This window comes from Glycine soja, chromosome 11 (genome assembly GCF_004193775.1).
Source record: "Glycine soja cultivar W05 chromosome 11, ASM419377v2, whole genome shotgun sequence".
In the NCBI taxonomy this organism is placed as follows: Eukaryota; Viridiplantae; Streptophyta; class Magnoliopsida; order Fabales; family Fabaceae; genus Glycine; species Glycine soja.
The window spans coordinates 31,935,216-32,007,304 of record NC_041012.1 but is presented as its reverse complement, the minus strand read 5'-3'; the positions used below and the strand labels follow the sequence as shown (position 1 = coordinate 32,007,304).

Here is a 72,089-nt window from a genome sequence, read left to right as displayed (position 1 = left end):
TTAATCTAATTATTGATAGGAGTATTTGGTATAATTTATAATTAATTTTATCTAATATATAAGGAGAAAAAAATACCTATGTTAGATAACTTAATAATTAGTAACTTAATTAGTTCATTTTTTTCTCACGAAACTAAGATAATACTAAACACCTATAATAACATATCACATAAGTGGTAATGAAATATAAATTATTTATTAGAAATTAAAATAATATATTGATTTCAATAGTTTGCATCTAATTTAATTAACTTTTTATTTTTTTAAAAAATATTTTTTATAAATTATAATATTGAAAAATTAATTATTCTGTATTTACAAGAATGGTTTTAAAATATAATTGAATTTTTTTTATCATTTCAATTTCAAAATTATTTAAATTTAATAAAAGCTAAAGTGGGTCATTAATGTATTTATTAGATTTTATTAAAATTTTATTTTTTTAAAAAAAAATCAATGTATTACTTACTTTGATTTTATGCTATTTAATTTGTAGATGTGCGTAATTTAAAACTAATTTAAAAATATTAAGACTAAAAAAATGAGGCATCGAGAAGGAATAAGGATTCTTATTTTGAATAAATAATCAATAACATTTAATTATTTTATCCTTGTGCCGACTTGACTTGACTTGATATAGCTAAAGCTTTTGGTGCAGCTTTGTGGCAATGAAGACAACCTTTGTTGATTGTGCTTCATATACAATGTTATGCACTTTAAGAATCACAGTTTATTGTGTAGTTACTATTTTTCTTGGCAATTGCACGTCGCTAGCTATATTCCTGTTTTTATACACTGGAGTTTTACTTTTCAGGTTTTTTTTTTTATCTTGGTATCTAGCTATATTCATGTTTATCTTCTCTTAAAACATTTGATTACGTCAACGAGTTGGTACCAGCAACACCAAGATGCAACCGCAGATGATAAGGGGTGTGACTATGAAGATGCGCAGTATGTTTGAATAATAGTTGAATTATGTTCTGCTTCTGATTGCTGTGAATGTGATACCGGTGTCAATGTTTTCTTCTTACTGTCTTTCTACATAAATACCCTTTCAGGGGTTTAAATTGTTCTTTGGCTCTTTCATTCCCTCCTTTTGGGTATAGTAGTTTTAAGATTTTATTTCTGAGCATGCTTACTTTGTTGGTGCCCATAAACATTTCAGTCTAGGTGATATTCTTGCAAAGTTGGAATGCCTTTCTTCCTTTTAGTATCATGTATTAAAGAAATGCACGTTGCAATTTGCAAATGAGTCTGTCTGTTGCACTTTGCAACAATAATGTGTTCCGAACCGAACTGATATTATTACCATACCTGTCTAAATCTTAACTTTACTCCATTTTAGTTGTAGGCTTTTACACTGTGACAATAAATTTTCAGTTTCCCACATATCATATGATTCTTGTAGTAAGAAATGCAGACAAAAAAGGATTAAGAAATTATGTATCCATAAAACATTGAAAACATTACATTGTGAACATTTAATAAGAATTTTTTATTTTTTTTTACAAAGGAATTGAACAAGAATCATTGGAAACTAGAATCTCTATTATTGTATCCTGTAGGAAAGATCATTTTTGCCCAGGCATATATGTAAGCATCAAAAGACTGGGGATTTGAGTTGCTCAAATTTGAGAGACAAAGTGTTCTGCCACAAGACGGCGCAAAATCTTGCCTGTGGCAGTTTTGGGTAAAGAATCAGTAATGAAGACCTTTTTTGGTACTTTGAAGGATGCAAGATTGGTCTTGCTAAATCTTAGCACCTCTGCCTCATCAACGTTTGATCCTTCTCTTGGGATGACAGCACAATATATCTATCAAAAGTTAAAAAAGATATGATGAATACAAACTTCAAAGAACTAATAAAAAATGGTCATTTACTCAACTTTTGAGCACTTTTGTGTAAAACCCAAAAATAAATTATACCTCCTCTCCATACTTGGCATCAGGCACTCCAAAAGCAACTGCTTGAGCAATTTCTGGATGTGAAAGAAGAACAGCATCCACTTCTATTGGTGATATCTTTTCACCTAAAAATAAATAAAAACCTTCATCATCAGTTAACATGAATCAGACAATTCTGAAATTAAAAGATAGATGAGTTGGAATCGAAACTGTTCTAATTAAATTCTTTTTCTTTTTGTGATAATGAATGGAAATAAAAGTGAAATTTTTTTATTTCTACTTTTTACCTAATAAACCAAACGCACTAAACCTTGTGTCATGATATAGATGGTTAATACTTAATACTAGCTAATACCATATTTTACATCTACTTCCTTCTTGACATAGCTACTGAATACCTAATTATCACACATTTGACATCTCATAACTTTCTAAATACTACTTGTTGGTAATATAATAATTAATACCGAATAAAAAGCCAACACCAAATTGTGAATATACAATAAGTTAATATAACTTCGGCGTCAGTCACCACTGTTTCAAGCAACTAAGTTGTTGTGATATCCAGCAAATATAATTCTCATGCATAATTTGCACACTAACAAGTTGCGCACGTAACGCGCAAATATTAAGAACCAAGAAGTTTCTTGAGTTTACGCTAGACGACAAATTAGACAGCAACAATGAAACTCACGTCATCAATGACACACGCACGAATAAAATTACAGACGCAAAAAATCAATGGTTTGGTCAACCCAAACTTTTCCTTAACAATAGTCAATGCACCGAATATCATTAAAATAGTCAAATTATATTCGTAATCCTCATTTCCATTCAAAGAAAATAGCAGTGCCTTACTACTACAAAATTTAGATGTAACCATTTTAGGGGATTCTTGGTGATGTTATCTAGTTAGAAAGTTTTATCTAATTAGTAAGTTTTTATTAGGTAAATTAGTGAGATAAAACTTTAATGAATATATATAAATTATAAATTATGCGTTTTTGAATAATGAATATTATATTATAAAGAAATAATATATGTACCTCCTCGGTTGATGAGTTCCTTGATCCGACCCACGAGATGCAAATACCCATTAGAATCAAAGTATCCAATATCACCAGTATGAAACCAATCGAACAGAAACGACGCCGTATTTGCTGCCACGTTATTTTTATATCCTTTCGTAACATTGGGTCCCCGAATGCAAACCTCTCCACTGATACCAGCCTCTTGGACCCGACCCGATTCGTCTAAAATACCCATTTCCTGACCCACGGGTTTCCCAACCGACCCGGACTTGTGGGCCCCATCTTGTGGCAAAGGGTTCGAAGCCATCAAATGCGACGCTTCCGTCATCGCATAGGCCTCTAAAACCGGTGCACCGAAAGCCTCCTCGAGTTTACCGAGTATAACCGGTGCGAGCGAGGCGCTGCAGCTTCGGATGAACCGGAGCCGCGGGTAAACCGGTTCGGGGTTGCTGGAGTGGCGATCCAGTATGATCTGGTGTATGGTGGGAACCGCGGTGTACCATGTGGCGCTGTATTTAATCATGTCCTTCCAAAACGCCGAGGCGGAGAACCTCCCCGCCGCCGGCAGCGCTACCGCAGCTCCGGCGCCGAGGGAGCTCAGCAATCCGGCGATTAACCCATGCACGTGGAAGAGCGGAAGAACAATCACCGTCGAGTCGGACTCAGTGAGTCGGTACACTGAGTCGATGTTCTTCACCGAAGAGAGAAGGTTGTACTGAGTCAGCGGCACTCCCTTGGGACGGCTCGTGGTGCCAGAGGTGTGAAGGAAAAGTGCCACGTCATCAGGGTCGTTAACGAGTGACTCAACTGAGTTAACGGAATTCAACTCGGGGTGGTTTAATAATGAGAGACTCAGCTCCGCTTCTTCGTTCTCGGCTTTGGTAATCGAAGCCGTGGCGTGGGGGATGCTGAGCTTTGAAGCCGCGGCTTGAGCAGGCTTGTTTCCTTCTGGTGATGTTAGGAGGAGCTTGGACTCCGAGTCGGATAAGTAAAACTCGAACTCTTCCGCTGTGTAAGCCGAGTTTAACGGCGCGGCTGTGGCTCGAGCCCGAATGACGGCTAGGAACATGACTACAAACTGAAATCAAACAGAAAATACAAAGTTATAATGTTATAACTTTCCTACGTTGTTTGTCTTTTTTATTATTATTATTGATAAATGTTGGCTTTGTTGGGAGAGTGATCGAACCTCGATGGTGTTGGGGAAGGTGAGGGCGACGACGTCGCCGGGTTTGACGCCGGCGGCGACTAACTGAGCGGCGGCGGATTCGACCAGGCGGTGGAGGCGGGAGTGGGTGAGGTCGAATTTGGCAGCGACGGAGATGGCACGGCGGGAGGGGAATTTGGCGGCGACGTGGCGGAGCAAGGTGGTGAGTGTCGTAGGAGTTTCCATTGTGTCTTTCATTTTGTTTTTCCTTGAAGAATAGTGGCTGAAGCGTGTTGCGTGTGTGTGGTGTTAGATGTTGATGAATTGTGAAGTGAATGAGTTGTGAATTTGTGTTGTGTTAATATATATATATAGGGATAGAGGGAAGGTGGTATCTGGGAATGAAAAAGAAGGCAAAGTTGGGTTCGTGGAATGGAGAAGAGTGGGATGGTTCGTGTACAATGGCATTGGCACACGCCGCGTAGTCAAATCTGTCTGGCCAGCACCCAGCTTCTACTTTAATAGAATTATTTTTATTTATTATAAATTCTTAAATAAAATAAAAACAAGAATTAAATTAATCTACGAAATTATAAATAAAACTAGCGGTTAGTAATTAGTACTAAGTTAATAACTAAATTATTTTTATAATGTAATGGATTAAATTGATTAATATATTTATTAATCAAAGAGGAAATTGACCGTAGATCGATTTGAGTTATTAAAGTAAATTAGTTTTTCAATTTATTCACTAACTATACTTTTTTATTTCTTGATGTGACTATTGGAGACTTTGACGAGAAATTTGGAGTTGGAGAGTCTCGGAGTTTTCCTCTTTTTTTTGCCCTACATGCATTTATTAAATTTTTCCACTAACTCTTTATCTGGGGAAGGTTTGTTTTCGAGAAAGATAATCAGAATCGGGAGGACTAGTAATACAAATTTATATATATATATATATATATATATATATATATATATATATATATATATATATATATATACTTTTTATTAATTAAAACATATTGAAAATAATAAAATCAGAATACAACTAACAAAGATTCACAAAAATATAATGAATTATGTTTTTTAATAAGTGATTTAGAATTTGAATTTTAGTTGATCTTTACTGTTTATAATGTTGATAACTATTGTGTTTAACAAAAAATCTAAGTGGCCAAAGGTTAACAAAAATGATAACTAATTATGTTTTTTAATCAAATAATTTATGCTTTAAATTTTAGTTGATCTTTACTGTTTATGATGTGGATAACTAGTTGTGTCTAACAAAAAAAAATCAAGTGACCAACTCAAGTATATTTTGTAAAAAAAGAAAAAAAAAATAACTCAAGTAACACTGACGGGTGATCACTACTTGTGTTTAACAAAAAGTTAATTGAAAAACCCTAGTTATCCATTGTGACTATTATTGTTTCATGTTTTTCAACAATAGAAATTACGAGGAAGTCTTGTATATACACACGCAACACGTCATTTTTGTACACAACCACTTAAAAAGTGACGACTCATAAAATCTAAAAATAAAAAACAAATATATGAACAAAATTAAAAGGATCCACTTGAATGTAAACTCATCTTCTCTCTCAACCCAACCCTCCTTTCTTCAAATAGCCTACACCTCCCCAAGCCGCCACGGTCACCTCCTTCAAGATCACCATCAACACCTCTTCCCAAAGCATGCATCACCTCTCCTTAGAGATCGTCGTCGACAAATGGGACTTCTAAAAGGAGGGTCTTTGGTGAAGCTGCTTATTGAGTAGGGTGTTCCCTTATTATGAGTTTACATGTTGAGGTACCATGCCAAACAGATTGCAAGGGGATTTTTCTTTAATTAAAATAATTGCGGCAAAAAAAAGTGTTTTATATGGATGCGTGTTTGTCTTCTAATTATTCCTTTATTCAACAAATTTCATCTTTAATAGTTTGTGAACAGACCTAATTAAATAATTGTTTTAAAGCATAACATTGATTATTTTTTTACTTGTGTCAAAATCGTAGCATTGATTCCACTTTAGAAACTGAGATTGATGGTTATGGTGGGGCTCTGGAGATTGGAGGTGTGGGCCACGACATTTGAGGAGGATTGGTAAAGGTTATGGCTTGCAAGGGGGAAAGAATTAACAGTAACATGACTTTAATTTAATATTTTATATGTTATTTTAAAATTTTAAAGACTTGTCATAATGTGAGTGATTGTATGCAAGACTTTCTCTGGACATTACATCAACATAGCCTAATGGAGTGCGACCAGGGTCTAGGTTTCTTTGTAGGTTCTAGGGGGTGACACGAGTTCAAGAAAGCAGGCACCGAGCGGCGGTGGCGGCAACAAAGGAGTCAATGGCAGTGGCGTAGGAAATGTTTTTAAATTTTTTTATTCTAATAATTATAAAATAATTATATTAATTATTTATTATTAGTAAATTTTATTTTATGTGATCGAATTAAGTATAACTAAATGAAATGATATGGACTTAAATAAGCAGGAGTGTCCAAAGACAATTCTTGTTTGATAGGACTTATCACCAATGTTTGATCAATGTGTTGAAAGTACTACTAGTAGTTAATTTTTCTTAATTCAAAGATTGAAGATTAGTGGTATGCTAAGTATCTTGTTTGGGTCTTACAATTTACCATAAAGATTATTTTTGCATTGTATGTTTATTTTCTCTTTTTAATTGTTGTTGTTAGTACTATTATGGTTTAAATTACTCATATTATTTAAATCCCAAATGTGCATGTATGAAATAATGTTTTATGGGACTCTTAAAGTGATATATGAGTAATCTTGGTATGTAACACTAGAAAGTAGTAGTAAAACGCATTATGAGTTAATTGAAGAGAATAAGAAACTGTATGTTTTTATATCGAAAGTCTAAAAGTTTAGAGATCATTAGATATTCTCACTTTGATTTTTTGAGAATGTTTTAATAATAATCACTCCACATAAGGATTCACATTTAACCGTGTTGGTGGAGTTAATATTTTGCTATGAGACATCATATTAGAATTTATGATTGCTAAATTATTGTAATTGACTTGCCTATTGTCGCCAACATTAAGTAGCCATCGGGTGTTTATTGGAACAATATCTTAGCAGTCTTATTAAGGATTCAACCAAGTAAAAGTTTGTCGACATAAAATATTTGGTTGTTAAATAAAAAATTTAGAAAATACAGATTTGTATAAAACATATAGGGACTCATTCCATGCTAGCTGATCCACTTACTAAATGTATGACACTTAAAGTTTTTCATGAGCACACTGCTCACATGAGTGTAATTCCTAATAATACCTTAGCTTAGTGAGTCTTACTTATGTTTTATATCTTATAGTTTACAAACATTTTTTTGTTTGAATTTTCTGCAGAAATAAAGTTAAAGTTTATCATTTCATTATTACCTTGTTTTGTTTGCAATATTTATGTTGTGTTTGGATAGATTTCTATAAAAAGTAAAGTTTGGACCGATTGGAAATAGGTATGACTAAGATCTCAATGCATGTAATTTCCATGTTGTTTATCCATATTGACCTATGTCATTGAGTGTACTGATGTGGTGGTCATTAGGGTCTAGTTACATTTGTTATAATGACGAAAGCCACAATAATTCCATTATTGATAAGGTGAAAGTCTAAAGGTAAATAACGTACGAATGCACACTTAAGAATTTTTTATATAATTGTTATAATATGTAACTCAAGTGGGAGATTGTTGGAATTTTCTATTCCAATAATTAATGTGAGCTAATATTATAAGATAATTATATTAGCTATTTATCATCAATGAGTTTTATTTTATGTGATCAAATTAAGTGAACTCGTTAGATAACTAAATCAGTCTCCAATATATTGAACCGTCACATATAGTTTCTCTTCTCCTCATCTCAAGAGTTACTAAGGTCCTACCAAGGAATAAAGAGATTCCGGTTGAGGAAGAATCATGAAGCCACCGGTTACCTATGGATTCAGATTCCGCTATATTTGTTTGATCAATCATTATGGATCCAAGTATTCCTAAAACTCTTTCTGATAATCTAATGTAATGTGTTCGTGGTGGTTATTGGTATTTTATAAAAATCCCCTAAAATTCCAACAGTTCAACAAAAGACTTCCTTTAGAGATAAGGTACTCAAGAACAAAATAATTTGGATAGCTCACCCACCAGTAGATCTTTTGAAGGAGAAATTAGCAACGATTACGTACCAAGATGGAAATCCATTGAAACCAATTTGTGCACATTGCAGAATCAATAATAGAAGGACTTTGTGCTCCTTGGCAGGATGCCTTTGTGGTAAAATTATTGGGAGAGTCTATAGGAGATAATATTTTGAAGGTCTGCTTAACCAGGTTGTGGAGGCTAGCGACATGGTTTGATTTGATGGATATTGGGAATTGTTTTTTCATGATCAAATTTGATACAAAGGAGGATAGATTGAAGGTGATTCAAGAAGGGCCTTGCATGATGTTTGATCACTATCTCACTATTCAACTATGGTTGCCAAACTCCACCTCTTTGTTGGCGAAGATTGATCGGACAATGGCGTGGATTAGGTTCCCAGGGCTTAATCTATTATTTTATGATGAAAGCATTCTCCTAGCATTAGTAGTGACAGTTCAAGTGGATCAAACACACTGGATATTAGGAGAGGGAGGTTTGCTAGGGTGTGTGTAGAGGTGGACTTAAACAAACTAGTTGTCGGAAGGGTTTGTTTACAGGAACATTGGTATAAAATGGAGTATGAAGGGCTTCATTGTATATATTTTGCGTGTGGCTGCTATGGGCACTTATCAAGGGAGTGTAAGACGCATCCTCCAATGGCAGCGGAAGAGAAATCCAAACTCCACCAATAAAGGCAGTGAAAGTAGGTGGCGTAACAATGACACAATAGAATTAAATGCTAATAAGTCTGCCAATAATATGCCATCAAATGACATTAATTCTAAGAGTCCAATTGACAATCAATTCATGCATAAGGGAGTAAAAGTAACTGATTTTATTGGTTGGTGGTAAGGAGGAGGAATAATAGTAATAATGGAAAGAAAAAATAGAAAGAAAAGATGCAATTTCATCTACTAAAGGTGATGCTAAATCAGGAAAGGGGGATAATAAAGATATACGAGGAAAATATTCACAGTAAAAGGGAAACTAGGAAAGGGAGACAAGTAGGCCCTAATTATCAAATACTTTTGTCACAAAACAAAAGAATGATGAACGATAAAGCTTCATTCACGTGACAAGAATATGTGAAGGCCAAATTTATTGCTCCAATACTAGTAGAAATAACAAATATTGTGGGTAACCAAGGACCCATTATGGATACAAATAGTTATGACTTGGGTAATGGTGCTAAGTCAATTGTAAATATGAAGCAAGTGACGAGCAACAGGTTTGAGATATTCATAGATGAAGATGATGTCTCCACCACTAAGGTTGATATGGAGGTGGTCCCTAATACTCCAATGGATATCCAGGTTAATGGTGAGAATGATGTGCATATGAATGGCCAATAGGCGAGGGGGGTCCTAAACATCTTTGTTCTTGCCATGAATTGTTACAAAGATGTGTCCTTGGTGTTTTGGAATATTAGAGGTGCATCTAATAAGTGCACATGGAGACATATTGATTAGGGTTCCTAATCCTTCAATTTGTTGTATATATGAGATGCATGTTCCCTTTATTCAAACAAAGAAGCTTTAGGAGGATGTGGGGTTCAAACCTATTTTTATGCAAGAAGTAAATGGGTCCTCAAGAGGAATATGGATTATTTTGCATAGAGATCATATCAAGTATAATCTTATTGATAATAATGACCAGGTAATCACTTTCTCAATTTTGAAAAACAACATCACCTAGACATGTTCTACGATTTATGCTTCTCCCAATCCAAGGATGTGTCTATAGTTGTAGGATTATTTGATGAGGGTTAAGAATCTAGTGAAGGGACCTTGGTTGTTAATTGGTGATATGAATGAGATCTTAAGTGCTTCAAAAGTCATGGGTGGAAACTTTTCAACTACTCGAGCCTTGCTTTTTATTAATACCCTTGATCATTTAACATGATTGACATATAGACTGTTGGAGGTTTCTTTACTTGGCGCAGAACCTAGGGGAGTAATTATATTCATAAACGCTTGGATAGATGTGGGTCAAATGTTGATTGGATACATCTTTTACCCCGTTTTTTGGTAGAGGTCCTTTCCCCACACAATTCTTATCATAATCTATTGTTGATTAGTTGTTATCCCACAAAGGCTTTCCACTTCCAAACGGCATGGACTTCCCACCCCTTCAACAAAGACCTTGTTGGTAATACATGGTTAAATTGTCCAAGTTCTATCTTTCATAATCTGGGAGCAGTGAAAAATGAATCCATTAAATTTAATAAGGACGTTTTTGGGAATAAATTCAGGCGCAAGAGGAAACTAGAAATGTGTATCAAAGGGGTTCACTAGCAGCTTGACCACTTGTATTCGTCTGGCATGGTCTAGCTAGAGAAGAGGCTTCAAGAGCAATATGATACAATGTTGGCTCAGGAGGAAATGATGTGGTTCCAACAGTTAAGAGAACAATGGGTAAATTTTGGTAAAAAAAATACCAAATTTTTCCACTCAGACTATTATTCACCGATGGAGGAACAAAGTGACTTCTCTTATGATTGATGGCATATGGTGTTCTGATGAGGAGACTTTGAAAATGGAGGCCCATACTTGTTTTAAAAACCTCTTCCAAAATAGAAGCCCTTGTGATCCATGCAATTTAATTCTTCAAAATATCCCCAACATTGGACAAAATTTATTTGAATCTCTCGTTCAACCAATATCAATTATTGAGGTGAATAATGCTATATTTTCCATGTGAGTTTATAAAGCACTAGGCCTAGATGGGTTTCGGCCTATCTTTTATCAAACTTATTGGGATACGGCGGGGAATGAAGTTTGGGATTTGGTGGCTCAAGCATTTGCTACTAGGGAGATCAATCCAGGTCTTGAGGAGACCCAAGTTATTCCTATCCCTAAAGTGAACAATCCTACTACTCTGAAGGATTTTCACCCTATTAGCTTGTGCAATGGTCTGCTAAAGACATATCCAAGGTTTTGGTCTAGAGAATTAGACCTTACATGGATGAGTTGATAGGGCCTTGTCAAAGTAGGTTTATACTAGGAAGGGGAACACGTGATAATACTATTATTGCTCATTACATGCATAAAAAGAGAGGTAATTTGGACTCCTTCTTTTCAAGATTGACTTGGAAAAAACTTATGATATGGTTGATTGGAATTTTATTTAGCTCAACTTATCTGAGTTTGGTTTCCCTACCCTTATTATTAAGCTGATCATGAATTGTAGTACTTCTACTTCTCTGTCTGTCAAGTGGAACAATGAAATGCTAGAAAGTTTCTCTCCTAAAAGAGGTATGAGGCAAGGTGATCCCCTCTATTGCCCTATTTATTTGTTTTTTGTATGGAAAAGCTAGCTATTCACATATAGGAAAAAGTTTAGCAACAAATTTGGGCACCAATTCAAGTCTTTCACAATGGCCCTTCAGTTTCTCATTTGTTTTTTGTGGATGATTGTTTTCTTTTTACTAGTGCAAAAACATCACAAGATCTTCTGGTTTCCCAGGTTCTTGATTCCTTTTGTAAAGCATCAGGCTTGAAAATTAATCTCCACAAGTCTAGATTCATAGTCTTTAGCAATGTTCCAAGGAGGAAAATCTCAAAGTACACTTCTATTTTGGGTTTTCAGTATATGAATAAAATTGACAAATACTTGGGCTTTCCTATACTCACTAGGAGGGCGAAAATTTATGATTTTTGCTTTGTTGTGGACCGCATTAATAGCAAGCTAGTAGGTTGGAAAGCTAAATTGTTGAATAGGCCAATGAGGGTCACTTTGGCTAAAGCTGTGTTGGATACTATCCCTATCTACACAATGCAAAATGTGTGGATCCTAGAGGGAGTTTGCAATAATATTGATAACATAGTTAGGAGATTTATGTGGGGTAAATCAACCTCCAACTGGTGAATTGGGAAACCATTACCCAACCAAGATCAAGAGGGGGTTTAGGCATTTGTAAAGCCAGGGAGTCAAATGTTACCTTACTTGGGAAACACATTTGGTCTCTTTTGCAAGACTCAAACAAGTTATGGGTATGTTTATTATCAAAGAAGTACTTGAAATGGAGTTCCATTTTGCGTTTGAGAGAGTATAATAGAGCTTCCTATTCATGGGCTTCCATTATCAAAGCTAAAAAAGCCTTGTAAGATGGATTCATTTTTCGGGTTGGGAGAGGTGACTTGTCCATATGGTATGACAAATGGGATCAAGATGGGTGTGTGGTTGGGTCCGTGAATCATGTTAATATTCAAGATGTTAATCTAACTTTGAGGGACATCTTTTGGAATGGGATTTGGCATTGGAATGAGGTTGCTACAATAATTCCACTAGGCATGCGACAAAAATTCAACAATATCTTTCTCAATGAGAATACTTCTAATGTTATCATTTGAAAGGCTACTCAAGATGAGTATTTTCCCACCAAAACAACTTATGGCTGGCTCACAAGAACTTTGGTTACCCCTGGATCTTCTGCAAGTTACGACTCTTGGATCTAGAAACTCCATTTACCAAAAAACATAAAAATTTTCTTGTGGCTCACTGGCCACAAAAGTCTTCCCACTAACCTTTTCGTGCTTTATCGTCATTTGGCTTTAGATTCTTTGTGTAATCGGTGTGGTGATCCACAGGAAACAATTCTCCATTACTTCATGACTTCAACAAATCTTGTTGCATATAGGATCTTCTTCAGCTAGATGTTTCTTAAATTAATACTGATGAAGATAGTGCATATTGGTTGTGTCATTATGCAAGAAGAAACAAGGGTACCTTATTTCTGGTGACTTGCTAGATTCTTTAGAAGGTGTGCAATGCTCGAGTCTTTAACAATGAAGAGTGGGAGGATTGGTTCATCTTGAGTCAAATCTGGAATGTTCACTCAACCATTAACAAGGTATTTCCACCCAAGAACAGAAATACTACTGAGATTATTGTATGATGGACTACCCAGCTCCAAATTCTTTCAAACTGAACACTGATGGAAGTTTTCTTGGTAATCCTGGTAATGCTGGATATGGTGGTTTAATTCGAGACTCGTTGGGACAATGAATAATGGGTTACTCAGGCAGCTGTGGAATTGCAACATGTCTTCTAGTGGAATTAATGGCAATTTATTGTGGACTCAAGTTTGCTTGGAATAAAGGTTTCCGAGTTCTGACTTGTGAATCCGACTCATAGGTGGCTCTTGGTTTGTTGCCCAATGTTAACACTGATACACACCTTGATGTTGTTATTGTTTAGGCTATAAGGGAGATCACTGCACTTGACTAGAATCTTACATTCTCTCACACACTTCAGGAAGGAAACAGTTGTACCTTTGTGTTTTCTCTTATTTTTCCACTTATAAAAAAGAAATTACATCACATCAGTGACATGATAACGTAAACACTAGTAAGGAAGTATCTCTTTAGAAATACATTGGTATGATGATATCATTTGATCTTTCACTTTTATATGTTTTTTTAAGTATTTGTACACATGTATATTAACATTTATTTATATAAAATAAAAAGTTTATTAAAAATTATAATCATATAAAAAGTCTGAATTCTAATCTTACCACTTGTGCAAAAACAACCAGTGTAACAATTACTTATTACAAAGGTTTACACAAAAATACATTTTATTATACGTGATGCTATAAAAAAGGAGAAATTTTAAGTAGAATACATAATTTTAAAAATTAATATTTATTCACAAAACATATGAAATATGTAAATTTGTACCTCCTTGGTCCATTTCGGTCAGCCCGTGAACATTGCCCTCACCTTGAGTCTTTTCATGCTCACGCACTCAAGACTGGGGGTTGTGTACCCCCTCGACCCACTTCGGTTGGCCTAAGCAATTCATGGATAATCGGGTCCCGACCGACTCACTAGGGTTACTAGGTGTCAGCAGCTGTCACAAGTGGCTGTTACATGATTGACCCTTACGTTACGTAAGACATCCTTAGGAAACTCGGGGCACTAGTTACACCATGATAACATAGATCCTTTTGAAAGTATTAGATCAATCAGTTATAATTCAATCCTATATATGCCTCTCCAATCAAACCTAGAAGAGAAATCACACTTAACACTCAAATGCTCTTAGGTCAAGTCTCCCTCACTAAGGTATGAACTAGTTACAAGCACAAAATTGATTTTTTTTTGCGTAGCATATAATTTTTTAAATATTTAAAGTTTAACCTCGGTAAAAAAATTTCTTTATATATAGTTTGATGTTTAGTTTCTTCCCGCAAGGCCATTCTAGTTGAAATTTTTGGTTTTCGTAGAAACACTGAAAGTGAAACAGGGGTTTTTTTCAGCTCCACCTTTCAACGTTCACTATGCTCTGATATATAGATTCAGATCTTGATTCGCCATTGTAGGTCTTCTTCTCTGTAATTGCAAAATCTCTCTAGCATCGCGTTTGTGTTTTCTGTTTCTCTTAATATAATAGTATTAGTTGTTTTTAAAATGGTACTTTTTTTCAATTGAAATTCCGAATGTGATCGTTTGAACGTTATGATTCTACTTTGTTTTGTGTTAGGTATAGATCACGTCATGCACGATGTTGCAATGGATGGGAGTATCTAGGCGGAAAGTCGCTACTGTGAGTTGAATTTTCTGTTGAAATTTGAACGACCTTTGACGCATACTACAATGTACGTTTAATCAAATTATGACATTCTGTATGATTAAGAACAAACAAAACCTGTGTATTATTTGAAGGATTAACAATATCTTGTATGATAACGTAAATTTTTGCATTGAAAAATTGAAATGATGACTTGCACTGATTCAGAAGATGGTATACTCTGGGAAATTGATTACATGTAAATGTTCATGGAAATCATGAGGTTTTCTGAGTAAGAAAAAAAGAAAGTAGAAAATACTAGTCATTGTCTTTGCAGCAAATTCAAAACATGATTTTCATGTTTTGCAACATAGTTAGCTTAGCGTGCCATTTCAAATTGCAATTTGTTTGAACAAATAAATTGAATGATGTTTGTTTTTCTTCTGATGTCCAAACATTGTATCTATTTGATGCATGATAATCGCTGCGCTAGGATGGGAATTTTTCAGTCAAGAAAGTCTATGCAGAAGAGGTAAATCTTTGATGTTAGTTATACTTAAATGGAGTTTGGTTGGATGAGTTTGGGAAGAGTGATTCTGCAGAAATTTGGTGGTTACATGGTGGAATGAATTGTAATGAACTCCTTATTTCTACCAAGTAGAAGCAATACTTTGAACTAAGGAAGCGGGAACAACAAAATCTACACATGATGGGTTTAGATAACTGTTTTAATGGTCTAGGAATAAGTGGACACAACCTCAAGGAACATCGGTCTTTGAACATTCCTAATTTGCTAAACTTGTCAACAAATGCTTAATAATGTAATTTGTTATACCCGAATGGTAAGCATCACTCTATATTTCATTAGTTCATGAAGTACATTGGAATTTGGGTGATCTAGACGCTTATGCCATAATTGGAAATTAACAGTTGCAAAATTACAAGAAATAAAAGGCAGAAAAAACATGGTGACAACAATGAATAAAGAGGATAAAGACGTCCAACTTTAGGCCTCTTCGCGATCATCTTCCCTGAGTGTTGATCCTACACAAGACAACCAAATTTTGAGAATTCAACTCTACAATCATTATCATCTAATTGACCAACTGAAATAAGGTTACTAATGAGATCAGGGGAAACATAAACATTGGTAAGAGATGATAAAATATCACCAATTGTTGTTATAGGTAAATTGTTTCCATATGTAGTGTGTATTTTCAAACTACCAAAGTAATTTGGGACATTGGTAAGTGCAACAACATTGTTGGTCATATGATTAGATGCACTAGAGTCAAAATACCAAGGAGAGTTGGGTAAATAAGCTTTACCTAAAAGACACAATGTAGAAAATGCTGAAATGATCATTTTTTGAACCATTTTAGGGGTTAAAGTTGGCACAAAAGTAGGTGGATTCTGATCCCCATAAACATGAGCAGTAGAAGAGCCATTAGTTGCAGTGAAGGATGTTGCATTTCTCCGTGGTGGTGTGGTTTGACATTCTTTTATGATATGACCTTCTTTTTTATAGTAATTGTAGAACTTTTTAGGACAATAGGAAGCAAAATGTCCATGGCCTTTGCAGCAGAAACATTGGATAGTACTCATGTCTCGTCCTCAAGGTTTGCCTTGTACTGCATATGCTATAGGAAGGAATGCAAATTTATGTTGTTCCATGTTTGTTTGAGTGAGGAGACGTGGTTCTTCACGAAGTAGTTCATTTAGGAATTCATCCAAGGAGGGGACAATAGCTCTATTCATTAGGTTGGTTCGAATGCCCTCAAAATCAAATCTCAATTTCATAAGAAATTGATCCTGTTTTGTGGTGTCATAAACGTTTTGAACTGCAATTTGTCCTTCAGTTGACAAATCTTTATAGAAAATGTCAGTATATTCAGCCCAAAGATTCATGAAATGAGAATAAAAATCAGAAGTTGAGAGACTATCTTGTTGAAAAAAGGCAATTTCATGTTCAAGCTAGAACCTGCGAGTAGTGTTGTTTTGGTTATAGGTTTTCTTTAGCTAGTCCCACATCTTTCTTGCAGTGGTGAAGGGTCTGATATCAAGGACAATATTAGGCTCAACAAAGCCTATGATCCAAGTCATGACCTGTGCATCTTTGATCTCCCATTTGGCACGTGCCTCCTTATGCGTAGTTTTGTCAGGAGCAAAATCAATTCCGTCAAAATGATCCCAAAGCTCCTTGCCTTTGACAAAGATTCGGAACTGAAATGTCCAGGTGAAGTAGTTCTTTCCATTAAGACGAACAAAGAGGGCATCATATTTTTTAGTAGACATGATGCTAAGAAAAAAAATCACAGGAGGAGAAAAAGTAAGAAACTTGAGAAATTAAGAACAATACCGCATGAACAGTACTACGACATGAACAGTATTGTGTGTGAATAGTAGAACTGGGAACTTGAAGATTGGGAGTGCAGAGAAGAAAAAAAAAACTAGCTTGGGATCAAAACCTAGACTGATAACATGTTAAACTCAAAGAAATTAGGATGAAAATTGTGTACTCTCCTCTGAAGAATTCTGATTTAAATAATATGATACAATCTGATTTCTAGCCTTAAAGTTTGCTAAAAAAAACTATATATGGTAACCTACAACTGGGCTAAGTAATTAAGGATATAATTACACAATTACAGCTATACAATCATACAAGATATGCAGGTTCAAAAGGCCAACAAATCTACACAAATAATGGCAAATAATCTACCTATCAATCTTATTGACATGTTAAACTTAGAGAAATTAGGATGAAAACTGTGGACTCTTCTCTGGAGAATTTTCATTTAAATAATATGGTACAATTTGATTTCTAACCTTGAATAAGCAGGTTTAAAAGGCCAACAAATCTACACAAATAATGGCAAATAATCTACCTATCAATCTTATTGACATGTTAAACATAGAGAAATTAGGATGAAAACTGTGGACTCTCCTCTGGAGAATTCTCATTTAAATAATATGATACAATTTGATTTCTAACCTTGAAGTTTGCTTAAAAAAAAGCTATATATGGTAACCTACAGCTGGACTAAGTAATTAAGGATATAATTACACAATTACAGATATACAATCATATAAGATACGCTGGTTCAAAGGGCCAACAAGTCTATACAAATAATGGCAAATAATCTGCCTATCAATCTTATTGACATCCCCCCTCAAATTGATGTTGCTGAATCTACAAGCATCAATTTGCTGACTAGGAAATTATGTGGTTGACATGTCAAAGATTTGGTGAGGACATCGGCTAGTTGAACAAATGTTGAGACATGAGGTAGAGTGATAATTCTACGGTCATAGGCTTCCCTAACTGAATGGCAATCGACCTCTATGTGCTTTGTTCTTTCATGGTATACAAGATTTGTTGCAATCTGTATGACACTTGTATTATCAGCATACAATGGAGTTGGTTTTGCTTATGAATAACCAAGTTCTGAAAGAAGGTTCCATCAATAAGATTGATAGACAGATTATTTGTCATTATTTGTGCAGATTTGTTGGCCCTTTAAACCAGCATATCTTGTATGATTGTATAGTTGTAATTGTGTAATTATATCCTTGATTACTTAGCCCAGTTGTAGGTTAGCATATATAATTTTTTTAGCAAACTTTAAAGCTAGAAATCAGATTGTATCATATTATTTAAATGAGAATTCTCCAAAGGAGAGTACACATTTTTCATCCTAATTTATCTGAGTTTAACACATCTAATGTTCTTTCTATGTAGCAGTTTTATTGTTGTGTTCTTTAACAGGCTTGAAAAGCGAGATTAGTAAAACACTAGACTATTGATCAGTTAAGTAGCTTCCCAATCTTGTCATGTTTGAATCATACATGAATCATGAGCCCGGACTATTACTAGCTAATGGAGGGTTATTTATTGCTTATTGTAGAAATTAAATGTTTTTAAACCTATCCAGGATCTTCTCCTTTTATTTGAAAAAGTGAGAAAAGGTTTCTTCATGAGATTTAGATCAAATAGCATAAGGATGCTTAGCATTATCCACCCATTTTCTTTTGTTTCCCATTTTTGATGTTTCACTAATCAGCTAAAAGCCTAAAATGAAAATTGTTCCTCTGTGCTAAAACCTGATTTCTAATTCGGGACTTTTGGTAAAGTAGTCATTACTCATTAGGCTAAAAAATTTCATGATCTGATAGACTTCCCAAAGGACAACCATGTAGCTAATACTGCTTCTTTTTGGTTCCTTTGTCCTAATGGCTTCTCTATTTCTTTTCTTGCTTATGTCCTGTTTACTAAAATTATCAATTTCCCCCCATATTGCCTGTACAACAATGGAGGGATGATGGAGAAATCACTATTTCTACAATGCCAGGCAGTATCTCAAAAACTCAGCCAACAATTTTTACCAATGTGGATGCTACAGCAAATTCTTGCAGATTTGAAGAGGCAAGTACGTGATCTAGTACATTAGCCAGTCTGACTGGTTTCATTTAAATGCAATATGGAACTAAGATGTGAAATATATAATTAATGTATACAGAAGCAGGGGCACCTTTGTGCTGCCAGATTGAAACATCACCAAAGATGTGAGTGATACTTTTACATTTATTAAGCCTTCTACTTTATTACTATTTTACTAGTTAATCTTAAGGCAATTGAATGGATCAAAGGGGCTCTTCATGAGGTTGGAGAATGAATGCATTGCCTACTTGTATGCATGATTTCTATTGTTTCATGATATACTTATTGCTCCACATAATAATACATCCATGGACCCCCAAATCAATGGAAGACAGTAACTGATCAATGTAAGAAGTATATCACAGATATTCAACAAATGTATGTTGGGAATGTGTTTCTTGATATAGTAGTAAAATTTAGATTATATCTTAGCAATTTTGCTTTCGAGGCCACAACACTGGAATTTATTTAACATCTATCTTTGCTCTTCCTTTTTCAAAATCATCAATTGTCTGTCGCCCTCCTCACTTTGTTCCTCTCCTATTGATTTGTCCTTGTTCTCAGACTCGGAATTTTCTGTTATGGATTTGTTTTGTGGTGATGAGCCAAATACCGCTGCAGAAAAGTGTCCAACCTGTGAAGATCATGTTTCTTTTTCACTTGAAGGTATATATTGCTTTTCACTCATCTTGGTTCCCCTCCCGCTTCATATTGGATCCCTGTGATTATTGCTAATTATATGCTCATCTACAATATATATGGATATTTCCTTTTTAATTTTGGTGGGAAGAAAAGGTGATGGCTGAATTTTTTGTCTTGTGAACATAATAATGGAAGTAAAAAATTGATGATAATGGTTAAATTTGTGATCTTCAAATGTAGCAATGAAACCAATTTTTTTAATGTTAGTTCCTTCCTCCGGAACTTGATATCTTAAAACATTCTGTGTTTGTTTTTGTCGCTCAAATTAGTTTGTGATATTCATAATTTTAATCTTCCAATACATCTGTGTTCTTATAGGTGTTATTTCTTAGATGATTACATGATATACTTCCACATTCAGATAAAGTAAACCTTTATATATACTAATGTTTATTCAATTGTTTGTCACACTGACATTTTTTCACATATATAACATTAACTCAATCCTTCTAGGTTTGGGTAAAGTTGGTACAGAGACACCGGTTCATTCACCAGAACAGCGGGCTAGGTAATTAAATAGATTTCATTTGTCTGTTCCTTCTTTCTGTAAGATTACTCCATTAGTATTCCCAGCGTGTGATTGGTGTAACTACGTTATGGCTAAAGATTACTCCATTAGTATTGCCAGTTGCATGACTTTATGGCTAAAAATCTTTGATTTAATTACAATGTTGAAAGTAGCTTCAATTCACAGTATATCATCATATCATCTCACTCGCATTTATGGAAATTTTAGTTAAGAATTTTGTCATTTTATACATGACCTGTTATTATTTAATACCCATCACGGCATCTTTAACTGTTTACGAATAATGATGCCCAAGTAGGTGCTCTTTGAATAGTATATCTTATGCTACTTGCAAGTTGTAAATGTTTGGGGCAATTGTCCCTTCCGTTTCATGAGAGGTAGGCTTAATCATTCACACCAAGCAACATCCACTTGTAAGTTATTGAATATAAAATTGAAATTTTGTTTGGTTGACAATATTTTAATGAACAGCATAACCTCACTTGTTGTCCTTTTACATAAAGCGTTAGTAGCATTCAAGCATTACACTGGCTGTCAGGATAGACAGATTGAATCTTTTTTAATGTGTTTTGGAATTTGTTGTTTGCATAAATTCGTATAGCTACTCTCCAATGCAGAAGGATGGAAGGAAATCAAAATTAAAGAAACTTAGCCATGAGCTGAATGACATTGAACTTGAAGTGGTGAAGCATATACCGAAATCATCTTACCACACACACACACATTCATTTTGTATAATCCTATCTGCATCTTCTATAACTATTTGTTCTTTGTCAATCATTAGTTGATACCTGAACTGATATATAAATTTTCCATATTTAGTTTTTGTCTCAAGAATTGTCAAGTTTTCTTATGTTAACGCGCTTTCGTAATTGTTATATCTTGAGTATTCATTTTATTCTTCTTCCATGGAATAGAATTGAAGTATGCATTTGATGTCTATTGATTAGCAGGATACCATAATGTAATGTATAACATTGTGTTTGAAAAAAGTTATGGAGCACTGATGAGTTGAGCGATAAGTTAGTCCATAATCTTTAGTTATAATATGAAATTTATCCACAACATTGAGTATGGAGAGTCTGCTTTGGAAAAGCCAGATTTGTATATATATGATATAATATATATAATAATATAATATAAGCAGCGGGAATTTACCTAGTGAATCATCACTTGGCAATGGTATTTTAATTAGAAACAATCATGATTAAGGTGACGGATCTGACTGTTATAAGCAAAGATAGTTGACTTAGTCATTACCAGTAATGGTAATATGATAAAATATATTAGTGTAAATTACACATTACACCCTACCTTTCCACCCTTTTTCAAAGTAATCATTGTATTTTTTTCTTCTTATCTCTTAACCCCCTTAATAGAAGTCTCTCTATAGCATGAGGTTCCCACTAGTGAGGTCTAGATAACGTAGGCTTACCTTCGCAAACAAAGACTGCCTTTACGATTTGGCCCAAGGCTAATTTTACATATTAGATTACCCCCAGAAAAATGGAATTTAGACCCATGCCACTTGCACATTCCGCTTAAAAAAATAGGAAATTTTAGGGGGAGGGGTTAAGTTAAATGTTTTACTGCTGTTAACGTTGATTGAAAAGTTAACTTTTCGTCTTAAACCAAAGTTGAGGGATTGGCTGATTGAGTTACGAAAAAATTGCTGAGTGGAGTTGTTTGAAAAAGAGTGCAACTACAAGAGGCTAGGTAGTAAAGAGCAATTTATCCAAGATATCGACGTGCTTATTTGATTTCTTTACTTCTGGAACCTCTTCCTCGTTCTTTTAGTCTATTCTGCCTCTTTTAGAGTTTTAGTCTTTTGATTAGATCACAGTTGGAATTGGACCTATAATATTGTTCCTCTGATTGATATACTTGCATTCTACCCATTTTAATTCAAAATGTGACACACTACTTATAGGATACAATGATGCAAGATATCAAGGTTTCACCTATATGTTCTTCGGACTACCCATTTAACAAAGTAAGGCGAAGCTTAGCAATTGTTGGAAACGACAAGCATTTTTATGACCATAACTCTGTTAGTGAAGAATTCTTCAACAAGACTAAAAATAGTGATGAAAACTTGTGGAATGGTAATCTATAGCTAATTTTTTCTCTTTGTTATATCTTTTTGCTTTTTGTTTAATACTTTTGTTCTCTAACACGTTGCTAAAAACTCCATGCATTTGCTGTAACTTCAACTGATTTCTTGTGAACATGTTCCATTTGTTATATCAAGGTTGTATGAAATAATAACTAATAACGTCTTCCCCCCCCCCCCCCCCCCCCCGCGAAAATAAGTAGCAGCGACAGAAGAAGAAAACATTAAACTGAAGGGTAAAAAATGAAAAGAAACGTGAGATGCATAATTTTTTACACTTTAGCAATGACCACACTTGAGAGATTGGACCTATTGTTTTTAAGCACTAGAGAGATTGAGCTATTGCATCACTTGCTTAATGGATTCCGCTGAAATGCGTCATTCATATATAATATATCAATATAGTTTCCTGGGTCAATGATTCAAAAACCTGCCTGGACCACCACATTTGTCTAGGTTTGGTCCATAATCTGAAAAATACCAGAGCTGGCATATGACAAGACTATATTTTTTGATATTGAAAAAAATGTTTCTCTGCCTTTTGTGTAATATAGCATGTTCCAGCTTCCTTGATGAGAAGAATTTTGACAAGACGGGATATGATACCTCGTGTTAGAAGACTTTTCAAATGGGTTCTAAATCTCCTGAATTGTTGAAAAGTGTGGCCTACAAAATGGAAAATTATGCTTTTAAAGACCTACTCCCAAAGAAATGGTATTTGCTGTACTAAAGCGCACCTTCCCCTGTTTCCCATAAAGATATTTGACTTAAAAATGGTGGTATGTATGGCTGTGCAGGTCTTCAGCTATAGCGATGAAAGAGATGGACATGAGTGGTACACTTAGCTTTCTTAAACTATCAAATAGAATCTTACTTCCAAGTTTTAGAAATTATTCTTGGAACACCAATGACACTTACAAGATGAATTATTTTTGGCAAACAAGATGATTTTATTTCTATGGTTTTACCTATTTGAATTAATTTGCTACTGTGACTTTGAGTTTCTGTTCTTCTGTTATGTCATGCACCCAAAAATTATGTTAGGAATAGCCTGGTCATTTTACACTTCATGAACATATCGGGAACCTTATGTCCTACTTTCTTAAGAATGTATTATTAGTTATACTCAATTTGAGCTACAATTATGCACGTGTGATCACAAGTCAGGTTATGTGCTTGACCAATAGCATCTCAAGTTCTCAACCCTAAACCATTTATTCAGCAAGTTGTAAATACTAAGCATCTTCTCTGGCCAAAAGTTACTTCTAGTACGGGACTAACTATTTGAGCAGTATGTACCGGTTTTTATTTTTTTTCAAACACAAAAACCCATGACAGTACTTGTGATTGTTTTGTAATTGAATGTTAGTGTTGGACACAAAAAAGCTATTTGACACTTATTGAGTATTGAGAGAAAGAGAGAGACATGTAGTATGATGGATGATATAATATGATAGAAAGAGCGAGATAAAGAAAAATGATAGGTAATAGTGAGATGTTTGGAGTGAAGAGGTGTCCACCAATTATTACTCATTTTTCTTATCTACAAGCCAAGCTTAGAATTTTTAAACTGCTCATAGGTCAGAATTTGGTCTAATAGATTGATAGTCAATGTGATTCACTTATTCATAGATCTGATGTCATGTAATGAGCATCTGGCATGTATGATTTTATTGATTGGTTTGCGAGTCCGTCACATATTGACGTAAGTAACGATTTATATATCACTCCAAGATGGTGTTTTTACTTTTATGCTCTTTTTCTGTATCTTCAGAGCCACACTCTTCATTTTCCAAAAGCGAATTAGAGAATGATCTTGACTTTTATGTTGCTAGCAGGTCAAGGTATGAGCATTATTCATAGAAGCTCCGTAGTGGGATGAGCATTTTCTCATGGTTTTGTGCTGTCGTTAATTTTATAGATTAGGTGGGAACTTCAATGCTCAAAATTTAATTCCAGAAGATGTAAAGGATAAATCGAGCTTGCTGAGGTATAACCATAATAGTCCCGTGTTTCATTGTAATTGTTATGTTTCTCTATACTGTCACCTGTGTTTGACTGTTTGTCCACTTTCTGACAGCGAAGAGTCAAGCTCACATGCTGCCGGTAATATAACATATCAATCCCTCTCTGACTCATAAAAGCACACTCATTAGGGTCAAGCATATGAATAATAATCTATTTGATTCATAAGGAATAGATCCTATTCTTAATTGGAATGTCTGCATTTTATGTCAGTGAGGGGTGAGTCCACTGCGCATGTGCATCAACAATATTGACAGGAGAGAACAGAAGGAAAGCATAGAAATGCTTTTGCAAGCCCTAGAAAACAAAAAAAAAATGCTTTTGCAAGCACACGAAATAAGTACAGTACTAAGGACGAAAAGTGCAGAAGTATGCCAAATTCATCAAAGCAAATGCCATCTCACTACTCAAACTCTACTCTCCAGGAAGAGCTGGGTGCACATAACAGTTGGCAGTTTGAGGAAAGAAATCCTTCAGTTGATAAGAGTTCTGTAGCTGCCCCATTCTGTCTAGATCTAGAGGCAGATTTTGCAGTATTCGGATCCAAGAATAAAATTGTAGATCCTTTTAGTGTCTTTACTACCCCTGAATTAAGTAACAAGGTCAAGGCCAGTCCTTCCTCTGGTGGATTTAAAAAAGCTGCACCTCTTGCAGATTCACCTCCTTGTGTTTTCACCTCTGAAAAGTTTGCATTTGATTGTTCAACCGCATTCCCCAATGTTGGTTCATGGCCAACCAGCCCAAGGTTATCTCCAGATTTTCAGACCAAGGGGAAAAAGTCTGAAGACAAGTGAAAATGCAAAAAAAACAACACACAAATTTTGAGCAAGAAGAAGATATTTTCATGGGAGATAAGGACTTGTCCTCAGAAAAGAAAATGTCAGAATATGCTCCATCTTCCAAAAATCATATCCAAAGACAACAACACAGTGTCTTGTAGAAGCTGATTCCTCTGATCATGTGGAGGAGATATCATCGTTACTGAAGAAGCCTGACAAACAAGGAAACCAAGTAAGATAAAAGAAAGTATGTCCATATTGTCCATTCTTAATTCTATGTAGTATATATTTTTCCTTTTGGCTTGGTGGTTGGGTCAACACTCTCGTCATCCTTCTCTTGGAGTATAAGTGTAAGGTGAAGTTTCATATTTGTTAAAAATAAAAAAGTTAAGAATCATGTAAGTGAAGAAAATACCCATAAACCTTTTCTCCTCTCTAATGTAAAAGTACAAGGTATGCATCCATCTAATTTCTTTGCATTTGAAATGAAATTAAGTTCACATTTCCTTATGCTGTGGATGTACATGCCACACTCCTTTCTGTTTTTTTACAGAAATGAAATTTTGGTCACCTGAAGGAAGAACCACAATGAGGGGTGGAAAACATAAAAATGATAAAGTTAGCTTGTCAGGTCAGGTGATGTTTGAAAGCTAGGTCTTTCAGCTTATGCGTGTACAGATGGTATTGAAGGAGGCATGTACATGATGAAGTAAATAACGCCTTCCTTGGGCATAGTAGTAGCAATTAAAGTTCTCATTAGACTTGGTGAACAAATTAAGGAACAGTAAACAATTTTTCTTTTCTTCTTTTCCGCGAGATAATTTTCTCGGCCAAGTTTTGGCATTCCACGTTCCACCCGTGTCTCGTTGACAAATTACTAAAATCATTTTTTTTTATCGTGACACTGACACATTAATATAAAATATATATTCTTGAAACTAATTTAAATATACATCTTAATTATATTTAATAGTTTAAAATTAATTTGATCAAACTTTCACTCTAGGATCATTTTGTGGTACAAAGAAAAAAAATTCATGTATAAGAATCACGATTCCCATGATGAATATTCTTGAATTTAGTATGAAAGCTTATATATATAAAGATTCAGTCCCAAGAAACTCTTAAACTTGGTCACAAATCACCAAAAACAAGTCTATAGATAACAAAGGAAAGAGCACCTTGTAATATGAACAAATTAAATAAGGGAGAAAACTAAGCAGAATGACGAGCAATAAAATGAATGATGTGATATATTGAAAAAGTCATCGGATCAATTGAAAAAATGAAGATAAAAAAGTTTAAAATTAAAGTTTGGAGTTGAAATTATGGATGAGAAAAAAATTTATACTGTTTCATTCCATAACACGTTGTTGTTCGAATTATTTTAAAATAATTAATTAAAAAATTAATAAATTTATTATAATGGATTGTGATCATATGACTATATAAATTACACATTTAATATATAACTTTTTTTCTCCTAAAGAAATCAGAGATATACCTACTGTTTAATTCAGCTCATATTTAATTAATTTATAAGACTCGATATCCATGCCTTCACATTCTGCATATTTAAATCTGAACTGACCCCAATTTTTTTGGGGTATTGAACTGGCCCCATTTTTTAGTTGAATCAATTCGAATTTTAGTCATTTACGTGTTTGATCCGGATTCGTGCCTAACCATATCAAAACTATTAAAATCAAATCGTTATTCTAATCTGGAATTTCCAATTAAGAGAATGACAAAAAAACTTAGAGACAAAGGTAATGATATTTATATTGTAAATAGGCATAAAAATCACGAATCATAGTATTTATCTCGTGATTATGCTTATAAGTTATAAACCTATAAAATGTGTATTTTTTTTATACTTTGTGATATCTATTATTATTTTATTTTAGTATAGATGAGATTATGTTTTTCATTATTTTACAATGATTTGTTTTTAAAAAAAGCATATGATAATAAAAATTATTAGAAATATAAACAATTCAGGTAATAATTATTAACACGAATTGATTATTAAAAATATATATTAAATTTAATATTTAATTTGAGATATTATTTTTATTTATGATAAATTTAAATTATTAAATAAATTGTGATACATAAAAGTATGATTTATTTGAAATATTTTTATTTATGCCTTAAAATTTTTAAAGAGTTCAATAAACATATATTATCAATAAAAAATCACATTGTCAAGTAGTCATTATTATGAAAATTAATAAACTCTCATATTTAAAAATTAAAATCTCACCCCACAAGCCCTCCCCAATGTCATTAAAAAGGTCTCAGTTCCATTTAGCAAGAAGAGCAACATTGAACCACTCCAAGTTCTGAACACCCAAACCCCGTTAATTAATATTTAATAGTCTTGATTTTCAATCTTGGACTCCACATTCAAGTATCTAACTTTATTACATAGGGAATAACTTAAATAATCTTACCTAATTCGAATAATTTTTATAAAAAATACGTATTGCCTTTACGAAAAAAATATTGACACATATTAATAAAAAAAATTTAAACAACCATAAGTGTTTTTAACTGTAAACAATTCTATAAATTAAAATCACTCTTAGCGGTATTAAAAAATATTTATTAAAAGAAGTTAATCTTTTAAATAATTATTCGTACATTCAAAACATTATTCCTTTCATTCATCAAAATTAAAAAAAAATTAATTAATTTAATTATTAACAATAAATTTATCTTAAATTTATAAAAAAATTAAAATTATTCTTATCATTAATCTTTTGTTTCTTCTAATGATTTTTCAATATATATATATATATATATATATATATATATATATATTATTTTTAGAAATGGATATTTCTAATATAAAAATAATTATTATAAAAAAATATTATAAATTAAGTCTCATAAATAAAATATCATTTTAAATTTAAATCCTGTAAATACGAATAATCTTTATATTCCATAAAGATGTACACCGAATTTAACAAAAAAATCAATCTAAACATTAAAATTCTTTCTCTGAATATGTAATACAAGTATGCACCATATTTATTTTGTAATCATATGCACCAGTATTTGAATTTGAACTTTGAAACCACTTGTTCATAAATATATAGTATTTATTTATGTATAGAATGAGTAATCGTTACGAAAAGGAACAGCCAAAACAAAAACATTATCCATAGACGCACCGCCGCCGGGTTCCCATTCCTATGAATATTATTCCTATCCAATTATCTTTCAGCTAGCGGTTCACACTTCACCCAATGGTCACGCTATTCTATTTATTTCTTTTTTCTTGGAATGGGATGAAAATATGTTATCTGTTTATATATAATATCAAATTATCTAATTTTTTAAGATTAAAAATATTAATTTTCACTTAAAAATAAAAATATTAATTTAATTAATAATAATAAATTTATTTTGAATTTATAATTTTTGAAAACTAATTTTGTCATTAATATTTTTTAATGATTTATCAATATATTTTCTTTCGTCTTTTAACGAGATATATTTTTAATATAAAAATGATGACTTAAATATATTTTAATTTTTTAAATTTAAGTATTTTCTTTTTAGTTCTTTAAATTTAAAGTTATTTTTTTTAATACTTAAACTTCATAAAATATTTCTTTTTAGGTCTTTTTATAATGTAAAATTAAACATAAATAAGATATTCACAATTATATTAATTTTTTTATGGTCAAAATTTAATTTTTTATTTTATATTTTAAAGTATATCTTTAACCGTTAAAATTGTCATAATCAAGTAAAAAAATAGTTAAAAATTCATTAATTATTTTAAAAGTACTTTAAATTTTCTATTATTCTTGACGGTTTTAAACCGCTTGAAAATCATATTTTAAAAAATAGAAAATCAAATTCTAGCAATTAAAAAAGATAAAAATTGTTAATATCTTATTTCCTATTTGACTTATACTCTTTAGAAGGATTAAAAAGAACATTTTACATATTTTAAGAGACTAAAAAAGTAACTTTAAATTAGAGAATTAAGAAAAAAATAACTCACACTTAAAGTACTAAAATATAATTATTAAGTCAAAAATAATTTTAAAAATATTATAAATTGAGTCTTTTATAAAAATATCATTTCAAAATTAAATTTGATAAATAAAAATTAAGGAAATACATGACAAGATATAGCATATTCCAACATATTAATAATTGATTTTGCTAAAATAAATTTAAAATTTTTAAACCGAAGTAAAATATATGTATTTAAACTAATTTTGATTATAAATTTCACATTGGAATGGACACCTAATTATAAATTATAGCCCACATCTCTCTCTATTTTTTTTTCAGAATCTCTTTATGAAATGGAGTTATCTTGTTCATTTCATGGAGGCCGGTGAGAATAAAATAATATTTTAGTGAGTGGTCCACACTGGTGTACAATTGTACAAATCTAGCTGGGAAATAGCCTAGTAAAGGACCGTTGTTGACCAAGACGAAACAAACAGAATTGCCGTAAGAAAAATAAAAATATGGTTGTTCGTAGAAAGAAAGTATAATAAATTGGCTATACACTACCATAATTGTATTTTTTTATTAAGATTAATGTCTAATTTTCTTCTATTAATAGTTCTTATTGGAATTACGTCTCTCAATTTCTCAATTTTTTAATTGCTATACAATCAAATTCTTCTATCATTCTCTTTTACATAAATTCTCAATGTTTCCTCTTTAAATAATTACAGATTTGGAATAGAAATTATTCAAAAGGTGCAGAACTTGAAGAGTTGATGGAAATTTTGAATGATTTTATAATTTATGAGTTGAAAGTTTTGAAGATTAAAAATTTTGAATTTTTTAAATTTTGGTAAAAACAAGAGGTTTTGGGTTGAAAATGACTTAAAAATATTTAACAAATTTAATTGAAAACATTTTTATAAAAATTAAAGAATTTTAAATAAATGTAAATTAACGAAAGAACTTTAATTGTAATAATTAAATATAAAAAAATATATCTAATGTTTAACGAAACAAAATCATACATTATCCGTAGAATCTATAGGATTGACGCATTAGTGTAAGGTTTCGTTGATTTTACATGTGAGAAACAATCTATAACAATCATTCCATTAACGCACAAAATTTTGTTGGACTAACGATACACATACATCACGAACGAAATTAATATCTAACCTAATGATTTAAAATGTATGTAACAACTCGCATCGTCGCTACAATATCACTATTTTAAACCACAAAAATTTTAATTTTTAAATGAAAACTCCGTTAATTTGCTTATGAAAAAAATGAAAGTAAATTTTTTCACGATATACATTCATCAAACAACACACAATTACTTAAATGAATACAAATATAGATATAGTTACTCAGTACACATCATCCACATAATGGAAAGTAAATTAGCTTATACATATAATTAAATATGTGATTTACATCCTCAATTCAAAAAAAGAATTATAGAACCAGCTACAGAGGAATTGTTTAAAAAAATACAACTCTCTCTCAAAATAATCTCAACGTCATCACGTCGGCTTAACAGCTCCACAAAAGAATCTCACTTCACGTACTCTACTACTGTCCTTTTACTCCCACAAACAAAGGTTCGCGATCATAACAGGTACCAATCATACGGTATAAAAATTGCAAGGGTGAGTTTATTATAAAAGAAATTAACACAAAAATAAATAATCATGATTAGTAAGAAAACATTAACAAATACCATAAGCGTACATAAACATTCATTAGTCCAACATACACTAAACAAGTAGTCATCATCCATCCATAATTCCAATCAATCATGTTCAGTATGATGCATGCACCTAACCTCAACTCTCAAATGCAATGTGATACCATTCATCAAGGAAACAACCTAAGCGTGTCCACACAACACTCTCACTTAGGAAAACTAGGCAATAAGTGTCGCGGTCACCCTGTCGTACAAAGGCAACTCCCCCACCCCCATGGTGATCAGCCTGAGTTTCAAGAGAGTTCCAAACCGAGTGACATGCCACCAAGTACAAGTATTCCCCCTCATGAGAAACTACAAGTAATTACTGACAAAGTTTATACTATTTTCATGCAATATGAAGTATGAAACATGGGCACCATCAATGCATTAACCATGGAAATTAAAGATTCTAAGTCATCCCCCTCTAGAGATGCTAAAAACTATTTAATCGTTCTATTTTCCCCACTAAGGATATCCAACATGGTCAATGCACCCTCCATGTACATACACATCACACGTCATCACAATGAAATTTTCAACATCAACAACATCTCATCTCAATGTCATTCTCAACATCAATATCATCTCTTCTCAATGACATTATCGATAACAACAACAACATTATCTCATATCAACATAATCATCAATAACAACATAATCTCATATCAACATTATCATAAACACCAACATCGTCTTGTATCAATTATTATCAATATCATCTTCAATAACAACATCATTCTTTATCAACATTATCATAAACATCAACGCCACCTCATATCAATTAATATCATCAATAACAATATCATCAGTAAATCACATTCTACATATACACACATATATAGTTCATGCCTGAGATTCACACTTCCCAGGTCTTCAGACAACATAAGTCTAATAAAAACAATAATGTCATTTATCAATAATAGACGTATCGCATCCCATTAGTAAAAAAAATATTGTTTTTCTTGAAAACCAGCATGCAACAAAGACATGCATACATTTCCATAGTTAGGTTTCCTGACCCCAACTATGGTATTAAAAACTGTAAATTATAATAAACTTCCCTCACCTATTGTGAGTTCTTTGTCAGTTTCTCTTTGCGCCGCTTAGAGACCTCTCTCGTTCATATTTGTTAGTCCAAATGCAAGGTTTTATATACCAAATTGAAGGAAATTTAGTATAGATTTCAAAAATAAGGTTAATAACAACATTTAGGGGTAATTACCCGTGTCAAAACATAAAGGGCTAAAAGGGTGTTTCAGATTCTACTAAAAGGAGACGTCATTTTGAAATTCCGATCTCGCCAATGTGATCGGGTTTCAGTGAAGGTCACGAAAATAACATCAATTTTATAAAAAAGATAACTTTTATAACGTCTCATTTTCAAGGATTTTTCAAAGGAAGTGTAAAAACACTCTTTTACAGTACCAAAAACACAAGAGATGCTAAGAGAAACTCAAACTAATTAGGAGAAATGTTTAGAAGTCAATATTATATCAAAGAAGCTACGAAAGAAAGGATTTGAGGGATTGTTCTCCATCGAATCCTTGAGGTGGATTTTGAGGATTCTGCTCCAATTAAAACGTTCCTTTCGGTGTGGTGGTTTAGCGAAAAGCAACGACGGCTCATGGTGGCCACCGGTGGTTGTGGGTGGTGGAGGAGGAGTTTCTAGGGTGGTTTGGATGGAGTTTTGAGAGAGAGAGGCGTGAAATCATGTTTCTCACGCTAAAAAAACGTATTTATAATCTGCAGAACTCGCTTAGCGAGCTCGTCTTGCTAAGCAGGAGTCTACTTTTGGCGCTAAGCGCGACTTTTTGCGCTTAGTGCAATTCCTCTTAGGTTGGGATTTGTGCTGAATGCAACAGTTCTCGCTTAGCACAATTCCTATCGGGTTGAGATTTGCGCTGAGCGCGACAGTTCTTGCTCAGCACAATTCCCTCTCAGGTTGGAATTGCGCTTAACGCACTTCTTATGCTAAGAGAGAGGTGAAAAGTTGTTATTTTGAAAATCCCAACGATCAAACCATGGGGAAATGTACTAAGAACTTATAGTTGAAGTCTGGAGATGATCTAACGGTTACTGAATCCAGGATCACGATTTTACTAGAATAGGTTTAGGTGAAATTTGAAATCTCATAATTTCAACTTAGGTCAATAAAATTCCACATAACTCAATATCCAGATCAAGCAAATCACACATGATTAATTCACATCATATCTAAACTCATTCAAGTCAATCATATAATCAAATAACACGATAAATACAATCAAACATCAATTTATAATTAGCGATATTTCAGGGTGTTACAAGGTACATGTGATCTTTGAAAAAAACAACACTATCCCTAATAGATGAAAAAAGTACAATTAATAAAGCCTAATTTAATACTATTAAATAAGTGGTTTTGTTAAAAAAAGAAAAAAGAATAATTTATATTGTACAAGGTAAATGTGAGCAATTCATAATATGGTTTATATTTATACAATTTTTTTTCTATTAATATAAAGTTATTTGTTATTTCATTCATATAGATTAAAATCAACATAATATAAATATTTAGTTCAGGAGATAGAGATCCGATTCAAGAAGATTCTAGTTGAGAGTCAAAGGTTTAAACTACACACAAAGGTGGAGCACAGTGATGGTTTTGTGCGATCCTCATAGTGGCATTGGGCTGCCTGCACACACTCCAATGTTCAAGTTAGTGCTCATTTTAGTAATGCGAAGAAGAATGAAAATTGGTTAGTTTACATACCAGTTATGAATTCTTTTATACCGTGATTGTGGTGGAAATGTAAGTTATCTAGTTGTCCTTGGGTGGGGTTCAACTGTCATTGCATGGAGCACAAGCTTCTCAATAAGATACTAAACTCGATTTACATGCCTTCTCGATGGAAGCATATCATAGAGGTCAGACACTTAGCACTGGGCCGGGTTTGTATGCTTGTTGGTTATACCTTCTAGAACAATAATTTTTAAAAATATAATAAAATATGAATCATTCGATTATTTTTTTATTATTATTCAAATTTGATAAAATTTAACATAATCCATTTTAATAATATGTAGATATAATTTAACGATTGAATTGATAAAAATTATATTTTATATAAAATTATTGAATGGTTCTATAATGATTGTTTAAGTTATAGTGATATCATTTGATCAACTTCTATATGTTTTACGTGAAATACAAGGAAAAAAAAAATTGGACAGTTGGGGGTGGTTGTTCTTGTTGAGTTTAGAGCATAAGAGCACGTTCGAAAGGATAATGGCAACTAAATATTTGTCCACAACCACAATGAAATAATATAGTTAAGTATAACATATATTGCTGTCCATGATACAAGTTACCACTAACATAACACAAACCTCACTTCTAGATTTCTTAATGCAACCTTTCATATGCCCCAACCAAACATTTTTTTACGATAAAAAATTGCTGCTATAATATGATTTCATTCATCTAGGTGAGCAAGCCATTATTCCAATATTTGCGTCTCTAATCTAATGAATGTTTAATATGCCCAATCATGATAGAACCATGCCCCGCGAGAATTGCTCAAGCTCAAATTAAAACTAAGGTAAATAATCATTTTTATTTTTAAATATGTAATTTGTTGATAAGTGTGTCTTTCAAATATGAAAATATAAAATTTAGTCTCCGAAAATGTAAAAAGTGTGACAAATATATCCAATCGTTAATTTTCGTCCGTCACTGTCAATAAAATAACTTATATGTCATAAAGGAACAAATTTGTCACTCAAATAATTGTCAATGTGATTATGCTTAACTAGATTGGACAAAAATACGAATAAAATACGAGGTTTGGACATAAAATTTTTTGTTGAACAAAAATGTTAACATTTCTTTATTAGAGAAAAATATTAATAATTTTTTAGATCTAAAATGTGAGTACCTTTCATTTGATCAAAATGTCAATAAATTATCATTATTATATAAAAATGTCAATAATTTTTTATTAAACCTAAATAATACATTGATATTTTATAATATAAAATCATATTATATTATAAATAAAAATATATTTTTTTCCTTATAAAATTACCCAAGGTTTAAATGTAATCCTAACAAAAAAATTTCATCTATTTTTGGTATCTCTAAAATTATAATATACTTTTTTTTTTGCCAAGAGTTTCCCAAAATAAGTGTCTAACGTGTGGTAAAAATTGGACGTGTTTACTTTGTTTTCTCTTTCTTTTCTTCACTGATTCTCTTTCCGGTCAAACGATGTGTGTCCAGAAAAAATAGATGCTCCTCCTATCACGCTTCAGACCTTTTCCCACCCCACCAATACCATGGATATGTCACTAATAACAATGAGACCACCGTGAGGATACCACTCCGATGGTGAGGCATTGATTTGAGGCTACGGAGCACCTTCGCATTCTGGTTCGGATCTCCCTTGACGGCCTCTGCTCGAGGACGTCCATGAGCAGCCGGAGGACATGGCGGCGACGGCGACGCAGGATGTCACGCTCTGCCGGCGCATTCTAGATCTGGATTTGGATCTGGAGACGAAGATAGGAGGCACAAAGGGGTGGTGTTTCGTTGGAGGCGTTCCCTTGGGGTGCCTTAGAGTTAGAGAAAGATGGATAGAGGGCAACTCAAAAACATATTTATAGGTTGATCATTAAAAATGATTATGTTAATAATTATTTTAGTGATAATTTTTTTTATGTAAATTATTTTATTAACATTAATATGTAAAATATATTTATCGCATTTTTTTTAATCTTTTTTTAAGATTAAATTTTATATTTTTATTTTTTAGAAACAAATTAATCAGAAAATTAAACAAAATGATTGTTTATCCTTAAAACTAATAATAGTAACCCCGTCTCATGCATACACGAGGGATATACTATCATACATGCATAATTGCGTAGATGCTGATGTATTTTAACTATATCTATCATATGCAAAAGTCAACATAAATTTCTATTATTAATTGCCGACCCCAAAGTTCTCTATGAATTTGGTTCCATTATGTTGACAAGAGCATAATCAAAGGACGGAAAAATATACAGTATAATATATATATATATATATATATATATATATATATATATATATATATATATATATATATATATAAAATATGCGATTTTTAACGTTTAATTAATTAATGGGTTTCTCGTCAGAAAAAAATAAATGTAATGGGTTTGGTTAGTCAATGGCAATCTACGTGCATTATAAAGTGTTCCACATTCCACAATCGATCGATTTTCAATTTACCAAAAGATCCAAAGAAAAATTAGGATTTTGTTTGCTTCTGCTCTTTCTTATTTAACTATTTTAAAATACAATACACAAAAGAGTTAGAATTATTATTTTTATTTATATTATTTTTTATAATTTCTATTTAAAAAAACAGTATTTTTTTCTCCTTCACGATGAGTAGTATTAAAAATTAATTGAAATACGGATATAATTAAAAAATCTGCAATATTTTAAAATTTCAGAAAATGATTCTTGTCATTAATAAGTCGGTAGTGGCATGTCATGTATCTAATCCTGTCACGCCAGTAACTATTATCAAGTAACATGTATGTAATTCTCTAAAAAAAACAGTAACATGTATGTAATATGTTAAAGACTATTTAGATAAAATTCTTGATACATACTTATATAAAAAAATTAGGAATGTCAAATAAATTAAACTTCTTTCATAAATTAAAAGCAACTTATGCACATCAACTTCAAAGAAAACTAAAAAAGATAATTTCCATAATATTTGAAGGGGCTGGATAAGTTAATTTTAACTTTTGAGAGAAATTTAATTTGATTCATTTTCTTATTTTCTTTTTTCTCTAAGCACTTATGCAAACATTTATTCAACCAAGACCTAGAAGGCCATTGTATGCTACTTCATTAGTAAGTGGTGATATAGATTTTTTTTATATATATAGTATTTTTCTTTTAATTTGTAGATATAATAACTTATATATATGTATATATTTTTTCTTTCTTTCTATGAGAATCAATCTTACTTGAACTATATAAGTAGTATCATTATTGTGAACAATAAATCTCTCTTTTTAAATATTTAGCACAATTATATACACAGTTCTTAAATTTAAGATCATTTATTAAATTTAAATAATTTCGTATTAATTGATTCAATTGCTCACTAGATAAAAAAATATAAAAATGAAACAATAACATTTATAAGCATCAAGACTAACAGCAATTTTCTTAGAGGACTAAACCAAATTTAGTCATATTTATAAAACTAAGAACATATTTTATCTTACAAAAATTCATAATAATTAATATCATCTCAAACTTTAAAAATAACACAAATAGAAATAAGTATTTTATTCCCAAATAGAAAGATAAAAATGGAAGTAAATAATTTTTATAATAGTTAAATTTTCATTTTGTCATTGTAGGTACTTATTAATGACATTTTAATATATATATATATATATATATATATATATATATCACTAATAAAAAAATTGAATTTAAGACTTTAATTCATTAAAAATATTTGATTATACTGGAATTTAGTACTCATTAACTATTAAGCTTTACATAGAGAATAAGGAAAAAAAATCTAGGAAGTAAGAAAAGTAAAATACCCGTATATAATTTAATCTTTAATCAACATTTTTTTATTTGGTTTGGTAAACTGTAAGAAAAGTCATTAGTATATATTCCAATACTGATTAATAATTTCCATAAAAATTAAAGAGTTGAAAGAAGCATAGTACTCTTTCTTATTTCTGCACTGGATGTAATTTTAAGAATTGAAACGGTAATTGAAACATAAGAGAAATAACATAAAAATAATGAAAATTTAGGTAAAATAAATTGCAATTCAAATTGTAACATAATAATTTTATAATAAAGTTTTTAAAAAATAACATTAGATGAAAATTGTAAGAAAACAAGAATTTACCTTACCACAAACATGACTATGTTAAACCGAATTTATGAATAAAGCTGAAGTCATGGTAAAGAATGTGTTTTGAGGTAACAATTAAAAATGCACAATTGCACATGGTATTTTCACGTCCAATCAGTAAATAAATATAAAAATTACATAACATAGATTTGTGGTTTGAATCCATAGAAATACAGTGATTTAAGTGTAGGGGTGCATGGTTTTAATTTATTGAATAACCTCTCATCCGGAATTCTCATAAGTAGAGAATGAAGCTTCCAATTCCCATCCTTAAATTAATATTCTTGTACTATAATGATAATAATATTTGAATAAAGTCTTTTTTAATAATCATCATAATAAAAAAAACAAACATAATCTTAAAATATATAATTTTTACAAATAATAGATAATTAATATGTATTTATTCATAATAATATTTTTCTTTAGTATATTTTGATTTTTTAAAGACAAGAAAAACAAATTTTCATTTCTTTTAACTCTTATTTTTATTCTCTTTATCTTTTATGATAGTAATTATGATTTAGAGAATACTTTAATATGAAGAAGATCTTATTTAATAGTTATCTTTAAAAATTATTTCAATTAAACCTACCATTCATTTACCGCTTAGTCTATAATTAATTAATTATTTATTTATTTATTTATTTATTAATCTCTAATAAGTCACATCTTTTTCACATGATATATATTAAATTTTACACACTAATACTTGAGACCTAGGTTAAATATGAAGTTAACCTAATCATTAATTAGATCATGATTATAAATTTCGATAAATTTAATTCAAGCTAAACTCAAGATTCATGAATCTGCGTATCAACGTAGTAACATTACATAACGTGTATCCGCAAAAAAAAAAAATAAAAAAAATTACACTACGTATAACGAGTAAAATTAAACTTCCTACAACAATTAGCAGATAATAGTAGGTAAGAGGAAAGAAGGAACAGCATTAACTTTCACGTGGATTTCACAACTAAAACCTTTTAGTTTCATTGCCCATCATTAATAATTTCAATTTTTAAATATTTTTGAGTCCATTACCCGAACAACTCATATTTAAAAATAATAAATGCTAATATTTTTATTTTATTTTTAGATATATATATATATATATATATATATATATTATTGAAATAGGTATAATCACTATAAACAATAAATTTTTTTCTAAAATTATTCTAAGCATCTGCAAATTTAATACTCGAACCTCAAATCTTTAATTAATTTTCTATGACAATTGATCCAAACTTTTGATGGCTAATAATGCTAATATAACCTTTTTTTTATTTTATACCTTTTGTTTTAATTTTTAAAAATGTTACCTCAGGTACATGTGCAAGCACGGATACATGTTTCACCTAACACATATACAACGCGGGGTGAGAAGCGTTGTTCAAATCCAGTCACAAAGAGACACCCCCGAAATCCGTGGGTGAGGGTATCAATGTCCCCGAAGTGAAAACATAGTAAAAAAAAAAAAAAAACGAAAGAGAAAAATGAACAACTTGTGTGCGTTAAGGTTTTAGCGGTGGTGTGTTTGTGTGTGTTATATGTCTTCAAGTGTCGTGCATGCATTTTATGCATCTGTTGCTTTGCATGCACACACACTCTCTCTTTCCTCTCTCTCTCTTTCTCTCTCATCACTTTCTCTCTCTACAGACACACACGCCTCGTTTTCTCTCTCTAAAACCCCAGGTCAAATTTCCATTGCCTTACGCTGATTTGAGTGATTTCTCTCTGTTTTTCTTCGTTGCTTTGCTTCTCTTCTTCTTCAGCTAAGTGCTAATGTAAGATGCGTGTGGTTCTTGAGATTTGAGGTGATAGATTTGATAGCTAGCACTGCAAAGTTGGGTTCTCTTTCGTTCATGTGAACGACCCATTTGTTGTTTTTCATTTGGGGTGAGATAAAGGTTGGTTTTTTGGTTCTGGGGTTTTGTTTTTTTACTACCCTTTGGTTTTTCCCCTTTGTGAATCTTGAAACTTTGTGCATGGGTATGTATGGACTCTGGGTAATTTTAGTGTGTGATAGGTCTAAATTTTTTGTTGTTGTGGTTTTTGGTTTAGGGTTTTTGATTTTGATTTGGGTTTTGGATTGTGTGTATTTGGCAGTGGAATTTTGCAATTTGGATTAATGGGTTCCGACATTTGCGTTGTGAATGGTTCGTGCACTCACGAATGGAGAAAGGGGTGGCCTCTGCGATCTGGTGGATTCGCTCAACTATGCTGCAAGTGCGGGTAAATTTGAGTCCTTTTGCTTTGAATTTCGTCGATTCGTTTGTTTTGGGGGGATTGGATGTTGCAAAGGGTAGTTTTGGGGATTATGATTTTGGGACACGTTCATATTGATTCTGTTTTCAAAATCAGAGATCTTTTTGGGTTTTGATTTTGATGTAATTAATCTCGTGGGGGGTTCCAATTGTAATTTTAAGGTTTGGTCTTATTTTTATTTTCCCTTCCCGTGATTTTCTGGTTTTAAGTGTGTGTGTAATATTAAGGAACAAGTGGCATTGGCGTGAATAAGAATAGCATTAAGTGCCCAATTCAGAGGATAATAATATTTATATTTATAGTACGTAAAACTATTTACTAATTCTATGACCATATGAAATTGTTGTTGATTGAGGGCGAGGATCAATGTAGCTAGATTGGGAAATATTTATAGAGAATGACTTGGCTAGGGTGTTCTGGTCACAAGGATTGTGAAATGAGAATTCTTAATTGTTATAGTAAAAAATAAATTATATATTTTTTAATTTTTATTTCATAATATAATTTTGTTGACCAATGTTTTGGCCTATTTCTGTGATGCTAGATTTATGGAGGAGTGGAAGGGTGACATCCTTGACCGGTTGTAAGTGGCATAATGTTGTAATTTAGATATACTAATGTGGCAAATATCTTGTTTTTCTCCTTAATGTAATTGCAATAAAGGCTTGATTGATTCATTCTCAATATTTTATTATAGTTCTACTATTCTAGCCTAGGTTTTAAATTGTGGCTGTGGTTTTGTTGCAATCCTTGACATTGCTGGAAATTGCAAGTAAATGTGGCTGATGCAGCCACAATACGGATGTGGTGAACCCCAAAACCTTGACATTGCGTCCAAATTGTGGCCACAGACCGTTTTTAAAACCACGATTCTAGCATAACTCTTTAAGTTGGTAATCCTGGTCGTAGGTGTTATTGTTTACGATAAAAAAACATTTATTTTATCCCTCATAATGATGAGGATTTTTTGATTCGTGTGATGTACTTATACTTATGTATATATATCTAACTGACTCTATTTAGTGTAAGTTTTAGTAAATGTTTCTTACACTTATATTTTTTATGGTATAATTTCATAAAATTCTAGCTAGCTGCTGCAGTTTTGATGCCATGTTTCTTGCTTCTCATGTGAAGTACCTTTTCTCTCTTTAATGATGCATCCTGCTCCTTGACAGAGTTGAGTGTAAATGGTAATCGATAATTTGAAAATCAGATTTTCCTATGATTATTGATTAATAAGTTGTGTCCTTATTTTTTTTAAATGCTTATATTTTGTTTAAAAAAAAAATATTTTCCTATGATTATTGATCAACTCCACACTTTTCTCTGCAAAGTGCACCTTCCACTTTTGACTAAGGATATTTTTCCTATAAAAATTTCACCAACTTAAATCAATCTTAGGTTTAGTTTTCTTATTGAAGTTTTCTCTAGGTGATGTGATATTTTTTTCTCTCTGCTCATTTCTTCCCTCTGTTATACCTTTTGGCAACCTTGCCAGTTGCCGTGCATTTTGATTAGTAATAATTCATTTATTGATTCTTTATATTTACCACTTGGAAATCCTTAACATGTCTTCCACATGCTTTAGATCTGCCTACGAGAATTCAGTTTTCTGTAATAAATTCCACCGCCAACAAACTGGTTGGAGGGAGTGTAACTTTTGCAACAAGGTAAAGTGATAATTTATTTTAATATAAATTCTATTTTAGGTATTCTCTTTCTCTCCTTTGGTCATCGAAGTCAATTTGATTTGGTTTGGCAGCCTATCCACAGTGGATGCATAGTATCTAGATCTTTGTTCGGGTATCTTGACTTTGGTGGCATAGGTTGTGTCAGCTGTGTAAATACTACCCAACTTAGTATGGTAAGTTTAATCTGGATATTTTCCAGCTTAAATTTTGGTTTCACCTAGTAATTATTTATTGTTATTATCTGTTTAATGGAATAGGTTTTACATTGTCTCATTTGTTGCTAAATCTTGTTTCTGGAATCTCACTTTTTAATCATTGTTGTCTAAATTTTCATTACATCATCGAATGGAATATTGGTATCTAGTATTAGTTTTTTGTGAGTTGTGGCTGTTTGTTATAGAAGACGCAGAGATGATAATGTCAATAGTCCAATATTAGTGATATACTATTGTCTCTTAGAATATGTAATTAAAATGGTTGCCTGCTACTTAAATGTGTAGCTTTTTGGTTTTTTGTATTATGTTTTTATGTGGCTTTTAAATGTATGGGATGGATATCTATTCACAAGCGGTGGCATTACTTCAGCAATGATTGATTAATTGTGCTTTCTCTGTTATTGTACAAGTATCCATATGTCTGACGCCGTACTTTTGGCTCATCATCTGTATGGAGTGCATGATATGCTTCTGATATGAAAGATTCCTATATGAAAATGATCATTAGAAAGACCTCAATCTTTGGGTATAGAATATTTTTCTAATTTTGTTCAGCATATTGTTGCTGCTTGCTTGTTGGTTCTTTTTAGTGATCCTGTGCCTTGGTATTCTATTAGTGCAGTTATTTGACACATGTAGTTGGCTAGAATTTAGAAGACGGTTGACTTAGGTGTACTTTTTTATTATTCTCTGACAAGGTTTCATGGGTTCCTTTGGTGTTTTTCTGCAGATGAGGAATACTGAAAATCCAAATGTGTCAGTTTCGTCAATAAAAAATAATGCGAGTGATCGGCATTCTGCTCATTTTGATGGAAGACTGCTTGTGGGTGGTGTTGATGAAGGAAAACTTATGCAATTCTGCAAAATTATTGAAGCTAGTGAATCCAGCCACTGGAATCATGCTCAAAGTGATGGCATAATTGCACATCATGGGCAAAACAACCAAGAAGCCAAGTGTTCATTCAGGGAAGGGGACATTGGATTTTCAAATGTGAGGAAACCATCCGTTCAGTCATTGACATTTGCTACGTTAGAAAATAATAGGTCAACATGGGAGATTAAAAACATGCATGAATCAAATGCACAGCCATCTTTCAGTATGTATCTGGGAAATGCATCAGGGAACGACTCCGTCCCACCTTCTGCTGGAGAGGCTGTAGAAGGAAGACTCGAGGGAAAAACATCTCCTCCCTTTCAAAGATCTCGCCCTATATGTCCTAAACCATTGAAGAGTGGGCTTACCATGAATGTGGAGACAGATAAAGGTGCAATTTCTCAATCACGTGTTGCTCGGCCACCTGCAGATGGCAGGGGCAAGAATCAGTTACTTCCCCGATATTGGCCGAGGATTACTGATCAAGAGCTGGAGCGATTGGCTGGAGAGTATCCTTTATATTTTTTTTTGGGTTGTCTTGAACATATATAATTGACTCTGATTGTATAAAGTTGGTTTATCAGTAGTTTCCCTTAATGTGTGATAACAGTTTGAAATCCACTGTAGTGCCATTATTTGAGAAGGTGTTGAGTGCCAGTGACGCAGGTCGAATTGGCCGTCTTGTTCTCCCAAAAGCCTGTGCTGAGGTATTTTTTGGAGTTTGATTTTCTTTGAATTTGTAATACAATCTCTTCACCATGTAATTGCTGAACATCATACAAACTGGCATGTGAATTGCAGGCATATTTTCCTCCTATTTCACAATCTGAAGGTGTTCCTTTGCGAATGCAAGATGTGAAGGGGAATGAGTGGACATTTCAGTTCAGATTTTGGCCTAATAACAACAGCAGGATGTATGTATTGGAGGGTGTGACCCCTTGCATACAGGCCATGCAATTATGTGCTGGTGATACTGGTATGAATCAAGTTAGGGAAAAAACCTTGCACATACCTATTGCATTGCAATTTTGAACTTGAATTTTTATTTATATCAAATTTTATATGAAATGTGTGTTTTTGTAGTAATATATCATTTTATATTTTCTATTATCCCAAAAAAAACATCTTGTAGCTTTTTTTTTTCTTTTTAATTTGTAATCGTAGTTACATATAACCCTTAGATGGGGCTAGTTGTGTGTTACAAATATTATTCCAATGATCTTTTCAAGACAAATAGAAGAATTCATGCCTTTTAGAATTGATATCTTGACATAATTTATTGGTTACTATGTAGGGTCAAACTTCAGATATTCTTTGAGGCTAATATGTCTTGCAAATCTGAAGCTACTATTCTTTTATATGATGCTTTTATGCAGTAACATTTAGTCGGATAGATCCTGGAGGCAAACTAGTTATGGGTTTCAGAAAAGCATCAAATTCTACAGATACACAGGTTGTGATACAATTTCCATTTTACCATGTGTGGCCTCTTCTTTGAATAATACATCTTTATTATTATTATTATTTCTGTTGGTGAATATGATAAATGGCTATTGTTTAAACAGGATGCCTCCACATCTGCACAATCTAATTCAGCAAAGGGAACCATCTCTTCTGGTACTGAGAATCTGCCATCAGGAAGTAATCATGCCAATCTTCTCCATTCATTGACAGGGAATGTTGAAACTCACTTAAATGGACATACAGAACATCTGCACTTGGGTACTGGAACTGCTGGATTGCTTAAAACTGAAAATAATGAGATGACAAACAGCAGTTCACCACAACAACAAATTTCGGTTTTAGAGAAGAAGAGGACTCGCAATATTGGGCCTAAAAGTAAGAGGTTGCTAATTGATAATGAAGATGCCATGGAGTTGAAACTTACATGGGAAGAAGCACAAGATTTGCTTCGTCCTCCTCCTAGTGTCAAGCCAAACATTGTCACAATTGAGGACCAAGTATTCGAAGAATATGATGTAAGTGAAACCGTATCAATTCAGTCCATATTTATATTTGGTAGGTTAGCTATTATGAGGTTAATTGGAATGATGTAGTTTGGAGAATCTTGTTCAACTTTCTTTGCCCTGGCTAATCTATGTCATGTATATGCTTCATTTCATTTAGGAACCCCCTGTTTTTGGAAAGAGAACTATATTCAGTGCCTGTTCATCTGGGTAAGAATCCAATTTTTTTGCTTATTTGGCATTGTATTTCGTACAGTAGGATGTCTTAACTGGTTACTACTTGTTTATCACTTGGAGTTAGTCTTTACTGTGAATTTGTTCATCCAGCTGATAAGTTTGGTATTTTCCTGGATGGCTTAATTACTATTTTGATCCTCTAATTTATTTTTAAAGTTCAATTTAATCCTTTTATTATAAAAGGCTCAATTATGTCCTCAAATTTTTAAAAGTGTTTCTATTAGGTCCTTTTATTTTAGAAGTTTCAATTAGGTCCCTTATTTTATAAAATGGGTTCGTCCTATTTAAAATCAAATTTGATATATTTTATTTTGTAGTAGATGGAAGAAAAATGGGACCAAATTGAACCAGATTTAAAAGTTAGAGAACCTAATTGAACTTTTTAGTAATAAGAGGATCAAATTGAACTTAAAAAAGAAATTAGAAAACCAAAATAGTAATTAAGCCTTTCCTGGATCCATGTCTGCCGATGCAAGAATTTTATATCATAATCAGGCATTAGATCTTAGTTATTCTCCACAAGAGCATTTGGACTTGTCATATTGATGTTAGCAAATTTTTAACTTGTTATCCAGGGGGAAGGAACAATGGGCTCAGTGTGATGATTGCTCTAAATGGCGAAAGCTGCCCGTTGATGCTCTTCTTCCTCCCAAGTGGACATGTTCTGAAAATGTTTGGGATTCAAGCAGGTGCTCCAATGTTATTTTAAGACCACTTCATTATATGAGATAGTGATAAAATAATTTACAATTCTTATTGTGGGCATTCTTTTTTAAGGTGTTCATGCTCTGTGCCGGAGGAGTTAAGTTCAAAGGAATTAGAAAATCTTCTGAAAACCAACAAAGGTGTGATCTTGATATCCGTGTTTTGTATAAACTCTGTGTCTGTCATGTTTGGGATATGGCTGAGGTTGATGTTGCTGTACAATTGATTGAATTTAAAAAATGTATGACGTGTCTATGCAAGCTCTGCATTCATAACATCATCTGGATGTGTTGAATGATGTTAGCATTGATATAATCCTACCCCCGGTGGCCCTTTACATAAAATTCAAAGAGTGCATTTTTTTCATTTTAATTATAAAAAACATGACTCATTTTTAGATGTATTAATTGCCAATTTCCTTTTATATCTTTGATTTATTGGGAAGTCTATTAATGTGATATTCACTCATTTCCCATGCAAGTGGATGCATTCATTAGCCCATTAACAATACAAGCCGCATTCATTGGTGATAAAGATCATCTCGAATTATGACTAGTTCATTAAATATAACCACTACTTAAACTGTTTTAATATTATTATATTTTTGAAATAAATTTAAATTTATGACTTTACTAATTAAAATTAACTAAATATATTTTTATTGGCCTTGATGAGTTAGTTATTTGTTTTATATAAAGAACCGGAGGTAATTCTTATCAAATTCTATTCTTAGATTCCATTTGTGGTTTTACATATTAGTTGCTAGGCTTTTATAACCTTGTCTGTTTTGGGTGAAGTCTTTCATGTTTCACACCATGTTTGTAGTGGCTACTTTGGTGGTGGAAATCTCAATTGCTATTTATACTGCAGTTTTATTTCCAAAACCAAAATGAGTTCTTTGCTGTCACTCTGTTCCTTCCCTTTGATCTAGCTGATTGGACTATGACTGTTGTATTCTATTTTTCTTGGATGGTTAACATAATAATTCCTGAATCTTTCTGCTATGCTTAATGCTTCACAGATTTTAAAAAGCGGCGAATTGCAGAAAGCAGCAAGTCAATCCAAGAACACGAGGCTTCTGGCCTGGATGCCCTTGCCAGTGCAGCTGTCCTTGGAGAAAATCTTGTTGACACTGCCGAGTCATCAGCTGGAGCCACCACCAAACATCCTAGACACCGTCCCGGCTGCTCTTGCATCGTATGCATTCAGCCACCAAGTGGAAAGGGGAGGCATAAGCCAACCTGTACGTGCAACGTGTGCATGACCGTGAAGCGCCGGTTCAAAACCCTCATGCTAAGGAAGAAGAAACGGCAATCTGAACGCGAAGCAGATACTGCCCAAAAAGACCAAACTCTCCTGAAAGATGAGCCGGATACCAACGGAGCACCGAGGGACGATACAAGTCGGTTGGAGAAAGAGGTGGGACTAAACAAAAGTCAACATCAGGTGGGTGAGTCCAGTACTGGACAGATCGATCTGAATTCTCATCCCAACCGCGAAGACATGCAAGTGGAAACCACAGGACTTAACATGTCTAGTCATCTTGAACCAGCAACAAACCATACAGTAGGAGAATTTATGGACAAAAATGACCTAAGAAGAAGCTTCAATAATGAAGTGCAGACTGGTCAGAATTCTTCTTTGCACACTCCTCCTCAATCTAGTGGAGAAGGTCAGAGATACTTCTCTGATGGAAGATGCTTTGCATCCATTGTGTGGAACCAGGAAAGAAAGGATGAGGTACATAGTCAACCCAATCAGAGTCAAAACAATCTTTCTTAACAATTTAGTTATTTATTTTAATATTCAAACCTTTTTTTGTTTCTTTACTGGAATTTTTTATGATATTTCTCCTTACTTGCACTCGCAAAAGTATATATTTTTCCTTCTTTTTCAAAGGGGTGGTCAAAGATAGTTCGTTCTCATAAAAAAAATAATGTAATTTTTTGTATCGTTTGTCTTTGAAGTTTTTATTTATTTATTTTTATTTTTCATGGAAGTGGGTCGTGCACATTTCTTTCTTTGACAATGTATTTGTTTGTCGGTTATATGAATGAAACATAGGAAAAAGTTTACATTTTGCTTGGTGTATGTTGAGTGAGGAGTGAAGATTATACTTCAGTAACGGTACAGTTTAGTTGTAGTAACATGTAATTTCTTATAATTATAATAGTAAATTACACCGATTCTCTCGAGGTTTGTTTTTATTATACTTATATCCTTAGGTTTTTTAACTCTACTGAAAACCCCATAATTTTTGGGTTTTTGTTACATCGACTCCCCCTCTTTAAGTGTAAAAGTTTTGTACCAACCCCTCTTAGGGACCTCTAAGGGGACTCAAAATAATGTAAAAAAATGGAGGAATATCATATGTAATACGAGCAAATCTCAGAAAGACTTCATGTAATTTACTCTAATTATAATTATCTTGGGATCCATAGCTACTTAGGGCAAATTAGTCTTATTCTAAAACTGTTAAAATCTTCATTATTTTCAACTAATAAAAGAATATATAGGAAAATATTAAAGGAGCCCTCATTGTCATTTATAATTCCTTATCAATCAGATGGCAGCAACAGAGAGAGAGTTGGTTTTTGGAAACCTCCTGCACAACAGTTTGATTCGTGATACTATGAGTAGGGTGTTGCTAGGTGCACCCAGCATTATTGTTGGTGCACCCAACATTCTAACAAAATGATAAAATTGTCCTTGCTTGTTTTTCCTCGTACGAATCAAGGTGATCCATACGTTGAACCGTAAGATGCTTACGGATCACCTTGATCCGTAAGAGGAAAAACAATAATTTATTAATTATATTTTTAAAGATATTTATTTTATAATATAATTTATACAAATATTTATTTTATTAATTATATTAAATTTATAAATATTGATTTATTATAAATAATTAATTTTTTATTTGAGATTCTTGTAATTGAAAATGATTATGCAATACATGAATTCAAATAGTACATTAACTTCAACATAGTCGAACGAAATTAAATTTGCATCAAATACTACAACTAACTCATGCTAATTTTGCGATAAGGACAACTCGTCTTCCATTTGCGGTACAGGTTTACTGAAAACAACTAAAATTTCTATTGACCCAATCTTTTTTCAGTAGTTAGACTCAATGAGCACCTTCATCACGTCCTCGTTGGTTTTGAGTTCAATTATTTCAAATTTTATAACTTTTTCTGAATACTCATGGTGACATGGTTTCCGAAAAAACAATCGCCTTACCATTTGTGTTTCACCAACACCATAAGGGGGAATCCCACGAGGCGCAACTTGCTTGATCAAATCCTTCAGTTCATCCATGGTACATCCGGTGGGAATGTCAAAGTTTTTGGGATTTTTTTTCTGTGAACGAGTAACCAACAAACTCATTTTGGCGTGACATGTTCCACCTCCCATTGTAATATAGCAGGGCATCATGAGTAGGGGTCATAGTAGTTTCAAGTAAGTTTAAAATACCATCTGGGGTTCTAGCAATGCTACATAATAACTCAATCGGACCAACAAACGAAAATTCATGATTACACATTAACATTGTGTTAACATCAGCATCATCTTTCAGTTGCATACATTGAAACCGAAATTGATTACCTGCATACGTGAAAGGCTGCCGGTAGTAAATTTCATCCAAAAATTGCTTGTCGGTTAGCTTAAGGGTATTGTGTATTCTGGTTTTTAACGTTTGAAAATCACACCCGTTAGGTACTCGAATGGGAACTGGAGTGGAAGCTTGGAAGGAAACACCACTGTCGTTGTGAACAATGGATCCATTTGGAAAAATAAAACCTAATGTGGAGTTCACAACTGTCTGACTGCTTGTGTCTCCCAAGAATGCCATAGTTTTTTGTAAGACTTGGGTTGATACTGATACTTGTGCTTTCTTACAAGGTTAGGTTGTGCCATATATATAGATGAGTTTTAATATCAGTGCTGCATTTTTTAAAGATTGAAAATACGCATGCACATGCTTTCTGTATGTGTTGTCAACTACACGAATGACATGACATGCTTTAGCTTGCATCAGATCTGCATGTGTAGTCATGCTGTGCAAGGTCCTTTCACGCGCTTTATGTTAATGCAGACAACAATTTATCATACACGATTTTCCACAATGTGTAGTCAACTCAGACAACGATATATCATACATGCTTTTTTAGAATTAAGTAATAATTTTGTTGTGGACGTAACAAATAAATTACATGTTCAAAACGATCAGCCATTTATAAATTACATGTTCAATCATCATTTATGTCAACATAGTCTCTTTTGAACATCACGAAGCTCTTGTAATGCTGCATTTTGCTAATATATGGATTTGGCCATGACTTCGCCTGCGGATGACAATTGCTAGACCATAACAATGATACAGGCGGTAAGGGACAACGTTATTTTAAATAAACCTGTTGTGTATGCGAAAAAAATGTTAACTCAATCCTACAAAACTCATTGCATAATCATAAAAAAAACACTTCATATCTACAATGTACCTCAACAAAATGATTGTCATATACATGATCGATACAAATTATACGATGCAATGAAGAATTTGCCAGCGGTTGACTTCTAAGGGGAAAGAATGTCATGCTTTGTTGTTTAGACAAGGATACAACAATTACGTTATACCTTGATGCAATGACATGTTCCATGTCCGTTATATCCATCCACTTATCCGTTGTCACATGAATAAAACAAATATACACGTCAAACTTAATTTCAAACTAAAGTCTTAAAAATCAAATACATAAATTACATACCTTGGTTAACCCATCAACAAGTAGTGACATCCTTAATTCCTCAAATCTCTCCGTGTCACCAAAGAGCTTGATATAATCTTCTGAGAAATTGGCAAGTTCTTTAAGCAGATGGTTGCGGACCACCGACCAAGAGTCTTGACCAATACCTAATAAACCGGCAACCGACCGGTATCCATAGTTACCATCACCTTTGACATCAACAATCTTATCAATGAAGTCGTGCATAAATGGCTGAAACTGGTCCAACATGGGCATCATTGTTCTTCGATTCGGTTGCTCAGAGGATGATGCAGTACGCCTCATCGACAAATTGCTATTTTGTTGTGATTCAAAGGCATCTACATACTCTCAGTAAGATGGATCACGCTTTGTTGACCTTGGGTTCCTGCTCGTAGTTTTCTTCGGTGCCCCCTTTGTGTTAACCTTTGCTGGAGGAGGACACATTGAATTCTGATCAGGGTGTGCAATTTCCCAAAGTTTACTTCTTAGAGTAAACTTGCCACAAACATCAAGTTCTTCAAATTTTTGGTATATTGTTTCCATTACGTCCTTGATGTCCACCTCGGGCTCAGATAACCCTTGGTCTGAAAAACTGAGTCTCCTCTAGAACATATGGATTGAATCAAGTGGGATGCAACCACCAACATATTTGGATAGCTCACAAGCACATGGAAGACCAAGCGTGGTTCTCACCACGCAACCACAACTTGAGGGATTCTTGCCAGCATAGTGAACACGCTCTAATTCAGCAGCAATCTGATTTAAAGCATACCTTGAAACCATTCCAAGCAGCCTCCTGTATAAGGTTTTTTGGAACACATGTCCAACGACATGTGTACTTGTTTCAAATGATGCTTTAATCTGTGTGTGCTGCAACGTAATCATGTTGTTCATGGCATCCCACACACTGCATAAGTCTCCAATGCTATTTTGTAACAGTCTTTTTAAAGACGAGTGAGCAGATTCAACCCTACATTTCAAATACACAAATAAAAATAAACATATACAATAATACAATTTCATAAATTTTTCAACATTAATAGAAATAGTTGAACAGTTTCATACCTGTTTGTTATTGTGTTTCCTAAGTGCATCACCTTATTAGTCCAGGCAAATTTTTTTTTTTCCTTGTGTGGTATTATCCATGTTTCCTTGACATAGTCAACAAACATTGGCCAAGGTGCGCAAGCTATTTCGAACTTCTTCAAGCATTCATCAAACTGCTGTTCTGAAGGACAATCAGTCAGAGATCCCCAGCAATCCATGACATAATCCCAAGCATTTTTTTGCGCAATTAGTGATTTACATTTGGCCTTCACATTCTTGTTTATGTGAAAGATGCACAACAAAATTATGCATTCAGGGAATACATCTTTCACTGCATTCATCAATGCTTGGTCTCTGTCAGTGACAATAACTCCAGGGAGGGCATCACGCTTCAAAAAAAGGTCTCAGAAGCGTTGTAAAGCCCATACCAAATTATTAACGCGTTCACCCTCCACATATGCAAAACCGGCAGAGAATGTCATCCCAGTCGGTGTCACCCTAACAAAATCGAGCAATGGAAATCTATACCGGTTTGTTTTGTAGGTGCTGTCTATCAAAAACACCAAATTACATGCATTGACTAACTTCACTGAATTAGGGTGACACCAAAAGATATCACGAACCACGTCTTCATCCTTTATCCTGTGCCAATAAATATATTGATCACGTTCAAGAAGCTTCATCAGATGTTGCATTTCAAGATCGCTTCCTCTTATGGAAGAACATAATGCACTTCTTGCATTGTATATCTGCTTAATGGTCGTACAACTATTGACATTGTGTTCCTTCAGAGTTAGCAGAATGTTTCTTGGCTTCACCATGGACTTTGTCATATCAGCAATAAGTGTTTTTTCAGCTTTAGTTAATCGTCCCGCATATGGATGTTTAACTAATGACTTGGCCAATTCATGATTATGCACTCCACAAATCAACTTCACCATCCAACCTTCTCCTCCAACCACTGGCTTGCAACGAAGCTTGAAGGGACACCCACATTTCCTAGTCCCAGTGTCTCTTCTGATAAATTCTTTTTTCTTACACTTATACTCGCCACTCCTTTCACAGCCAATTAACACAAACGTAGTCCTTCCTCTACTACCTGTGTTTGTGTCCGACCTTAAAATCACCGCCACAAATCCGTTTTCATGAGCCACAGATTGAGCCCACCGCAAACATCCTCTTGGCACTCAAACATCTACAAAATCCACATAATTTAAGTTTTCTACCAGTATTCATTTTATTAAATATGTGACAAACATTAACATTATAACCTGAGAAGTCTTAAACGCATCCGAACAATCAACATGTGGTTCATTCGCACCACATGATTCTGCATTTTCATAATCCATATTCGCTCGTTCATACATTATTTCATACATCCACTCATCTTCGTCCATCTAACCAAATCAAACAAAAAATGGCCATACAAAAAAATTAGTAATTTTTAAAAAAGGAAAATAAATGAAAAAACAACAAATACAAAACATAATACACTTACGGATCAACTTGATCCGTATCTTCCGGATCAAGTTGATCCGTAAGTGCTTTATGGATCAACTTGATCCGGAAGTATCTTACGGATCAACTTGATCCGGAAGAGTATTTAGCAGCTTCCGGATCAAGTTGATCCGTAAAGCACTTACGGATCAACTTGATCCGGAAGGATGTCCGTACGTCCGCGACAGATACCACCATCTGTGTACCTCGTTTTCCGCCACCGATCATCGCAACGCTCGACGCCGGTACCTTCACCTTCACCGCTGCGCTCAACGCTGCTACCCTCACGAATAAGACGCAATGCTGAACGAAATAGAGAAAAAGAGAGAAAGAAAAGAAAACAAAAATGGAGGTTCTATGCCTTTCTTAAAAAAAATTCATTTTTAAGGAAGAAAGAAGTTAGGGGAATTTTTGCCATTTAAAAACTTTGCTGGGTGCACCAGCAATAATGGGTGCAACAACTTAAAAAAGAAGTCTACATTAAAATCTTATGACTCTCACTCTTATCCAAAGAAAGACCAAGGTCAAGGCATATTAGGGGTGACACCTTCTATGCCCAAAGATAATAAGGGGAAGACAATAGAAAATCAAGCCCCTAAGGCTAGTATGCAAGAGAAAACTAGCTCTATAAAGTGCTTTAAATGTCTTGGAAGAGGACACATTACTTCTCAATGCCCCACCACAAAAACCATGATTATGAGGGGCCAAGACATTTATAGTAGCCAAGATAAGGCTACTACTTCACCTTCCTCTAGTGAAAGTGAAAAAGCAAAAGGGAAAAAATCTAGTGAAAAAATCTACCCCCAAGAAGAAGGACAACCATTAGTGGTTAAAGAGAAGTGTAAGGAGATAAGTGTCTCCTCCAAGAGGTTATCTAAGAAGGAAACTCATTTTACAATAAAGACAAACATTAAAGAAACTTTCCCTCTTAAACAACCTCCACATTTTCTTTTTTGTAAAAGGACACTTGCTAGCATTGCTACACCTCTTGGGCTTGAGTTTATTCCTCAAGTAAAGAAGTTGTTAGATGAGGGTTTGGTTCGCAAGAGCTTAAATCCTTGTGCTTTGTTGGTGCCCAAAATAGGTATTATTAGGCACCAAGTCCCTAAAATAGGTGGTATGATGAATGTTTTGAGTGGTGCAACCCTCTTTTGTAAAATCACTCGTGCACCTAACATCTTCATGGTGTGTGTACATAGGGACCCATTAGGTAGGTTTGTTCTTATTTTTAGTTTCAATACAAACTTAGGTACTCATATGGGACACCTTAGGTTTGTCATACTTTTTGGTAGGAATAATCAATATGAAAATACAGAAAAAAGTATGTTTTATTGTGTTACTTTTCTTAATTTTTCAAATAGTGATCAAGGGGTTCCCATGAACCCTAAGAGAATAAAGGTCATTCCTGAGTGACCCACTCCACCAAGTATAAGAAAAATTTGGGGCTTCCATGACTTAACAAACTTTTACAAAAGGTTTGTCCCATATTTTTTTATACTTGTAGCACCACTCATTGAGTTGGTGAGAAACCATGTTCCTTCATGGGAAGATTCCTCGGAAATGGGTTTTTAGACCTTACCTTACTTCAACATACCAAACACCACTAATACATATGTTTTTGTTCTTTTTACAGGTGTTGAGGGAAGGAGCTCAGAGTACGAAGAACCTCTAGATTTGAGGTCAAATCCTTTCCAAGGTGGAGGGAATGATGCAATCCTACCCCCTAAGGGCATTGGATAGAAGACTCCAAGTAGATTGGGCCAGAGATCCAAGGGAAGGCCCTAGGGTTCTCATGAGCCTTAGGGTAGATTTTGAGCCCATGGGCTAAGTATGAACCCGCTTATCTTTGTAAATATCAGAATAGGTTTTTCCTTCGTTTGGACCTTGTATTTTGGCCATTCTAGTAGTATAGGGTTTTAGCCTTGTATTTCGAGGCATTTTGAGTAGTCTTTGTAGTAGGGATATTTTTTTGTATTTTCATGTATTTTGTCATGGGGGTGAGCTTAGCTATTATAGAGGGTGTGTAGCTAAGCTCTAGCTTCTCATCTCAAGGAGGTGAGCTTAACTATTAGAGAGGTATGTGTAGCTAAGCTCTAGCTTCTTTAGGAATCTTCTTAAGGAGGTGAGCTTATTTATGAGAGGGGTGTGTGTAGTTAAGCTCTAGCTTCTCAAGGAAGTTTTCTCAAAGAAGCTTCTCAAGGAAGTTTTCTCATGAAAGCTTCTCAAGGAAGTATGTGTAACACTTGTTGTAACTTTGATGAATGAGAGTCTTGTGAGACACAACTCAAAGTTCAACTTCTCTCCCTTTTTCTTCCTTCAATTTCGTGCTCCCCCCTCTTTCTTTCTCTCCCTCTTTCTTTTCCTCCATTGAAGCATCCTCTCCAAACTTCTTATCCAAGGCTCATCTTGGTGGTGAAACTCCTTCTTTCATGGCTTATTCCCTAGTGGATGGCGCCTCCTCTCACCTATTCTCCTTTGTCTTCCACTGCATCTCCATGGTGGAAAATCACCATTAAAGAACTTCATTGAAGCTCATAGATCCAGCCTCCATAGAAGCCCCACAAGCAAGCTTCCATCATGTTCCATATGTTCTCAAGACTAGACTAATACATTTGTTGCCCAAGTTTCATGGTCTTGCAGGTGAAGACCCTTATAAGCATCTTAAGGAGTTCCATATTGTCTGTTCCACTATGAAACCACCTGATGTCTAGGAAGATCATATCTTTCTAAAAGCTTTTCCTCATTCTCTAGAGGGAGTGACAAAAGATTGGTTGTACTTCCTTGCTCCCAGGTCCATTACCAGCTGGGATGACCTTAAGAGGGTGTTCTTGGAGAAATTCTTCCCCGCATCTAGGACCACTGCCATCAGAAGAGACATTCCAGGCATCAGGCAACTTAGTGGAGAGAGCTTGTATGAGTACTGGGAAAGATTCAAGAAATTGTGTGCAAGTTGTCCTCATCACCAGATTTCTAAGCAACTCCTTTTACAATATTTCTATGAGGGACTTTGCAACATGGAGAGGATTATGATTGATCCTGCCAATGGTGGAGCTCTTGGTGATATGACTCTTGTTGATGCTAGGAACCTGATTGAGAAGATGGTTTCCAACTCCCAACAATTTAGTGCAAGAAATGATGCTATTGTCCTTAGAGGAGTCCATGAGGTGGCCACAAATTTATCTTCATCTACTGAAAATAAAAAGCTTGAGGGAAAACTTGATGCCTTGGTCAACCTAGTAGCTCAGCTTGCCATGAATCAGAAATCTGCATCTGCACCTGTTGCAAGAGTTTGTGGTCTATGTTCTTCTATAGATCACCATACGGATCTCTGTCCTTCTTTGCAGCAATCTGGAGTCAATGAGCAACCTGAAGCTTATGCTGCAAACATTTATAATAGACATCCTCAGTAGCAAAACCAACAACAACAGAATAATTATGATCTTTCAAGCAATAGATACAATCCAGGTTGGAAGAATCATCCAAATCTGAGATGGGCAAGCCCTCCATAACAACAACAGCCTGTCCCTCCTTTCCAAAATGTTGTTGGTCCAAGCAGGCCATATGTTCCACCTCCAATGCAGCAGTAGCAGCAACAACAAAGACAACAAGCAACTGAGGCCCCTTCTACACCTTCGTTAGAGGAGTTAGTGAGGCAAATGACCATCCAGAATATGCAATTTCAGCAAAAAAATAAGAGCCTCCATTCAGAGTCTGACAAATCAGATGGGGCAGATGGCTACTCAGTTGAACCAAGCTCAGTCCAAAAATTCTGATAGATTGCCTTCACAAACTATGCAGAATCCAAAAAATGTGAGTGCCATCACCTTGAGGTCTGGCAAGCAAATTGAAGTGTCTCCACCAGTAGCAGCACCTGCACCTGAACCTGTCAAGCTTCATTCTATACCTGAAAAAGAGGATGAGCCAACTGCACAAAAGAGAAAGCTTCATGATCATGAGGGAGCTAACAAAAATTTCCATGCAGGTGGACCTTCTTCTAGTAGTTCTAACTTGCAGTTGCAGCAGCCTCCTATTCCTCTTCCATTCCCACCTAGAGCAATTCCAAACAAAAAGATGGAAGAAGTGGATAAGGAGATCTTGGAGACCTTCAGGAAAGTAGGGGTGAACATACCTCTGCTAGATGCCCTCAAGCAAATTCCAAGATATGCCAAGTTTCTAAAGGAGTTGTGCACCCACAAAAGGAAGCTCAAAGGCAATGGAAGGATTAGCATGGGCAAAAATATGTCAGCATTGATAGGTAAATTTGTTCCTCACATTCCTGAAAAATGTAAGGACCCAAGTACTTTCTGTATACCTTGCATTATTGGGAACAACAAATTTGAGAATACCATGCTAGATCTAAGAGCATCAGTTAGTTTCATGCCTCTGTCCATTTTCAATTCTTTATCTCTTGGACCTTTGCAATCTACAGATGTGGTGATTCATTTGGCAAATAGAAGTGTTGCTTACCCCGTAGGTTTCATAGTGGATTTGTTGGTTCGGGTTGGTGAACTTATCTTTCCTGCTGATTCTTATGTTCTTGATATGGAAGAGGAATTTTCCCGTGGTTTAGTTCCAATTATTTTAGGCAGGCCATTTATGAAAACAGCCCGAACCAAGATAGATGTTTATGCTGGCACATTGTCTATGGAATTTGGTGATATTGTTGTTCATTTTAATATTCTTGATGCCATGAAACATCCATCTGAGGATCATTCTATTTTTCGTGCTGAGATACTTGATCAGATTGTTGATGATTATATGTTTGATTTTGATTCTCTTCATGGTAGGAAACATCCATTTTTATCTGATTTGCATACTTGTTATTTTTCATGCAATGAATCTGAATTTGAGTTTGAATTTGATCCTGTATCTGATTTTTATGCTGAGAGTAAATTTGAATTTGAGTCTGGTTTTGATTTTCGGGGTGTTGTACCTCTTGATGTTGATTTTTTAGAGTCAGAATGCACTAACCATGTTGCAGGAAGTACACATACTTCTGACTTGCTTTATGAGGTACAGGTTGAGGAACCTTCTTCTTCTCCTACCTTGGTTCCTCCCACTGTTCAGCCACCACCCACACCAGAGTTGAAGCCCTTACCAGCGAACCTCAAGTATGCTTAATTGGAGGACAAGGAAAAATTTTCAGTGATCATCTCTGCCTCCCTTGCTGCTGAGCAAGAGGAGAAGTTGTTGCTAGTGCTCAAGAAGCACAAGAAAGCCATTGGATGGACTTTAGCAGACATTCCTAGTATTAGCCCATCTACCTACATGCACAGGATACTTTTAGAGGATGAAGCTAAGCTAGTGAGGCAGCCACAACGGTGACTCAACCCCGTCATTCTAGATGTGGTGAAAAAGGAGGTGACCAAGCTCTTACAAGCTGGAATCATCTACCTCATTTCTGACAGCCAGTGGGTGAGTCCAGTCCAAGTGGTTCCTAAGAAGACAAGCCTCACAGTGATCAAGAATAAGAAGGATGAACTTATCCCCATAAGAGTGCAGAACAACTGGCGAGTCTGCATTGATTATAGGAGGCTGAACCAGGCAACCAGAAAAGATCATTTTCCCCTGCCATTCATTGATCAAATGCTTGAGCGCTTGGCAGGTAAGTCTCATTACTATTTTCTTGATGGTTTTTCTGGTTATTTGCAAATTCATATTGCTCCTGAAGATCAAGAAAAGACCACATTCACCTGTCCCTTTGGCAGTTTTGCCTATAGGAGGATGCCCTTTGGCCTATGCAACGCCCTTGGTACTTTCCAATGGTGTATGCTTAGCATTTGTAGTGATTTTTTAGAGAGTTGCATAAAGGTGTTTATGGATGATTTTAATGTTTATGGATCATCTTTTGATGCATGTTTAGATAGTCTGGATATAGTTCATAATAGGTGCATTGAGACTAACCTTGTGCTGAATTTTGAAAAATGTCACTTCATGCTAGAACATGGTATAGTTTTGGGGCATATCATTTCCAGTAAGGGCATAGAGGTAGGCCCTGCAAAGATAACTATTATTTCACAATTGCCTTACCCCTGTTGTGTGCGAGAGGTTCGTTCTTTTCTTGGCCATGTAGGGTTTTATAGGAGTTTTATCAAGGACTTTAGCAAAGTGGCCCTTCCACTATCCAATCTGCTGCAAAAGGAGGTGAAGTTTGATTTTGATGACCGGTGCAAAGAGGCTTTTGATTGCCTCAAGCGTGCGTTGACTATCACCCCTATCATTCAGGCACCTGATTGGACAATCCCATTTGAGCTGATGTGCGACGCATCCAATTATGCATTGGGGGCTGTCCTTGCTCAAAAGATTGACAAGCTACCTCGGGTGATTTACTACGCTTCCAAAACTTTGGATGCTGCCCAAGAAAATTACACTACCACAGAGAAGGAGCTATTAGCGATAGTTTTTGCTATTGAGAAATTTCGTTCATATTTCCTTGGTACACGTGTTATTGTTTACACTGACCATGCAGCTCTGAAGTACCCTTTGAAGAAGTCTGAATCAAAGCCTAGATTGATCAGGTGGATGCTTTGGATCCAAGAGTTTGATTTGGAGATCAGTGATCAGAGCGGTACACAGAACCTCGTGGCTGACCACCTGAGTAGGATTGAGCGTGCGTCTGAGGACTCACCTATTTGGGATAATTTTCCAGATGACCATTTTTACATTCTGTATAAGATATCCGATTCCTTCCCCACTCCCTGGTTTGCTAATATTGTGAATTATTTGGTTGCTTCTGTTTTTCCTCCCTTAGCATCCAAAGCTCAAACTGATAAAATTAAGAGTGATGCTAAGCATTATATTTGGGATGACCCCTATTTATGGAAGTTGTGCAGTGACCAGGTTATTAGGAGATGCATTCCAGACCATGAGATTGACTCGGTCCTGCAATTCTGTCATTCTTCCGCACCAGGTGGCCATCTTGGCATACAGAGGACAACTGGCAAGGTGCTTGACTGCGGTTTGTATTGGCCCACCATCTTCAAGGATGCGTGGAGAATCTGTAGCACTTGTGAGCCTTGTCAGAGAGCAGGCGACTCACTTTCATGGAGACAAAAAATGCCTCAACAACCCATGTTGTTCTGTGAGGTGTTTGATGTCTAGGGTATAGACTTTATGGGGCCTTTCCCTGTCTCTTTGGTTTTGTTTATATTCTCCTTGCTGTTGATTATGTTTCAAAATGGGTGGAAGCCAAACCCACTAGAACTAACGATGCTAAGGTTGTTGTGGATTTTGTTAGATCTAATCTGTTTTGCAGGTTTGGAGTCCCTAGAGCCATCGTTAGTGATCAAGGCACCCATTTTTGTAACAGATCCATGTATGCCTTGCTAAAAAAGTATGGGGTCGTGCGCAGAACTTCCATAACTTATCACCCCAAACTAATAGGCAGGCTAAGATTTCAAACAGGGAGATAAAAAGGATCTTGGAGAAGATTGTGCAGCTGAACAGGAAGGATTGGAGGACTAGGCGAGGATGATGCTCTTTGGGCGCATAGGACTGCCTACAAAGCACCTATAGGAATATCTCCCTATCGGGTTGTCTTTCGCAAAGCATGTCATCTTCCTGTAGAGATAGAGCATAGAGCCTATTGGGCTGTAAAGAGCTGCAACTTCTCTATTAATCAGGCTGGAGAGGAAAGGAAGTTGCAACTAAGTGAGCTAGATGAGATCCGGTTAGAAGCCTATGAGAATTCCAAATTCTACAAGGAGAAGACCAAGAAATTCCATGACAGCTTGATAGTTAAGAAGAACTTCATGGTTGGACAGAAAGTTTTGTTGTATAACTCTAGGCTCAGACTCATGAGTGGTAAGTTGAGGTCAAAGAGGATTGGTCCTTTTGTGGTGACTAATGTTTTTCCTTATGGTACAGTTGAGATCAAAAGTGAATCCACAGATAAGAGCTTCAAGGTCAATGGACATCGGCTGAAACCATTCCTCACAAATCCCTCCTTAGTGGATGTAGTGGTGGATGAGACCTCCTTACTTCACCCTACTTCTCTTCTGCCATGACTTAAGGAGTTTTCTTTTTCTGTCTCCTTCTTTACTTTTATTGCACTTGTCCAAATTTTTGATTGTTATGATTGCTCTTGATCTTATGATTGTGCTACATTGAGGACAATGTGTTGTTTATGTGTGGGGGGAGATTGTCCTTTGTTGGGGTTTTCTAGGTTAATTTTGTTGTTTTCTAGGTTAATTTTGTTATTTTTGTTAATTGTGTTATTTTGGTTTTATGTTTTGTGTAGAACATTTCATGTTTCTCTTTGAATTTTGGGTTATGTATAGGTAATGGGTAATTGTTTTTGAAATAGGAGTTTCTTGGCATTTTGTGAATTGAAATCCATGTTTTTTTCTTCATGTCAAGTTAGTTTTGAAAGGTTGAATTGAAAGTGATAGATTTACCCTTGGTAAGATTTTGAGCCATCATCATCTATTTTATTTGGTGTGTTTTGCCCCATTGATTGCTTGCACAATAGCCTTGGCTTGACTCTTGTTGATACTTCTTGGTTCACATGCATGTTGGGAGATGATTTAGGCATTTTTGTTCTTATAAGCCTCTAGCCAAATGAGCCTACCTTGAATTAATTCTTTTGATAGCCCCTTTGAGCCTATGTTCCCCTTTCTTTGTTTTGAAGCTCATTACAAGTCTTAAGTGAAAAAACCATGATCTCACCCTACCCTTAAGGAATTGTGGAGCTTTGGAATTGTTTTGGGAATAAGTGTGTGTGTGTGTGTGGGGGGGGGGGGGGGGGTATGTTTCATTGGATGATATGTTTTTGTTGGCCATGCTTGATGATGTATTTTGGCCATGCTTGATGTATATACATATATTGACTAATTGTTGCTTTATTTTTCAAATATTCAAAATGCTTTAAAATTTTCGTTTTCAAATATTCAAAATGCTTTTAAATTTTCATTATCTGCTTAAAAAAATGAAAAAAATAAAAAAAAAAAGAAAAAGAATGAAGTTGAATAAATGAGGTCTTGTTTTGAGGACTTGGATTGGTTTGAAGACTTGGTTGATTTTGTTGATATTGGAGGTTTTGGGTTTACTACTTTTGCTTAATTTCCACTTATTTCCCATTGCTCCTCTATTCCTTTGGGTTTTAGCTACTTATCCCATACTTTTCTCATGTGTATGTGTTTGTCGAGTTTGGTTGTCAATTTTAGAGTTTTGTCAAGTCTATGTGGTGTTTGTTTTCATGGGTGCTCTGAGAGTAAACAATAGCCTAGACACTTGAGAGATAGAGTGCATATCTTGTGAGACTTTATCACTTTTCATTCTTGAGCTGATTGACTATCTTGCCATGTTTGAGGTGCTTGGATGATTTTCATGATTGTCTTGATTCTTTAACTATTTACATGTTGGATGTTACCCATTCCTTTAATTTCTTGAGATTCATTGAGAAATATGTAATTGTTTTTGTGTTTGTTTGTCTCTCTTTAATGTCTCTGAATTTGTTCATTGCTCTGCTTTTTGATTTTGCCCAGGAGTGCAAAAAGCTAAGTGTGGGAGATTTTGATGTGTCATTATTTTCTCCTATTTCTTAACCCTTTTTGTCACCATTTTAATTACTGATTAGCCTTAATTTTCAAATTAATTATGCAGTTTTATCATTTGAGCCTACTTGACTAATTTTGTGTTTTTAATTTAATTTCAGAAGAATTATAAGCAATTGGGCTTGAATCCTGAATTAGGCTGAACCGGCTTGGACTTGAAGAGAGCAGACAATTTTATTTTATTTCATCCAATTTTATTTTATGTCGTCTAGTTTTATTTTATTTCGTTTTGGGCTTGGACTTAGCAAATTTGTAAGCTTGGGGCTGAGGACCTATATAGCAACACTAGGGTTTTAGTATTAGAGAGCATGGACTTAGGAGAAGAATTTTAGGGTTTTGCATGTTACTGTTCACGCGCACTGTTCACGTAGCAATAAATTTCGTTTTCTGCTTCAATTTGCAATTTTGTTTTCTGCTTCTGCCCTTGAATTTGTTTTCGTTTTTTGCTGATTAATGAAAGGCTGAGTTTCCAGTGTTGTTTTCTCTTGAGGATCAAGCACAACTCTCTTTGAGGTTTTTTTTATTACTATTGAATTCTGATCAGTTTTTCCCCTTCACCAATTGCTCTGTATTTGTTGCTATTAATCCATGCATGCCTAATGCTTGATTAATTGTCTTTGTGCTTAATTTATGTTCATGCTTAATGATCAGTTTCGTTCATGCTTAATGGACATGTGAGAAGGATTAATTGGTGTATGTGTTGCTTAATCACATAATGACAGCCTTATGTTAATTTTCGCTTAGTCAATTAATTTCAGGTAGGATTAAGTGGTTGAACTGATTAAGGATAAATTCTCGTAACCTAGGATAAAAGATTTGCTTGTGAATCTAGGGAAAACAACATGTTTTTAATTCTGTTATTTTCTTATTCCAGTTACTTGCTGTTTAAATTACAAAAACAAACAAACCCCCCAAGTCATTACTGTTTGATTAACATATGTTATGAATGTTTGGTTGATCATTGCTCACTGAGAGACGACCTAGGATCACTTCCTAGATACTGCATTTTTAATGTTTATTTGATTCAGATACAGCCTCGATCAGTATAGCATATTCATGGGCAGGGAGTTCAAGTGGAAGAAGAATGATAAATAGAGGGCTAGAGAAAAATGCATGTTGTGATTGGGAGATCTACTGTGCAAAGAATGAACACAAAAACTGTTTTCAAATCAAGTCATTTATGCATGAGCATAAATGCTACAGAGAAATCAAGAACAAACAAGCAAATAGAGAGTGGGTGGTCAGCAAACTTGAGGCCAAACTCAAAATCCAACCAAGCCTTAAATGTGTTGAAGCTTTGGTCTGTGAAATGAAATTATATTTTCCCTTTTGTCTATTATTGTTATTGATGTGATTTCTGATATGCAGGTGAAGGACCTATATCACATGCACAACCATATACCACGCCTTCAATAACAGTATTTAGTATTTACAGAAAAATAAATATGATATGACTAGTGACTTCATGCAAAATTTGCATGATTGAAAACGGAATTAGAAATAATGATGTAAATTCTGAAGAGAAATTTTCCAATTTGGAATAAAAAATAATGTTAAATTCATTTTAATCGCATCACAATTCACAACTAATCTAACATAGTAAATTATTTAAAAATTTTCTTATTGTTCACTCCTAATATGGTAGTTACTAGAAATAACATACTTAAACATAGGGTTTAGCTAGGCCTACTCTCACTGTTAGATGTATCATTAAAATTCTCTGATTGAGATGCACAGAGCCAGAAGTATTTGTGCACTAGATACTAAATCAAAAGCCTGTAAAGTACTCATAATCATAGCAGTGGGAGAAGGTAGGCGAGTGAGACATATCATATTTTTCATGAAGCCAAAGGACTAGGGAACAACAACAAGAAAAATGCTGATGAAGCCAAATTAACTCAAATTTCTACTGGTTGTCAATAAAAAATGCCAAGAAGCATTATAAGCAGAAAATATGGAAATTACTTTGTTGTACCACATCTGACAGCAGTAGACACCAACAATTAACAGTTTATTAGAATATCACTGGTCTTAATCCTAACTTAATCTTTATATTTTTCTGTCAATGCATAGTAGGCCAATGAGACGCACATAACTGATCAACATGCACATAAGAGCAGAGGCAAGGAGGCAAGATGAAGAGGTGGCAAAAAGCCAGAAGCAATAGAAGTTGCGCTTATAACAAATAAATGAATATGTTTAGATAATGATAAATAAATAAAAATAAAAGTATACTTAATTGAAGTGGGTTTAGGTGAATTGATTAAACTACATTTTCCCCCTTTAATTAGCAAACATCAACACCAGAAAAGTATAACCAATTATATGATATTTGATCAAGTTGAGCATCATTCTATTGTTCTACAAAGTAATTGACAGTAGATAGACCTAAATCAAATTTCAAATGAAAAACTTGAGGAACTGCAAAGTAACTAACAGTAGTAACAAAAACTTGAGGAACTTCATTCACAATATTTCTTCAGCAAAACAACACTTATAATATTAGAAGATGTTACTAGAAATTATTCCTAAAATATATTCCCCCTAAAACTAACATTATAATTAAAATTGAAAAATCTAACAGCACAATGTTTGTTAAATTTCTCATTTTCTTCTACAATGCTTCAATTTGTAGGTTCAAATCAGTCACTATCATTGATTCTCTTGTGAAAGAAGAAGGATTAGAAACTTGGTTTTCTTCTTCAACTCATTGAAAAAATTGACAGTTATCTGGGTCTGTTTGGGGGCAATGCATAAGTATAGAATAACTGATGTGTCATTATTTTGTCCTATTTCTTAATCCTTTTTGTCACCATTATAATTATTGATTAGCCATAATTGTCAAATTAATTATGCAGTTTTATCATTTGGGCCTACTGATTTTGTGTTTTTAATTTAATTTCAGGAGAATTATAAGCAATTGGGTTGAATCCGGAATTGGGCTTGAACTTGAAGAGAGCAGACAATTTATTCTACCAAATCTTATCTTATCCAGATTTTATCTCATCTAGATATTATTTCATCTAGATTTTATCTTATCTTATCTAGATTAATTTTCATCTAGATTTTATTTTATCAGATCTTATCTTGTCCAGATTTTATTTTATTTATGGGCTTAGACTTAAAACAAATTTGTAAGCTTTGGGGCTGGGAACCTATATAACAACACCAAGGTTCTAGTTTTTTAGTCTTTATGTTTTGGGAGAAAGAATAATTTTAGGTTTTGCAATTCCAGTTTTTACCATTCACGTAGCAATAAAATTTCGTTTTCTGCTTCAATCTGCAATTTCATTTTCTACTAATTAATGGAAGGCTAAGTCTCCAGCGTTGTTTTCTCTTGAGGATTAAGCACAACTCTCTTTGAGGTTTTATTATTACTATTGAATTCTGCTTAGCTTTTCCTTTTCACCAATTACTATGTATTTGTTGCTATTAATCCATGCATGCTTAGTGCTTGATTAATTGTCTCTGTGCTTAATTTACGTTCATGCTTAATGATCAATTTCGTTCATGATTAATTGGTGTATGTGTTGCTTAATCACATAATGACAACCTTATGTTAATTTTTGCTTAGTAATTTAATTTAAGGTTGGATTAAGTGGTTGAACTGATAAAGGATAAATTCTCGTAACCTAGGATAAAAGACTTGCTTGTGAATCAAGGGGAAACAACATGTTTTAATTCTGTTATTTTCTAATTAAAAATTGCTCGGTGTTTAAATTACAAAAACAAACAACCCCCCAATTAGTTACTGTTTTATCACTATCTGTTATGAATGTTTGGTTGATCATTGCTCATTGGGAGACGACCTAGGATCACTTCCTAGATACTGCATTTTTAATTTTTATTTGATTCGGGTACGACCTTAATCAAATTTGGTGCCGTTGTCGGGGAGCAGTGGGCCAAAGGTTCATAATAGTGTTGAGTTATCTTATTTTGTGTAGCGTTATGTTTTGCATTTTAGTTGCATTCCCTGTTTAGCGACTGTTTTTAGCAATTGATTCAGCGACTGATTCAGCTTTGTGTTTTGCTGTAAACAGTGTGAACAGTGATTAGCGACTGATTTTGTAATTTAATTAACGATTTTTTTTATAGTTAGAATTGTTATTTTTGGCTGATTTTTTGTGAGGTAGCTTCTTTTGATCCTTATTTTGTGTGAAAAATACCAGGAGCAGTTGGTGTGACAGTATTCGAGAGAGACAAAAATTTTGGGAACTTGTTTTTAGCAAAACTTAAAATGGCCATAACTTTTGCTCCGGGTATTAGAACGACTATTATTATATATATATTTGGGGTAGAAAAAAATTTCCGACACTGTTTTAGCTGGTTGGGGTCTCCCAAGCTCCAAAAATTAGTCGTTTACTAAGTTTTTTATTTTTTTTTTATTTTTCAAGTATTATTGTCCTATTTTTCTAAACTTTGCTTAGGTAGTTTTCATAGTTATACTTTGAATTTTTGTTTGAAATTTTTTTTTCTATCTTTTCATGATTTTAGGGTGTTCCTCACAAAATTTGAGCTTATTTTGATATCGTTTGAGTATAGCTGTAGTTTTACCCCCTTGTTAGGTGCTTGTTGAGAAACACATTATTTGCTGCATATAGTGCATGACTAGGGGCAATCCAGGTGATTTACAACCCTTTGATCCTGAAATAGATAGAACCTTTCATAGATTAGTTAGGCATAATGTGCATCCTGGTCATTCTGTGCATTCTGTTGAGGGTGATTCTGAATATTTTGATTTTGAACATTCCACTACTAACTTTCATACTGAGAACATGGCTCAACCTCCACCTCATGAGAGGACTCTTAGGGAGATGGCTGCACCTGATTTCACTTATGAAAGCTTGTTTATTCAATATCCTGATGAGGGTGTTCCATATGTTCTCAAGACTGGACTAATACATTTGCTGCCCAAGTTTCATGGTCTTGCAGGTGAAGATCCTCATAAGCATCTTAAGGAGTTCCATATTGTTTGTTTCACCATGAAGCCCCCTGATGTCCAAGAAGACCATATCTTTCTAAATGCTTTTCCTCATTCTTTGGAGGGAGTGGCAAAAGATTGGCTATACTACCTTGCTCCCAGGTCCATTTTCAGCTGGGATAACCTTAAGAGGGTGTTCTTGGAGAAATTCTTCCCTGCATCTAGGACCACTGCCATCAGAAAAGACATTTCAGGCATCAGGAAACTTAGTGGAGAAAGCTTGTATGAGTACTGGGAAAGATTCAATAAATTGTGTGCAAGCTATCCTCACCACCAAACTTCTGAGCAACTCCTTCTTCAATATTTCTATGAGGGACTTAGCAACATGGAGAAGAGTATGATTGATGCTGCCAATGGTGGAGCTCTTGGTGATATGACCCCTGCTGAAGCTAGGAATTTGATTGAGAAGATGGCTTCCAATTCCCAACAACTCAGTGCAAGAAATGATGCTATTGCTCTTAGAGGTGTCCATGAGGTGGCCACAGATTCATCTTCATCTACTGAAAATAAAAAGCTTGAAGGAAAACTTGATGCCTTGGTCAACCTAGTAACTCAGCTTGCCATGAATCAGAAATCTACACTTGTTGCAAGAGTCTGTGGTCTATGTTCTTCTGCAGATCACCATACAGAAATCTGTCCTTTTTTGCAGCAATCTTGAGTCAATGAGCAACCTGAAGCTTATGCTGCAAACATTTATAATAGACCTGATCAGCAGCAAAACCAACAACACCAGAATAATTATGACCTTTCAAGCAATAGATACAATCCAGGTTAGAGGAATCATCCAAATCTGAGATGGACAAGCCCTCCACAACAACAACAACCTGTCCCTCCCTTTCAGAATGTTGTTGGTCCAAGCAAGCCATATGTTCCTCCTTTCATACAGCAGCAGTCACAACAAAGACAACAAGCAACTGAGGCTCCTCCTCAACCTTCCTTAGAAGAGTTAGTGAGGCAAATGACCATCCAGAATATGCAATTTCAGTAAGAGACAAGAGCCTCCATTCAGAGTCTGACAAATCAGATGGGGCAGATGGCTACTCAGTTGAACCAAGCTTAGTCCTAAAATTCTAACAAATTGCCTTCACAAACTGTGCAAAATCCGAAAAATGTGAGTGCCATCACCTTGAGGTATGGCAACCAAATGCAAGTGCCTCCACCAGTGCAGCATCTGCACTTGAACCTGTCAACCTTCATTCTACACCTGAAAAAGAGGATGAGTTAGTTGCACAAAAGAGAAAGCTTCCTAACAAAAATTTTCATGCAGGTAGACCTTTTTCTTGTAATTTCGACTAACAGCAGCCTCCTATCCCTCTTCCATTCCCACCTAGAGCAATTCCAAACAAAAAGATGGAAGAAGCGGAAAAGGAGATCTTGGAGACCTTCAGAAAAGTAGAGGTGAACATACCTCTGCTAGATGCCATCAAGCAGATTCCAAGATATGTCAAGTTTCTAAAGGAGCTGTGCACCCACAAAAGGAAGTTCAAGGGAAATGAAAGGATTAACATGGGTAGAAAGGTGTCAGCATTGATAGGTAAATTTGTTCCTCACATTCTTGAGAAATGTACGGACCCAGGTACTTTCTGTATACCTTGCATTATTGGGAACAATAAATTTGAGAATGCCATGCTAGATCTAGGAGCTTTGGTTAGTGTCACGCCTCTGTCCATTTTCAATTCTTTATCTCTTGGACCTTTGCAATCTACAGATGTGGTGATTCATTTGGCAAATAGAAGTGTTGCTTACCTCGCAGATTTCATAGAGGATGTGCTGGTTCGGGTTGGTGAACTTATTTTTCCTGTTGATTTTTATGTTCTTAATATGGAAGAGGAATTTTCCCATGGTTCAGTTCCAATTATTTTAGGCAAACCATTTATGAAAACAGCCCGAACCAAGATAGATGTTTATGCTGACACATTGTCTATGGAATTTGGTGATATTGTTGTTCATTTTAACATTCTTGATGCCATGAAACATCCATATGAGGATCATTCTACTTTTCATGCTGAGATAATTGATTAGATTGTTGATGATTATATGTTTGATTTTGATTTTGTTCTTCATGGTAGGAAACATCCATTTTTATCTGATCTGCATACTTGTCATTCCTTATGCATTGAATCTGAATCTGAGTTTGAATTTGATCCTGTATCTGATTTTTATGTTGAGAGTGAATTTGAATTTGAGTCTGGTGTTGTACCTCGTGATGTTGATTTTTTAGAGTCAGAATGCACTAACCATGTTGCAGGAAGTATATATACTTCTGACATGCTTTATGAGGTACAGGCTGAGGAACCTTCTTCTTCTCCTACCCTAGTTCCTCCCACTGTTCAGCCACCACCCACACCAGAGTTGAAGCACTTACTAGAAAACCTCAAATATGCTTACTTGGAGGACAAGGAAAAGTTTCCAGTGATCGTCTCTGCCTCCCTTTCTCCTGAGCAAGAGGATAAGTTGTTGCTAGTTCTCAAGAAGCACAAGAAAGCCATTGGATGGACTTTAGCAGACATTCCTAGTATTAGCCCATCTACCTGCATGCATAGAATACTTTTAGAGGATGGAGCTAAGCCAGTGAGGCAGCCACAGTGGCGACTCAACCCCGTCATTCTAGATGTGGTGAAAAAGGAAGTGACCAAGCTCTTACAAGCTAGAATCATCAACCCCATTTCTGACAGCCAGTGGGTGAGTCCAGTCCAAGTGGTTCCTAAGAAGACAGGCCTCACAGTGATCAAGAATGAAAAGGATGAGCTTATCCCCACAAGAGTGCAGAACATTTGGCGAGTCTGCATTGATTATAAGAGGCTAAACCAGGTAACCATAAAAGATCATTTTCCCCTACCATTCATTGATCAAATGCTTGAGCGCTTGGTAGGTAAGTCTCATTACTGTTTTCTTGATGGTTTTTCTGGTTATTTACAAATTCATATTGCTCCTGAGGATCAAGAAAAGACCACATTCACCTGTCCCTTTGGCACTTTTGCCTATAGGAGGATGCCCTTTGGCCTATGCAACGCCCCTGGTACCTTCCAGCGGTGTATGCTTAGCATTTTCAGTGATTTTTTAGAGAGTTGCATAAAGGTGTTTATGGATGATTTTACTGTTTATGGATCCTCTTTTGATGCATGTTTGGATAGTCTGGATAAAGTTCTTAATATATGCATTGAAACTAACCTTGTGCTGAATTTTGAAAAATGTCACTTCATGGTAGAACAAGGTATAGTTTTAGGGCATATCATTTTGAATAGGGGCATAGAGGTAGACCCTGCAAAAATAGCTGTTATTTCATAATTGCCTTACCCCTCTTTCGTGCGAGATGTTCGTTCTTTTCTTGGTCATGCAGGGTTTTATAGGCGCTTTATCAAGGATTTTAGCAAAGTGGCCCTTCCACTATCCAATCTATTGCAAAAGGAGGTGGAGTTTGATTTTGATGACCAATGCAAAAAGGCTTTTGATTGCCTCAAGCATGCGATGACTACCACCCCTATCATTCAAGCACCTGATTGGACAGCCCCGTTTGAGCTAATGTGTGATGCATCCAATTACGCATTGGGGGCTGCCCTTGCTCAAAAGATTGATAAGCTGCCTCAGGTGATCTACTACGCTTCAAGAACTTTGGATGCTGCTCAAGCAAATTACATTACCATAGAGAAGGAGCTATTAGCAATAGTTTTTTCTCTTGAAAAATTTTGTTCATATTTGCTTAGTACTCGTGTTATTGTTTATACTGACCATGCAGCTCTAAAGTACCTATTGAAGAAGGCTGAATCAAAGCCCAGATTAATTAGGTGGATGCTTTGGCTCCAAGAGTTTGATTTAGAGATTCGTGATCAGAGTAGTGCACAGAACCTCGTGGCTGACCATCTGAGTAGGATTGAGCGTTTGTCTGAGGACTCACCCATTCAGGATGATTTTCCGGATGACCATTTGTACATTCTGTATAGTATTTCTAATTCCTTCCCCACTCCCTGGTTTGCTAATATTGTGAATTATTTGGGTGCTTCTGTTTTTCCTCCCTTAACATCTAAAGCTCAAAAATGATAAAATTAAGAGCGATGCTAAGCATTATATTTGGGATGACCCCTATTTGTGGAAGTTGTACGGTGATCAGGTTATTAGGAGATGCATTCCAGACCATGAGATTGACTCAGTCCTGCAATTCTGTCATTCTTCTACACCAGGTGGCCATCTTGGCATACAGAGGACAACTGACAAGGTGCTTGACTGCGGTTTGTATTGGCCCACCATTTCCAAGGATG

General features: G+C 34.4%; 3 protein-coding genes and 1 long non-coding RNA gene across 6 annotated transcripts; 2 read left to right on the top strand and 2 right to left on the bottom strand.

Moving 5' to 3' along the window:
- Positions 1 to 1,428: 1,428 nt before the first annotated feature.
- Positions 1,429 to 4,450, bottom strand: LOC114376771 (oxalate--CoA ligase-like). Its single transcript, XM_028335038.1, has 4 exons — positions 4,126 to 4,450; positions 2,952 to 4,014; positions 1,927 to 2,030; positions 1,429 to 1,814 (listed from the first exon to the last, which is right to left on the bottom strand). Exons 1-4 carry the CDS (start codon positions 4,339 to 4,341, stop codon positions 1,626 to 1,628), a joined length of 1,572 nt encoding a protein of 523 aa, XP_028190839.1. The 5' UTR covers positions 4,342 to 4,450; the 3' UTR covers positions 1,429 to 1,625.
- A 14,761-nt stretch (positions 4,451 to 19,211) lies between these two features.
- On the top strand, positions 19,212 to 21,355 carry LOC114374157. Its single transcript, XR_003658526.1, has 3 exons — positions 19,212 to 19,342; positions 19,782 to 19,883; positions 20,373 to 21,355. It is a non-coding gene; the product is annotated as an uncharacterized LOC114374157 (long non-coding RNA).
- Positions 21,356 to 39,532: 18,177 nt separating this feature from the next.
- Positions 39,533 to 48,059, top strand: LOC114376195 (B3 domain-containing transcription repressor VAL1-like). 3 transcript variants are annotated; one of them, XM_028334171.1, is made up of 14 exons: positions 39,533 to 39,717; positions 40,132 to 40,257; positions 40,835 to 40,873; positions 41,879 to 41,960; positions 42,053 to 42,154; positions 42,927 to 43,579; positions 43,681 to 43,777; positions 43,872 to 44,046; positions 44,447 to 44,523; positions 44,636 to 45,049; positions 45,198 to 45,247; positions 45,850 to 45,963; positions 46,052 to 46,119; positions 47,001 to 48,059. In XM_028334171.1, the coding sequence occupies exons 2-14, from the start codon at positions 40,154 to 40,156 to the stop codon at positions 47,759 to 47,761; spliced, it is 2,736 nt and encodes a 911-aa protein (XP_028189972.1). In that variant the 5' UTR covers positions 39,533 to 39,717; positions 40,132 to 40,153; the 3' UTR covers positions 47,762 to 48,059. The 3 variants fall into 3 exon arrangements, with proteins under 3 accessions (XP_028189972.1, XP_028189971.1, XP_028189970.1); XM_028334170.1 differs by having other exon boundaries at positions 39,533 to 39,921; XM_028334169.1 differs by having other exon boundaries at positions 39,534 to 39,932.
- Positions 48,060 to 52,037: 3,978 nt separating this feature from the next.
- Positions 52,038 to 55,119, bottom strand: LOC114373183 (protein FAR1-RELATED SEQUENCE 5-like). The gene is made up of 4 exons (XM_028330711.1): positions 55,030 to 55,119; positions 53,491 to 53,601; positions 53,059 to 53,198; positions 52,038 to 52,980 (listed from the first exon to the last, which is right to left on the bottom strand). Exons 1-4 carry the CDS (start codon positions 55,117 to 55,119, stop codon positions 52,206 to 52,208), a joined length of 1,116 nt encoding a protein of 371 aa, XP_028186512.1. The 3' UTR covers positions 52,038 to 52,205.
- Between the last annotated feature and the right edge of the window lie 16,970 nt (positions 55,120 to 72,089).

Excerpts from the sequence above, each read along its gene's own strand:
- LOC114376771 (XM_028335038.1), bottom strand. The coding sequence starts at position 4,341 with ATGAAAGACACAATGGAAACTCCTACGACACTCACCACCTTGCTCCGC. Across the intron at positions 2,031-2,951 it reads GGAACTCATCAACCGAGGAG|GTGAAAAGATATCACCAATA; the intron begins GTACATATATTA and ends ATTTATTTTTAG. Across the intron at positions 1,815-1,926 it reads ATGCCAAGTATGGAGAGGAG|ATATATTGTGCTGTCATCCC; the intron begins GTATAATTTATT and ends AACTTTTGATAG.
- LOC114376195 (XM_028334171.1), top strand. The coding sequence starts at position 40,154 with ATGGGTTCCGACATTTGCGTTGTGAATGGTTCGTGCACTCACGAATGG. Across the intron at positions 43,778-43,871 it reads TCCCAAAAGCCTGTGCTGAG|GCATATTTTCCTCCTATTTC; the intron begins GTATTTTTTGGA and ends TGTGAATTGCAG. Across the intron at positions 44,047-44,446 it reads ATTATGTGCTGGTGATACTG|TAACATTTAGTCGGATAGAT; the intron begins GTATGAATCAAG and ends GCTTTTATGCAG.
- LOC114373183 (XM_028330711.1), bottom strand. The coding sequence starts at position 55,119 with ATGGGCTCAAAATCTACCCTAAGGCTCATGAGAACCCTAGGGCCTTCC. Across the intron at positions 53,199-53,490 it reads AACGAGGTACACAGATGGTG|ATGGACGAAGATGAGTGGAT; the intron begins GTATCTGTCGCG and ends TGATTTGGTTAG. Across the intron at positions 52,981-53,058 it reads TCTCAGGTTATAATGTTAAT|AGGATGTTTGCGGTGGGCTC; the intron begins GTTTGTCACATA and ends TTGAGTGCCAAG.